This window comes from Phragmites australis, chromosome 5 (assembly GCF_958298935.1).
Source record: "Phragmites australis chromosome 5, lpPhrAust1.1, whole genome shotgun sequence".
Classification (NCBI taxonomy): Eukaryota; Viridiplantae; Streptophyta; class Magnoliopsida; order Poales; family Poaceae; genus Phragmites; species Phragmites australis.
Window position 1 is genome coordinate 12,856,037 of NC_084925.1, and position 63,926 is coordinate 12,919,962.

Genomic DNA, 63,926 nt, shown 5'->3' on the forward strand with positions numbered 1-63,926 from the left:
AAATTCGAAGAATATGCACGTGACGAGGAAGAAAAGCTCCGTTGAAGGCTCACGCAAGCTACCACAATCCCAATCGTCAAGCCCGAGAAGTCACATTCATATGCAGGGTCCTCACACACACCTCCTCCTCCATCGGCAAAAGGGGGCTCCGAGGAGGCTAATGGCTCCAGAGCCCACAAGGGACTACAACGATAGTAGCGTGGCATCCACAACATCAACCAAGGCCGTGGGGCTCTGAGCCCAACCCGTCCTATGGGCTGTGGGTGAGGACGCCATGGAGCCCATCCAAAGCGACACCACGCCCTAGGCTGGTACCCTAAAGAGGTACACTGGTGCACTCTGCATGAGACAAGACGGGGCTATAGCACCAAGGACTGTCGAACCCTCATAACCTTCCGAGAGAAATACCTCAGGAGGCAGGTAGCCCACACCGTGGCAGAGGGACCCAGCGACGGGCTACCCAAAGGCTACAGACCAACGACGGGCTGTCAGATTGATCACCTGGCCTTAGAGAACCCTCTCTAGCTATCTCTTCCTTCTCCGCATGCACCATCCGTGGAGCACTACAGCAACGAGGGGCCCCGAGCTAGGCAAGTGGTCCTCGCCATAACAAGAGGAGGAAGCTCTGACTACTCCTCAAAATGGCAGCGACGAGACTGCGCACGTGGGGTGAACCACATCAGGGCAACCAACATTCATTGTCAGGCCCCCGGATGGGCCGACACCCCCGTAACATTCACCTCCGATGACACTGAAGGGGTGAGGTTCCCTCACTCTGATGCCTTGGTCATCTCAGCCAACATCGCCGAAGTCAAAGTCCGAAGGGTGCTGGTCAACGAAGGCAGCTCGACGGACCTCCTTTTCATACACGCCTTCAACCAACTCTGTATTCTACGGAGCCGGCTCTCTCTAGCCTATAGGCCCCTACAAGGGTTCAATGGGGCTCCTCTTGACGCCCTAGGCCAAATAGAGCTCCCGGTCATCTTCGGCAAGGGCTCTACAACGTGGACCAAGGTGATCACATTTAACGTCGTGGACATACCGTACGCCTACAATGTCATCCTAGGCTGGGAGACTCTGAACGGATTTGGAGACATCCCACATCACAACTACCTCTGCCTAAGGATGCCCAGACCCCAGGGGTTGATATCCGTCCATTGCGATGAAGACTTGGCAAGGCACATCGAGTAGAGGCATCTCGCTCCTCTCCATGACCTCCACATCCACATTATGGCCCAAGAGAGCTTCGAAGACCCCCCTTCGACGCATCCTAGACACCACGGCCCTCTAAAGCCATGACCGAAGGGGGATGTAAAGCATGTCCTAATACATCCAGACCAGCCCAATCGAACTTTCCAAATCGGGCCAGACCCTACCCCAGAGTAGGAGGCCCAGCTCCTGACCATCCTATGGAGCAACCTCGATGTCTTTGCATGGTCCCCGCATGACTTCCTAGAGTCAATTGTTGCATCATTGAACACTCCCTTCGAGTCAATCCAATGGCCAGGCCTGTATGCCAGGGGCTCTGCAAGCTCTCCCCTGAGTGAGCGGAGGCTGCAAAGGAGGAAGTCCAGAAGATACTGGAGGCCGACGTCATCCGAGAGGTCATTCACTCCGAGTGGCTCTCCAACACCGTCCTGGTCAAGAAACACAACGGAAAGTGGTGTATGTGCATCGAATTCACATGGCTACACAAAGCCTACCCCTGAGAACCATACCCCCTTTCCTCACATCGACCAGCTGGTGGACTCCACCGCTGGCTATGAGTTGTTGAGCTTCCTGGACGCGTATTCCGGATACCACCAAGTGTGGATGGCTGCAGAGGACGAGAACAAGACTAGTTTCATTACCCCCTTCAGGGTATACTCTATGTCCAGATGCCCTTCGGCCTCTAGAATGTTGAGGCCACCTTCTCTCGCTTAGTACACAAGATCCTGGAACCGCAACTAGGCCGTATCGTCGAGGCCTACGTCCACGACATCGTTGAGAATAGCAAGCTCGAGACCGACCACGTCGCTGACCTCCAAGAAACATTTAACAGCCTCCAGACGATAGGCTTGCGTTTTAATCCAGAGAAGTGCGTATTTGGCACCATAGCTGGCAAGCTGCTAGGATACCTCATCTCCCAAAGGGGCATTAAGGCTAACCCTAGCAAGATCCGTACCATCACAGAGATGTCACCTCCCCCCAATTCAAAGGAGGTCCAGCATTTGGCCGGTCGCCTTGCAGCCCTTAGCCATTTTCTCGCCAAATTGGCTGAACATATCCATCCATTTTTGAAGATGTTGAGGCGCTCCGACCCTTTCAGGTGGACTTCGGAGTGCCAGAGCACATTGGAGGCCCTCAAGGCCTGACTTTACGACCTCAAAACATTCACAATACCCCTCCCTGGCGAAGGTCTCCTCCTGTACCTATCCGCCTCTGGCTCCGCTATCAGTGCTACCCTACGGGAAGAGGAGAGTGAGGGTCAGAGTCATTCTGCACAAATGGCCATATACTATGTGTTGGAGGCTCTAGCTGGGGCTAGGACGTGCTACACAGAGCTAGAGAAGATAACATACGCCCTCTTGATGGCCTCATGCAAGCTTCGACACTACTTCCTCACCCACGTCATCACTGTAACAACCTCATACCCGCTTGGTGACATGTTTCGCAATCGAGAGGCACCAGACACATTGGCAAATGGGCAGTAGAGCTAGCCCCCTTCGTAATAAGATTTCTGGCCCATACAGCCATCAAACCGCAGGTCTTGGTTGACTTCATCATCGAATGGACTCTGACACCTGCAGGACCCCCACAACCTCTCCTCCGGATGTATGGACAATATAAACAGATGGAGCTTACGGTGCCACCGGTGCAAGGGCCGGTGTGGCCCTTATCTCCCCCATAACCCAGCGGGCCGAGTTGGCAACCTACCTAGAGTTCAACACAACCAACAAGATTGTCGAATATGAAGCCATCCTCCTGGGCCTCCGGAAGGCCCGAGCCTTAGGAGCCGCCAGAGTCATCATCAAGACTGACTCCAAAGTCATCGCTGGGCACGTGGATAAGAGCTTCCAAGTGCGACACCTGGACCTAGTGAGATACCTCAAGGCCATTCACAAGGTCGAAGGGTCTTTCCATGGCATACCTGTACAAAGCATACCATGAGCAGACAATGGGCAGGCAAATGCCCTGGTAAAGAGTGCTGCCAGAGGCGGAGACCTGCCATTGGGTGCTGTTGGTGGATGAACACCGCAAGCGAGGATCCTGAGGGACCCCCTTTGAGATTTGGTCGAGGGGCTGATTCTGGATCTACCTCGTACGTGGAGTTAATACGAATGTATGGGACTTAGGCGGGACGAATGATCGTCGGCTAGTAGGAGTAAATGCACAAGGGATTTAGACATGTTCGGGCCGCACGGAGGTGTAATACCCTACTTCTGTGTGTCTGGTGTGTTATTAATGCTCTTGGAATGCCTTTCTCTGGATCTCTGTGTTACAAGGTACTGCTGTTCTAAGTCTTCAGCTTCCTTCTTCGCCTCAGCTTCAAGCGTCTAACTCAAGTTTGTCTCTCTACTAAGTGCTCCCGCCGGGGGCAGCTCGCGACGGAGCGCGACCAAGCATCGAGGAAGCGCGCCGGCGAGCTGGCCGCTCGCGAGGAGCAACTTGCCTGGCGCGAGCGGTAGGTTGCCTCACGGGAGGAGGTGATCGGCAAGAGGGAGGAAGTTGTGCGGTCTGCACAGGCGGACCTCTGCCGCCAGGCCGATGATCTTGAGCGTGGCCACACCGATGTTCTCCGCCGGGAGGAGCAGGTCGCACTGCGAGAGACGGATGCTGATTTGGCGTCGTCAACGCTTGCCACCCAGGGGGAGACCGTCGCCAACCAGGAGGCAGGCATAACCACCCGAGAGCAGTCCATTGAGGTCTGGGCCGAGCGAGTGGAGCAGGCTCGGATCGAGGTGGCTGCCCAACTCGAGGAGGTACAGGCCGCGAAGTACACCCCTGCCAGCACCGCCGACGGCAAACGTCTCGAAGCTCAGCTGAAGAAAGCCGTGGAGGACCTTAATGCCGTCCACGAAGAGCGGACGAATGTCAAGGCAATGATGCAGGATGTCCTTCGGCGGGTGCAGGACTCCGTGGAGGCGGCCGGGCTCGGGTTTGTATCTGTGGGTGCCCAGGGGCTAGAAACATTAGGCCATCTCGCCCTTGGGTTCTCGGAGATCGCGTAGCGCCTCGAGGCTCTCCCTGTCGCTGTCTAGGAGTTGGCAACCCGGGGGGCATGCGCTGGCCCAAAGTGTGGCCGAGCACGTTCTCGCCTACTACCGCAGCCGAGACCCCGCCTTCCCACTGGAGCCAGCCCGGCAGGGTGTGGTGGAGGCAGAGGAAGTCGTCGCCCAAGCAGCCGTCCGTGACGCCGCCACCGAGGGGCGGAATTTTTTGTGCGGGAGCCGGCCCCTGGCAGTGACAGTAGCAGCGATACGTGCCCTCCTCCTTAGCCTATAAAAAGTTAGGGTTTTGTAAATATGGGAGTGATTCCCTTCTGAATGGTTCCTTTCAGTATAATAGAAGCCATCCTTGGAATCGAACTCCGTTCTGTGCTTGTTGTTCCTTGATGTTGTTTGCACTGATGTCCCGGGATGCACTGACCAGGGCGAGCACCGGCAGTTTATCCCCGAGAAGTTAGGTTGCCCTGGCCACTCGCGCGTCCAGCCCCCGAGCCCTCACGTAGGATCCGGTGACGACGGTGTGCAGCCCCCGGGCGCTTGCAAGTACGCGGCTGCTGAGTCAAAAAGACACAGACAGACACAAATTTCTTTGCTCGGAAGACGAGTCCACCTGGCACGGTACACGCCACAACCAGTGAACGTTTTTTGCCCCGCGACCTCTCAAACAAATAGACCAGAGACGCGCGCAGGTGGAAATACAACCAAGAGTCCCCACGGTTCGGTGGTGTCCGGGGTAGGATTGACCAGGCCGAGCACCGACAGCCCGCCCCCGGGGTCTAGGCGGTCCCGACCACTCATGTTCGAGCAGTAGAACCACCCGAGAACCCCAGAGGCTCGGTAGTGCTCGGGGTACTGCCATGCCAGCTGGGCACCACAGCCACCATAAAGGACCTAGGTCAGCCATCACCGCCTGGGCGGTACACCGACTACTATTTGCCTTTGTCGTTCCGGAAAAGCGAACACGAGGGCGGGGTTTTACACGCAAGGAGACTGCCTCACTGAATAGATTAGCTACGAGGGTCCTGAGGATACCTCGGGAACTATAGTTTATTACGTATGTATGAAAGAAAATTCATACGACTTTAGTGACTCACCGAGTTGGTGTCAGCCTTCCGGCCGACCAGGCCAGGAAAGGGTAGATGCCCTGAGCTCGGGGCGCCCGGGAACATGGATTCCCTTGTGCAGAGCGCTTTAGCCCCTAGGTCGTCCTTTCAGCACCCGAGCACTGCAAACCTAGTAATGGAACTAGGGGCTAGGCAGTCCCGACCACTCATGTCCAAGCGGTAGGATTACCCGAGGACCCTAGAGGCTCGGCAGCGCCATGGGAACTGAGGCCCTTGTGGTCGGGCTGCTTGGTTCTCGAGCATTTATCTGTAAGCTTAAAATAGGCAAATATTCTTTACTTGGTGTGCTCTGTCAATGCGGTACTCATTATGGCTTGCTCTCATTTTTGACCCGAGACCTCTCAAATGCCCGGACTGGCGAAGTGTACAAACAGGGATATGACCATGAAGTCCCATGGTTCGGTGGTGCCCCGGATAGGACTGACCAGGCCGAGCACCGACAGCCCACCCCTGGGGTCTAGGTAGTCCCGACCACTCATGTTCAAGCGATAGGATTACCCGAGAACCCCAGAGGCTCGGCATTGCTTAGGGTACTGGCATGCAGCCGGGCACCACAGCCTACCATAACAGACTTAGGTCAGCGATCACTGCCTGGGCCGCATACCGACTGGCATCCGTTTTTATCAACGGGAAAATGAGAGAGAGCGTATTTTTTCTCGTACGAGTCGAGCATCTCACCAAGCAGATTAACATATGGATTCCAGAGGAAGAACTTGGAATAAGAGTAATATGAGCGTATATTGATGATTCGTACAGAAGTAACGAAAATAAATAGCAAATGCTAACTTACGTGGTTGGTGACAGCCCCCGGCCAATCTGGGCAGGGGGAAGGCCCCTGACCCGGTTGGCCCGAGCACAAACACGCTCACCTATGGATAAAATTTGCGTAGATGCTCGATGTTCCACGCGTTTGGGAGAGGCTGTCCGTCCTCTGTGGCCAGCCGAAACAAGCCTTGCCGTGGGGCACCGGTCACGATGAAGGGACCTTCCCACATGGGGGAGAGTTTATTCTTTCCTTCGCGCGTCTGAGCGCGTCGGAGAACCAGATCCCCAACCTCGAGTGACCGAGCCCGGACACGGCGCTGATGGTAGCGCCTCAGGCTCTGCTGATATCTAGCGGCTCGTCGCCGACGCTCCTCCAAGTGCTCGACGTCGTTGCGTCTTTGTTGTTCCTGTTCGCCCTCTGAGTATGCATTCACACGAGGCGAGCCGAGCGTAAGCTCGGAGGGGAGGACCACCTTGGCACCGTAGACGAGGAAGAAAGGCGTCTCCCCGATGGCTCGGCTTGGCGTGGTTCGGTTGGCCCATAACACAACGGGCAGCTCGTCGATCCACCCTTTCCCATGCTTTGCCAGCACGTCGTAGGTTCGGGTTTTGAGCCCCTTCAGAATCTCGGCATTGGCGAACTTGACTTGCCCGTTGCTACGGGGATGAGCAACAGAGGCGAAGCAAAGCTTGATCCCGAGGTCCACACAGTATTCCCCGAACAAGGCACCTGTGAACTGGGTGCCATTGTCGGTGATGATCCTATTCAGGACGCCGAAGCAACTTGTGATACCGCGGATGAATTGGATCGTCGTGTTCTTGGTAACCTTAATTATTAGGACCGCCTCCGGCCACTTGGTGAACTTGTCGATGGCGACATACAGGTACTCATAACCCCCGATTGCTGGGGGAATGGACCCAAGATGTCCAACCCCCAAACCGCAAACGGCCAAGATAGGGGGATGGTATGAAGAGCTTGAGCTGGCTAGTAAATCTGCTTTGCGTGGAACTGGCACGCCCTGCAGCACCGAACCAGCTCGAAAGTGTCCTGGAGGGCTGTTGGCTAGTAGAAACCTTGCCGAAAGGCCTTCCCGACCGTCGTGCGGAACGATGCATTGCCACCGCACTCGCCCTCGTGGATCTCCGTGAGGAGCTCACTGCCTTCTGCCCGGGTAATGCATTTCAGGAGGACATCGTCCGTGCCGCGCCGGTAGAGATCCCCATCTACAATGGCATAGCGTTTGGATTGTCGTGCAATCCTCTCTGGAGAGGCATCATCCCCGGGAAGGATGTTTTCTTTCACCCTCGGATCTCGTCGATCCACGAGGATTCTTGAGGACTACCGGCAAGCGCAACGCACTCGTTGGGCGGCGGCACCTTGACGAGACCTCCCACTGAAAATGCGGCCTGGGTCCCCCCAACTGAGCTCGAGGGTTCCCCTTCATCCTGGTCGGCAGGCAGGACGGATGGCTGTGTGAGCCTTTCTTCAAAGGTTCCGGCCGGGATGAGCGCCCGGGCGGAGGCCAGGCGGGAGAGGTCATCAGCCAGGGTGTTGTCGCGACGAGGTATATGCCACAGCTCCAGGCCGTCGAAGTGCCGCTCCAGCCTCCTGACTTACGTCACGTACGCCACCATCTGCGGGTCTGCGCACTGGTATTCTTTGGATACTTGATTGACCACCAGTTGGGAGTCACCTTTGATAAGCAGCCGCTGGAAAGTAGTTGGCCATCACCTTTTTATTCCCGTCCGTCGCTTGGACAGCGGTGGTGTAGATCTGGAGAAACTCGACGGACCCGTCGTACTTCTCCGGTAGTTTGGGCCGGAACTTCGTAGGCCAGTTGACCCGGCGGAGCTCGCTAGTGAAGGCTCGGCAGCCCGTGCAGTATCCCACAGCGCCGGCTGTACCCTTGGGGGGTGAACACCAGCGCGCCGGGGAACTCCAGCGGTCGCGGGCCGGCATAGAGGAAGCTTGTCCTCTACCTCGGCCTCGACGGCCCTCCGCTCATTGAGGTGCAAGCGGAGGTCCTGAGCTCCCGTCGTGACCAGGGGGTGGCACTCCGTTTGGAGTCCCCCCCCCCCCCCGGCGGATGGTTCTGCCGCCACCTGAAGATGGTCCGGCTCTTGTTGCATTGTGGTGGGAGGTGGCGCGGGAACTTTCAGCAAGTACTTGCCAGTGAGCCGTGCCCACCAAGTCGACCACCTCCCGTAGCCAACAGCCCTCCGGTGTTTCCCCTGCTGCCTGGACAGGCGGGTGCCTAAGGAGTGCTTGCGCCACAAGCAAAGCACTCCCAGGGCTGGCGTCACCGAAGTTGAGTTTACGCCATAACGGCGCCCAGTGTTGTCCGGATGCCGTCCTTGCAGCTGGGACAATTACCACTTGCTATGGGTTTGGCGGCCCGCCTGCGGCAGCGGTGGCCCTGCTAGGCCCAGCACCATTTTCCCCGATGTAGGGAGGCGCCGTACGGGCTTACTGCTGACGCTGCTAAGGACCAGCGGGAGCTAGGGCGCCCTGGGCCTCGTTTTCCACTTCTTCGCTTGAGTTCGAGTCAGTGCGCTGAAGACGATGTCCGCCCGCCATTTTTCCTACAAAAAACCAGGCGGATTCAGGGATGCAACCCCCCTACCTAGCACGCCAGCTGTCAGTGGATGAACACCACAAGCGGGGATCCTGAGGGACCCCCTTTGAGATTCGGCCGGGGGGCTGATTCTGGATTTCCTCGTACGTAGGGTTAATGCGAGTGTATGGGACTTAGGCAGGACGAATGATCCTCGGCTAGTAGGAGTAAATGCATAAGGGATTTAGACAGGTTCGGGCCGCACGGAGGCGTAATACCTTACTCCTGTGTCTGGTGTGTTATTAATGCTCTTGAAATTCCTTTCTCTGGATCTCTGTGTTACAAGGTACTGCTGTTCTAAGTCTTCAGCTTCCTTCTTCACCTCAGCTTCAAGCGTCTAACTCAGGTTTGTCTCTCTACGAAGTGCCCCCCCCCCCTTTATCCTACTGGGGGGAGGCTCTTCAGGGCGTGCCCAGAACGAGGGCACAAGTTCCCATAAACCATAAATGGAAAACAACCATCATGGGTCTACAGTTTGATGTTACAGGGGTTGAAAATGCGCTCTTCGGACGATCCCGTCAGTCTTTATGCCCCAACTTTAGCAGGTGGAGGGGGGCCACCGACCAGCCACTGAGTATCCTCTCATGCACATCTGGTCAGAGTAGGTCTGACACGGTCTGAAGCAACGGGGCGATAGGCGATACGCCTCGAGCCCATCGAAGATATCTTCAAGCTGTCTTCCTTCATGGGCCGCGGAGGGACATGCGATGGGACCCGTCGCATTAATTGTTCCCACGCCATCCTGCCAGGCGGTGGCAGAGACTGACGTACTCAGTACGACAGACGTGGGGGGGAGTGGTTGGATGTGACCGGCCACGCTCCTCCTTAAATGCAGCATCGGGCCTCCCACCGTTCGACACCTCATCGTGGAGTTCTTGCGGGATCCACCAGCAAGGGGCTTTTCGGGTCCTCGAGGAACTCTAGGTACTCGAGGACCAACTGTTCTTGGTCCCGAGCACCCCCTCCTGGACTTGGCTCTTCTCGGGTCCTCGGGGAACTCTGGGTACTCGGGGACCAACTGTTCTTGGCCCCGAGCATCCCTTCCCGGACTTGGCTTTTCTCAGGCCCTCGGGGAGATGGTCCCCAAGGGATGGCGCCATGTGGCACTACACCGTCCTGGCCTCAAGACTCGGGAACCCCTGGTTCCCATATCACTGACAGGTGCCTTCTTTGAGACCCTATATTGGCCGGTGGCTACCACCATTCTCCCCATCAAAACCCCAGACTGGAGAGCTCCCCTCTTTTCCTTCCTAAGTGGAATGGAGGAGCTGAATGACGTGGTCATGCTCTGCCGCATTGAGCACCGCACCAGGGGCCACCTCCTAGTTGATGGCGGCCTCTATAAAGCAGGGGTCTACGCTCCCCTCCTCCGCTGTGTCACAAGGAAAGAGGGGGCGACCTCCTACGAGAAATTCATGAAGGCCTCTGCAGCAATCATCTTGCGCCACATACCCTGGGCGGCAAGGCACTCCGGCGGGAATTCTACTGGCCCACAGTCATGTTAGATGCAGAGGAACTCGTCCGTACGTGCCAAGAATACCAATGGATGGGATGTCAGAGCCATAGGTCTCGGGCTCCCCTACAGTCGATCGCTCCTATCTGGCTCCTGGCTTGATGGGGGCATGGATCTCATAGGACTTGTAGGGAAACCATCCAAATAATATTCTAGTTAATCACCAAGTTGATCATTTATATAATCACGACTTCAACGATTAAACAGAATATCATCCGGGTAGTCCCGGCACGTGTTTTGTGCCCAAGATCGGAACACATGTCTTTCCAACATAAGCAATTATAACCAAACTTAATAAAGAGCGGGTAATTAAATCCTATTACAAGTTATTAACCATTTACAAGATTAGCAATTTATAACAAAAGGGATCTAGTAGAATACTACAACTGATCAAATTTTAGCCAAAAGAGAAATTACGCATCGGAAACAAAAGCTAAAGACAGCAAAAAAATGGGTAAAGACATATGCCTTAGACTTCACCCAAAAAGCAAGACCTCCAAGTAGCTGCCTACTTATTCCCACCGCTAGCATCGACGGGTGTGAAGTAGCCAAACACCACCTCTTCTTCACCTGCAAAACATGTAAAGCAGCTAAGTACAAAGATACTCACAAGACTTAATCCATATATGGAACATATAAATAACCTGACTCTAAGGATTATGCATTGGGCCATTAGCAAGGAAAAAGGCCACAAGGTTGATGAAAACATATGCACCCGCAACCCAGATACATATGTGTTAGCATCTACACATAACCAACATACCCTCTCAAACCTATAACAACCAATCTACACATAAATGTAAGAGAAACCATAATAATACATAAATAGCCAGCCATCAACATTACCCAACATACCATCCTACATTCGTAACTCTACGACCGATGCAAATGGACAGAAGCATGCTCATGATCGAGAGCGCGATAATTCGAATTGTTTTTACACAATGCAGGGGTACTCCTTTACCTACACGACTCAAGGACTACACGACTCAATGACCATACGGCTCACATATCCACACAGGCCCACGCGAGGTGGTACTCGTATCAACCTTTTTCAATAAGCCCCAACCGTTTGATCATACATCGATAGGTGCGGAGGTCATCCAGAACTACTCCCGGAGCAAACTGGATACCCCTACAAACCCGCCAACTCACACCATCAACTCGCACACCAAAAGGCCACAGCTACAAAGGTATTCGATTTATCATTCCCATATGCGACATGTAATAAGTACAGAAAGTGCTAAAACCAACTGCACTGACAAACGGTGTTTAACCGATACAAAGCGGTCTATGGTGCCCGGCTCCTCTCCCGAACTACCCCGAAGAACTCCTCCGGGGCAGAAGACACCCCTAACACCACTCACATCTCGTCTCATCCTCACATTTCATACAACGATCGACATCATAATCAATATTCGTGAATAATATGCAAGCACTAAGCTCGTGAACAATGGTTGCACCTTCGCTTAACTTCTACCGAGGACCTATGCATTGCAAAGCATGTCGAATAACTTTCAAGTTACACATCAACAATGTTATCAAACCTACAAGGATATGGATAATCAAATAACTAAGATAGAACAATGCATCACATAGGTTTTACTCATATAAGTCCAACATCGACTCATTGAACATGCAAACTTACATAAAGCGTAGTTTATCAATTTTAGACTCTACAATTCAAATCAATGGGTGCAATATACAATTCAAATCAAAGGGAGCAATGCATAAACAAATGAATGATGAAAAAATACGCAAATGATACATGCTTGAAGTATAATAAAGCGCCGAGCTTCAAAAATATTTGCAAAAGACCGCTAAGTGACTAGGGTTTTGAAGTTTAAAACCCCGGACAAGGTAACCTAAGTATACCTAACTTTAACAGGCTGGCGGTCAGACCAATGTAGAGGTGTAGATCCGATCGATGGCCAGCAGAGACTTTTGGCCTCTAACGGTTGACCGTAGGCATGGTGACGGTCAGACCGCCCATAAAAGGTCAGACCGACCTAAGTGACGATCAGACTCCTGTATAAGTTTTCAACTTGTATTCTCTAGTCCCAACTAACGGTCAGACTGGCCCTAGCGGCGGTTAGACCACCAGACCTTGCCGGCAGTGCCTTTGTAGGGTCAGCGGCGAGGACTCCAGCGAAAACTTCGACAATGAAGGGTACCAAAATACTTTATAAGACTAGTGGAGTGTTTCTAAAGTGATTTGAACATCATTCACCGAGCTAAACTCAAAAATACCACATCGATTGAATCTAGGCTAGGTTGAACTTAGGCCTAAACGAAACGGGGGTTGAATCGAGCTCGGAAACAATAGGAAAACGGTAGGGGATAGCTCACCTCAGCTTATGGAAGCTTTCTATTGGATTTGAATGCTTCAGGAGGCTCCAATTCGTGGATCGACTCCCACAGTGGTGGTGAAGCTTACGGTCGATGAACAGATCTTTGGTTAGGAGAAGAGGGAAAAACTTAGGGAAGTCTTCTGGGAAGCTCGTGGGAGTTCCCACATCCGATCTCCGGCATTCGAACACGACAAGTAGAGCTCTCTCTCTCTAGGGTCGGATAGAGAGAGGGAGAGTAAGAGAAAAGTGAGAGGGAGAGGGCAAAAGAATGTTATCGATCTACTAAGCTCGGACGGTCAGACTGCGAAAATCCACATGGCAACCAATGTGGTAGCACACCTAGCGATCAGATCGCGGCTGACACCGGTTAGACCGCGAAGGGGTTATTTTGCTGAAATTTTCGTAAGTCTCCCCTCATCATCCTCCTTCTATTATTTTCCTTCTACAAGGTATGTAGGGATTCTCCAAAGTACTATAAATCATCTCTAATGTGTCTAAGACATGTTTAACTATTTTTTATAGACAAATACATACAAGCACATGCAAGGACGGTTATGCATGCTCAATTACGTAATTAGCATTTTGGGACTTGACAAACCTGCACCCATTATGAAGAATCTTGCTCCGAGATTTGGTAGACCGAGGGAGCATAGAGTTTTGAGTTCCAAATAACACTAGTGGTTATACCGACAGACCAACAACGATCAGACCGCCATGAGCATAACTCTCCCGGTTAGGTGGTTTTTAGACACAAACCTTTGGAACTGAACTCCCATTCCAAATAGCGATGAATATAGACATATGAGATGTTTCAATTTGCAAAACTTACACGATACTTACAAGTTCTCAAAAATTTCAGGATATTCAAAGCGGATTTTATCCTCAGTCTCCCAAGTCGCTCCATGTTTTGTGTGGTTGCTCCATTGGATTTTGATAAACTTAATCGAATGCCGCCGAGTTTTGCGTTCCGCTTCATCCAAGATTTGGATTGGTCACTCACAATATAAAAGATCTAGCTCCAAACTCTTGGTGTACAACTTCGATCACTTCGGTTGGAATTCAAAGGTATTTATTTAATTGAGACACATGAAAGACATTGTGAACGACGAAAAAGGAGAGGCAAGTCCAATTGGTAGACCACCTCTCCACACCGAGCAACAATTTGAAATGATCCCACATATCAAGGTGCTAGCTTTCCTTTGACTTGAAAGCATTGAACTCCTTTGAGTAGAGAAACCTTGAGATACGTAAAGTCTCTAATCTCAAACAAGTTCTCTTCGATGGCGATCTGCATAGCTTTTCTATCGTGACTCAGCCATGAGGAGACACTTCTAAATAGTCCGAACATGCTCTTCTGCCTTCTAGACCAAATCCGGACTAGAAAAGTTCTTTCGTCGGATTCAGACCAATTCAATGGCGTTCGACATCTATGACCATAAAGAGTTTCAAATGAGAACATCTCAATACTTGATTGATAACTATTGTTATATGATAGCAAGCATATATCCCACTTCTTCCCGTATATAAGAACACAAGCTCAAAGCATATCTTCTAGAATTTAATTCACCCGTTCAGTTTAACCAATGGTCTTTGGGTGGATTCTAAAAGAATTTATCAATGATTCACCATGTAAGCTTGAAACGCAGCAAACGTCAAAAACAGTGCAACTACATTTCATACATCTAAGGATGCAAGTGGATTACCTAATGGGTAATTTGGATCACTACTTTGTAGCTAATGTCTCTCGACACAAAAATGGAAGTGTATCTTCAGTTGAATTAGCAAGTTCCACGTAGATCCAATTGTTATGAATAGACACTTTTAGATATAACCATGTGATCAATTATCAAAAGTTGTGTCTATTGAGAAAAGATATCTTCTCAATAGACATGTCTTTTCACCATGTATTAATATATAAACACCATGATCAATGAATACAAGAGTTCATTGCTTTCATTCGATACTTTTTTGTCTCTTTACATTCATTTACAATACGTTGTCAGCACGAATGTTCTCCACCAAGACATCAGCCACAATAGAAGAACACCGATGGCAAAAACAGAGATGGACAATGAGATGGGCTGCGATTCCACTCTCCTTATGAACTCCATCGTCTTCTGCTGCGACCAATCCTCAGGTGCCCCCGTGCGTATCTTCACCGTTCATCACAGACAGACGATCTATACTGTGCTACAAAGGCGATGCACTTGCGCTCTACAAGGCGTTCATCGGCATCAGCACCGAGAAGAAATCGATTCCTGCCATCTAGAACAGAGGCACGAAGGTCATCAGATATTCATTAATGCCATACTTTCAATCTTGAGGGCGTTGGAGACCGCGTATTCTTATCGTTCTTCTCCTGATTATTAATGCAAATAAGGTGATTACCTCTTCCACTTGATATAACATAATATTCCAAACCTTTGCATATTAGCCATACACTAGGTAGTACTCTAATACTACTGCGGGATCTACACTATATCTAACACATAGTGATTATCCTTAAAGTGCGTACCTAATATTAAATTTGGAACAAAGATCTACACCTTTTCAGATGATTACCTTAATTCATATCTCATATTGGCTATACACAAGGTAGTACCTAAGTACTACTGTAAGATCTACACTGTGTTTAGCACACAGTGACTATCCTCAATATGCGTACCCAATTTGAATATGAATTAAATAAAGGTCTACACCATTTTGGTGATTAACTTTAAAGTATTAACACAAGATTTACATAACACAAGGTAATAGAAACATAGGCATCTACTGACAAATGTCAGATTATGCCTCCTACTACTGTGAGATATACACCACATCTGGTAATTATCTTCAACGTGTTAGCTACATAATTTGAGATCTACACTATGAAATTCAAGTTTCAACTGCAATCATACGGTTCCCTCCGTTGCAGTTAATACGTGGAAATTTGGCCTCAGCCAAGTATTTCCCATCTGCGAATCGGTTATGTTCTGCATGTACCGATATCACCACCGTACAGCATACAGCAAAGTGCATTAGAGATCTATATGAGGTATAATTATCTGTCAATCATATAATACCTCCAGTCTCTCACGAATGACATATTCATTGTCTGTATGTTCGTAACATTTTGACGATAATTCTAAGCATTAGGAGGAGATTAATACCACAAAGAATGTCAGGAATCATAAGCACATGTTCACATTCAATCCTCATATCCACGTATTTGAGATCTGAATAATGATTCAGATCATCTTGTATTTGCAACATATTGCAAATCATCTGCCAAATGCGTTTACTCGTTATAAAAGTGTCATCAAATCCTACATTCCTGCTAAGAATGTGCTAAAAAGAGTGAAGATACCAAACAAAACTACTCAACTCCCAAATCAAAATAAAAGTGAGAGAAGTACGATCATAAAGGATAAAACTTCTTGTCAACTACCGTAGAAACAGAGGAATCCCTCCTCTACGACAGTAAATGCAAATCAACAACAAGTTGATAGTCATCTTATGTATATTCACTATCCAAATACATATGGATGTTCAGTATCCAAATATCCAGCACAAATGTATACACAAATTCAAGCGCTGGGTCATGAGAACATCCTAACTTCATTGTTTTGGGAAATACACAGAGTTAAATGGGATATTATTTTCACAAACTATATTGATTCCATATAATCAATCAATACCAAAGACTACAAATTGTCGACAAATAATTTCTCCTCAAAAATTGTAAAAGATCTTCAATTGAATCCAGTCCATGACCATAACAGGGTGCCTCAAGCAAACTGGATCAAACAGAAGAAAGCAATTGAGATAGAATTGTACTCGCTTACAAAAAGAGATATTCACAAAAGTAATACCTATAACTCAAATGTCTTCCCTACGGAAACAAAATGGATTTTTAATCCATAAGATTGTAAAATAGCGAGGCTTGTAGCACATTAATTTATGCAAAGTCCCGACATCAATTATGATACTACATACCATATGGTATGTGTGAAAATTATGTTCTTATATTCAATATCATTAGCAAATCAAATGAATTGGATAGATTCAGACATATAAGTCCCTAATAGACTTCGCATTCTGAATCTAAATACAAATCGCAATATATATTGTGTATAGCTCAACGTCACTTTATGACTTCAAACAGTTGTGGTATAACTTACTAAATGAATTCCTTCCACAAAAGGGTTACTCCAAACATAATGATTGTATATGTGTGTTTATAATAAAGTCTCAATTGAATTTTGTTTTATGTAATCATCTTATGGCGTAATTTGAGATTAATGATTTGAATAAAACTAAATTTTGCTTAAGTCTACAACTTGAGTATATTATATTGCACTCTTTTCCTTTATCAATTTTTCCTATACGGTTTTTCATATAAGGTTTTAATAAAACAATATCTACACAAGATCATATATCAAATCTCTTATTTTTCCTTTCGAGGTTTTTAAAAGAGATATCAAAGGCATATCTATTGTTCTTTAAACTCGCTTATAAGTTTTTCCTTTTAAATATTTCTCATATGAGTTTATAAAAAGATTATAATCAATATATGCTATACCATTTCTCTTTATTTTTCCACTGAGTTTTAAAGGAGTTTCAACAGCATATCACTAGTATTCCTCCTATTTTTCCAAAAAAAATTCGAAGGTTTTAATATAATCTATAGATTATAATTATTGTTCTCTAAACTCACCGAAATAAATTTTTCCTATTTAGGTTTCTCATATGAGCTTATGATAAGAGGCAATAACCAATATATACATCATTTTCTCCTTATATTTTCTTATTGGATTTTAAAGAAATTTTAATGGCATATCAATATATTATTTTCTCATATTTTTTCAACAGGATTTTTAAAGAGTTCTAACAAGAAATTTACATTCAAAATAATTGATCAAAGGAAAATACTATAAATAGACACTTTTAGATATAATCATATGATCAATTACAAGAGTGATATCTATTAAAAAGAGATATTTTCCTAATAGACATGTTCTTTCATCATGGCTTTTCACCGTGTATAAATATGTAAACATCATGATTAATAAATACAAGAGTTCATTGCTTTCATTCTCTACTTGTTTGTCTCTTTACATTCATTTACAATACCAATGACCCAAAAAAAAAAGTGAAACTTGCATCCCTACATACAGCATCTCAGCATCATGGGTATAAACAGAGTGAATGATGGAACTTATCACACAAGCCAAACAAAAAAAAAACTTGACTAACGAAAGTTGTATTACGAATTATTAATCCAATTCCAACAATGTGAACATATAAACAAGCTTTAGTAAACAAAATAGTAGCATGACACAAATTGACAAATATGCATCAAATCACTTTATGGTATATCCAAACCAAATAATGATTAAATTTAGTAATCATACAGTCACCAACAAAGCATCCCAAAACAACATGAAAAATTCCTTGCATATACGAATAAAACATTGTACATAATCAAATTAAAAGGCAACATGGACAACACTACACTTGGAACAAATAACTGCAGGAAATGTCTGTAAGCTGTGAAACACATCCAATACATAAAGCACATACCTCAAAAATATGATTTACATTAGCGATACACCGCTTACATGGTTATAGGACAAATTCAGAAGGGTGGGGGGCTGAGTGCATCATAGAACTATCAAAAGTGGTACAAGGATCTATATGCACAAACTGACTCCAACAGAACTGAAAGACTGAAGTTTTTAACTATCCAATCCAATACCAAGTTATCCATCTCTACTAAAGTGAAGCCAATCTATTGAACATCAGAACTTAGCAGCGTAACGAAAGCTCTACAATGCATTCATACAACCAAATGAAAAGACAGGTCCAAAACTAACCTTGCACACAAGCCACCAATAAATCAATCCCAATCAACAATCAAACATTGCATTCAAATGTAGTACCACTAGCGTGATGAAATCCAAACTATAATAGTGAGTGCCATTGCAACTAGACGAAGACAACAATTTTAACGATAGATTAACCAGATGCAAAATCCCCACAAGATGTGTCTTGATAATAAGCTTCATCGACAGATCCATACTAACATCAAGATACCCTCACAAGCAAAGCAATAGTGAGTTCCATTACATCAGGATACTTTGGATATATCAAAATACCAACTGCTGCTCATAAAGAAAATAGCTTTGGAAAGAGATGACCATCTCGTCGCCACGGGAGGCTCAGAAGCGGAGCTTGGTGAAGAACCACCTGTTCTTGCCGGTCTTGAACCTCTCCTCGAGGCGCGCCTTGGCGGCCTTGCACGCGGCGACCTTCTTGTCCCTCGTGGCGAGCGCGTCGGGCCCGGCGGCAACGTCCTTGAGGTCGACGTCAAGGGTGTAGCGCGTGGGCATGAGGTGGGTGAAGTTGACGAGCTTGATGAAGCACTTGACGCGCGACTTCTTGGCCGTCTTCTTGGCCGAGTCCTTGCGGATCACCTTCTTGGGGTACTTGGCAAGGCCCGCAACGAGGCAGTGCCCGTAGGGACGGTCGCGGGTGCCCTCCTCGAACACGCGCACGATCACCGCCTTGCGCCCGGCGAACCGGCCCTGCAGTAGGATCACAGCCTTCCCGGGCTTCAGGAACTTCACCATCGCCGACGCCGCCGCAGCTGCTCCTCCTTCGCCGCCGGTAAGCTGCGGTGCGTCGCCCTTCTCCTCTGCTGCGCCGCCGCCGGATGGGGTTAGGGTTTGTGCAGAGAACGAGTTTATAGTGGAGGCGGCGGTAGGGGACGAAAGAGGCTAGGGTTTGACGTAGTGAATGACGGATCTGCCCTTGGGGTTGCAATCGTCAGATGCTAATCGAACGGATCCACATTGGTAAGTGAACGATGGGGCCCGGATGTCAAGAGGAATGCTCCCGTTGTGCGCGTGGTGCCGTGGTCGGGTTCAAACGGGTAGAGAGGAAATGGTGCTGGATTGGGCCCGTGAGAGAGGAGGCTTCCTATAGGCTAGTTGACAGAACCCACAAGGCCTGTCAGCCCAATAAGGCCCACGTAAGTGTTTATTCGTTTTTTTCCTTTTTTTTCTTTTTTTTTTCCGGTTTTTTCTGTTGCGTGTATAGTTTAATCCTAAGGTTTATTTTTATACTTTTGATATTTCACAAGTATTCAACAATTAAAAAGAATAAATTCAACAAATTGTGAAACCTAAATCAACAATTGTGAAGACCTGATTCAACATGTTTAAAAGTTATGTTCAACGATTTGTGAGACATATTTCAACATTTCATAAGACATGTTTCAACAATTTGTGATAATGTGTTCAACAATCTTCACACACTGATAAGTGATGTAGGTCTCCTGATCTGCCATCAAGCCAATTACTCAAGTCTTACACGGTATAGTGTCCGAATCTTCGGTCACTCCCATCAGTCGGATATCGTTCCATGTTACCTTCGAAAAACATGACAACTTCTAGACAAAAAAGATTCTATTCGACGTGATCAACTTCGAGATGGCATACCACGCCATCTTAGAAATACCTACTCTTTCCAAGTCCATGGTAGCCACGTATTACACTTATCAGTGCGTGAAGATCTAGGACCCAAAAAGGGTCATCACTATCCAGGGTTACCCCAAGGCAGGTATCCACTACAACAAGATGCCAGCTCAACACCAACCAACCAAAGAACACAAGAGCTCAATGATCAAGGTGAACAAGAATCCTCAGTCATGACCACGACCACAACGCCTCGAGATGCACACCTAGAAACCCGAGGGCTTGGCTCCACGATTAGTACGGAACCCATATAACAGCACCTACACTACACCTGAAGTAATAAGGGTCAATTTTTATCAGCTTAATCTAGTCTGTGTCATTTAGGTTTAAGATATTAGGTCTATAATAGCTCGAGGGTCATCAATAAGCTATGTAAGTCCCAAATGTAAGTACTAATAGTGCATTCGTAATAATAAAGATCATATTGTCTAGGAAGTCGCTCGAATTCTTTTCCTACTTTATTTTTCATTTTGTGCATCCTCATGCCCGACAACAGGATAAGCTGCTTTTCAAGTTTCTCATCCCAAATGCGTACCTAGGGTGGCAAAAAGTTTATCTTGACCCAAAGGCAATATAAGCTCTTTTCTCTTTATTCTGTTACCTATTTAGACTGCCTACCCAGAAAATTCTTTTGGGTAGACAGTCGGAGGCTTAATAAATATTATGTGGTAGAAACTGAAAACGACATATTGTGTACCCTTTTTGAAAGCAAATTCCAACGAAAAGGGGAGGACCGTTACATTGCGAACTCGGGGTTGCGAAAAGGCTCATTATCACGTTCCATGAGTGACCAGGGCTACGACGTCTCTCACTCAAGCGAACCTAGGGCTGGTCATAATAAGGACTTTGACTAGTGATTAACGCGCCCCAAACTAATCGAAGGAAGAAGTCGGTAAGGAGATCACGATATGCTGTCGAGTGCATCAAGCACAAAGTATTCCCGACAAATGCGAAAAACATTTAAACTCTTGGAAGTTTAACAAAAGCTACCAAGCGTTTATTACAAACCGTAAGGTAAAGAAAAAATCTACAACAAGGACCCAAGCCCGAAGTCCATCTCGTCCAGAAAAGCTTTAGCTGCCCCAGTCACCTCCTGCACCTTCTACTCTGACAACTCCTCCGACACATCCCCGAAGGCCTCCTGGAGAACGTCGATATTGATGTCCATGTAGTGGGCCTTCAGTATGGCCAGCACGAGGGCGACTGCTTGTTCTGCACTCTACCTAGCTTGGCTCAAAATGTGCTCGGCCACTTTCCCTTGGAGCCCCTCATACGCCTCGGTGAGCTTGGTCGCCCGGGTGGCTAGCCTGGTGACATCACCATCGCCTGCAACCTCCACTGGATCCTGACTCCAACAAGCGCCTCCTATAAGACGTTGAGGGCCACATCAAGCTGTTGCCAGGTGATGATCATTTGGGTCCCCTCCTGGGCCATGGCTTCCTATGCCACGAAAAGTTCTACACAGTAGTGTGTTAAAGCGACGAGGTGAAGAGGTGGCACATTGGGGTTATCAAATGCTTACCCTTCGTTTGGCCCTCCAGCTTGATGTCCGCCTTCTTCTTCTCGACGGACACCCGAGAGAGTTGATGACGTAGCTCAACGGCCTCTCATTCGAATGCGGCTACTTGGGTGGTCGCTTGTTGGCCCTCCTTGCAGACCTAATACAGTCGTGACGAAAACACCTGCGGCACCTTAGGTTAGTACTTGTCATTGCACAAACTAAACGGTTGTTTTGCAGGAAAGCTCTTACCATGAAAAGGATCTCTAGACGTTATCCAGATCGCGACCGCGAGGACCCTCAATGATCTCCCTCCAAGTCATTTCGTTTGCCTATTTTGACCCAATGCCCTAAAGAATTGAGATAAGCTGATATTTGAGTACTTATGACCACATGCACACTCATGTTTCTAGACTGTCCATCAGGGAATCCTTCCCCGATAACCAGTCGATGGCTTCAGCTATACTTGGAATACAAAACTTGTCGTATGCATCATATTTCTGATGATAAGGGAATAACATCTTTTAGGGACCGTAAAAAACCTTATCGCGTTCACTGGTTTTTAAAAGCTAAGAAGCTTTTCGCTCAAATTCTGACCTAAGATAATTGTAATATCCCGACAAGAGATCCTGAAACCACCTAAGCTACTCGGAAGAAACAAAGGTCGAACACTTGTTTAAACGTTCCTTGTATTCATAAAAAATTCATAGTCATACACAAACATTGCAGTAGAAATAGGATTTTTTTTCACTTAACAAGATTCCGAGCTCTTTTACAGATAATGTCGGAGGGTGAACTCCTCAAGCGGGGATCCGGAGGGACCCCCTTTGAGATTCGACCGGGGGGATGATTCTGAACCCACCTCGTACGTGAAATAAATGGGAGTAAATGAGATGCAGGTGGAGTGGAATGATCGGATGCAGGAGGAAGTAAGTGCTTAGGGGATTTTTAGACAGGTTCTAGCCGCACTAAGCGTAATACCCTACTCCTGTGTGTATGCTATAAATGCTCTGAGGATGTCTCTCTGAGGATATGCTATGTTACAAGAATGTTTGTCTAGTCTAGAGCTTCGTACTCCTTGTTTTTCGGCGGCTTGCCTTCTGAGCTTGTTCGGTGTGTTCTCCAGACTTCTTCTCTGTCTTCTCCAAGACTCGTCCTTGTGTGTTCCGGTGCCCTGTCCAATCTCCCTCTTCTCCGGGGAGCCCGCCTCGCTTATATACCCGTCGGGGCATAGCGTGCCCAGAAAGGATGGCGCAAGTTCCAAGGCGCCATAAATGAAAAGCAACCATCATGGACTGCTGCTTGAGGTGACGGAGAGGGTTGAAAACGTGCCCTCGTCCGGTCTTCGTCGTCATCATTCCGCTTTCCAACGGGAGCAGCGGGGAGGGCCTGCCGGGCAGCCACCGAGCAGCCCCGCGTGCCCGCTCGGTCAGAGCGAATCTGACATGAATCTAACACAATAGGGCGGCAGGCGTTGCGCCTTGAGCCCCGCGACGTTATCCCGAGGCGCGCCGGATGACGCGCGATGGGACCCGCGTATTAAATGTCCCCACGCCTCCCTGCCAGGCCGTGGCAGGGACTGTCAGCAAGCGTGGGGGGTGGTTGGAAGTGATAGGCCACGCGCCCTCTTAAATGCAGCATCGAGCCTCTCACCAGTTGACACCTTACCACTGAGCCCCTGTGGGGACCACCGGCAAAGGACTTCTCAGGCCCTCGGGGAACTGTGAGTGCTCGGAGGCTACTGTTCACAGCCCGAGCACTCTCTCCCGGATATACCCTCTCTTGGTCCTCGGGGAACTCGGGTGCTCGGGGACCGCTGTTCACGGCCCCGAGCACTCTCTCCCGGAACTTGACTGCTCGGGTCCTCGGGGAACTTGGGTGCTCGAGGGCCACTGTTCACGGCCCCGAGCACTTTCTCCCAGAACTGACTTCTCTTGTCATCAGGGAACTCGGGTGCTCGGGGACCACTGTTCATGGACCCGAGCACCCTCTCCCGGAATTCGGCCTTCTCGGGTCATCGGAGAACTCGGGTACTCAGGGACCACTATGTATGGCCCCGAGCACCCTCTCCCGGGACTTGGTCTTCTCGGACCTCAGGGAGATAACCCCCGAGGGAGGGCGCCACGTAGCACTCTGCTGTTCTGGTCTCGGGACTCGGGGACCCCTGGTTCCCATATCACCGATAGATAAGTTAAGGAAAAAATTACAAGAAGTCCTAAAGATCTACTCGACGCTGTGCAGCAAGAGGAAGGAATTGAAAGAGTCAGGGAAGTCTCTCCTTCCTCTTCCTTGTCCCCAACCTCCAACATCACCGACATTGATGGAGAGGATGAGGTCATCGAAGAGGCCCTGCCACCCTGCTGAACTCGTTGGTGTCACCGCCCCACTTATCAACATCTCCAACGACAACGAGGATGAGTTTGGGAGAGGCATTGGATCCTCCCCAAACTTGTCGGTGTCGCTTCCTCGACTATTCCCTCCGGTTGCCCTCGCCCACGTGACCCAGGGACGAAGGGGTGAAGCTGCCAACGCTTTGCCGTTTTTCACAGAGACACTGTTGGGCGTCTCTTCTTCCTCCACCTCAGCCGCTACCTCTTCTTCCATTATTTCTGCCTTCATGAAGTCCCAGTCCACTTCATCTTGGACTTGGGATAACCCTGATGATGTCAGGGTTTTGCTGTCTTTAACAAGGATGCTGCTGGTCGTCGACTTCTCTTCAACCTCCTCGTCGGTGGAGATGTCAACAACCTCCACAATCAAACTATATTCGGTGGAAGACGACGGTGGTGTGAGGGGAGAGTACTCGGGGGAAGACCGAGAGTATTCCAAAGAAGAAAGGGAGTATTCTAGCGAAGGAGGAGGTTCTATGATCAAACTCAGGTGTGGTGCAGCTAGGCTCTAGCACCCAAGGGGCTTTTTATATTGGGATGAAACCATTCCTTGCAACAGGTAGTGATGCTCGTTCGCGTTATAGACATCCCTATGTTTCATTCCGTCAACTATTATATCTCATGAATTTTTTTACTCCTACTATAATATTTTTTATTTTATTTTGTTAGTAACATCTTGATTCAAGGTGTGGATTTAGTAGGGTCATTAGATGTGTTCGAGCACACCCAAAACAGACAAGATTTAAACTGAGTTGATATGTAGTTTGGGTAAATTTGTGGTACAAATTATGGTGTGTACAGCTTCTAAAGCAGCGCCTTCCTATTGCCTGCTCTCTCCCTACCGCACTCCAAGTGCAACAAACCATATCTATTGCAGCACACCTAGCCAAGCCAGCCAACTGTTGCCTGTGCCTCGAAAGAAAGGCCAATGCCCATGATGGAAAGAGGATCACGTAACCGCATACCTCCCTCCCGTTTTTATGCGTACTGCCGAAGAAAAGTTACTGAATCCAAAGCAAACTACACTTGAACCTTCCAAGTTTGGAGAGCAGATAACACCGAGACAAGCTGCAAGCACGATGCGGATTACGAGTTTACGACGAAGTTAAACAACAATCACGAAGTCCAACACTTCAAGATTTGAGACCGTGTTCTTTGATGCAACGCAAGTTTCCAATGTCACAGAGCTTCCAATTTTTTAGCCCAATCAAGAAGGAAGATTACAACAAATGTATTAGCACAAGGCAGATTGATCCGTTTATTCTTTCTTTCCTTTTTCTTCTTGCTCTATCTCAAGAAAGAAACCAAACAACACAGCAAGCGAGCCGGAGCTCTTAATTAGCCGCGCCTCCCGCGCTTCGGCACGGCGTCGTCGTCGTCGTCGTCTTCATCGTCGTCGTCATCGAATTCCTCGATATCGTCGTCGTCGAAGTCGCCATCGAGCTCCTCGTCGCTGCCCATGGCCTCGAACTCCTCCTCCTCGTCTTCCTCGTCCTCGCTCACCGCCCTCGCCTTCCGGCCGGCGCCGCTGCGGGCCGCGTACCCGCGCCGCGCGTACAGCGACACCACCGCCGCCGTCGTGGGCTGCAGAAAAAAGCTGGCCTTGGAGACCGCCGCCGCCGTTGGCCGGAGAGCGGCAGCTCCGGCGTGGGGGAGCGCCGGGCGGTGAGAGGCCGCCGCCGTGGCGAGGCGCCGGAGGGCGAGGCAGGCGGCGCGCTGCAGGGCCATCGGGGCCGTGAATCAAGAGGATGCGGCGCGGGCGGGAGAGTTGTTGGTTTAGGGTGGCGGCTAGGGTTCAGGAGGGGTTTTTAAAGGAGCGCTATGCAGGGGGAGGCTGCAACTTGAAAGAAGCTTCCAGAGGCCTGAGGTCGCCGCATCGCCATGCCGGCGAGCTGCTCTTTTCTTTTGTTTCTTCCGCGCTTGGGATGGGTCGGTGCATATTATTGGGCCGTGAATCCACCGGAAGAAGAAGACGTTGCCGATCTGTGTCAGTTGAGGCCCATTGAGCAGCCTGGTAGTGCACAGTGGGCAGGCCATCAGTTTCCAATCCATTCTCTCTCTTTTTTCTTCTCCTTTTCGCTCCTTCCTGTTTCAGCTTTTTCTATCCATTGCTTACAATTCACTCTCCATCTTTAGCCTGACATGTATGCAAGAATTTGAGAGAATTATTTCTTTTTTCAAGAATAGTATAATTCTTACGTTGATATGACGATTTTGGCATTCCAGATGGTGTCAAGAACTAAAATTACTAGTCTTTTCTTGAACAAAATGTTAACATGCAATCTGTAATGTTCCATGATAAAAAAAAATTAATATTCCAAAGCCTACCAACTAAATTTTCATAGCATGTAACGATCGATACATGAACTGTGGTAATTTCATAATCAGATAGGAAGATAGAGATTTTCATAAGATCTTGTCGACCTCTATGATCTAGATTATCAGATTTGGACAACTATTTCATAAATTCCATAGGATGCCTCTTACATATCCATCTGTCTTTTCCAACCATTACCTGGGTGCATTTCATTTCTTACTTTGGGCTGGACAGCAAGATCCATTGCATAGCTGGTAGGTATCCAATGCACCACTTGCAGATGTACTGCAAAGTGGGCCTTGCTAAACTGGCACACGGGCCCAGTTCTGCAGTAGAGCACAAACATACAACACAAACCAGGCCCGGATCGGAAACAACTATACTATGTCCTTGTTTAGTACAGCTGAAAATTATAAACTTTTGCTGCACATGGGATCTAGTTCTGCAGTAGAGTACAAACATACAACACAAATCAGGAATATTAATTTCCGACCCAAAGTATAGTTTCAGCTGTACCAAAATAGGTACACAATATAGTTGTTTCCGATTTTAAAAAAAGCCACTCTTAGTTAATTTATCAGTTTTTAGTTTATTTAATCATAAACTAGCTTTTCAGCTTTTTAAAAATCAGCAATAAACCAGTCTGTTTATTTCAGTTTATAGTTACTAATAAGCAGAATCCAATAATGAATTATGCCAAATAAGACTTACGTCCCTTCTTTTTTTAACTGTCCTTTATGACATCGATATGACCTTGAATAAATACATTTTATTATTACTTTTTTACGCATTTCTTATTTAAAGATAGAAAATATAGTTATTCAAAAGTATTTTTTATAGATATACCAATATTATTTTAATGTGATAAATTATAGTATTTTATATATATTAGTGATCAAAGTTTTAAAATTTAAGTACGTCGAGCCCTAAACGTCATCTTCAAGAATTGAGCGAGTACATGAGTGATGGACCCGTTACATGGCCGATGTACGCACAAACAAAATAAATAGTACTTGCACTGAACTAATTTGCGCAATTGTTTATTGAAACGTACATGGCACAAAGAATTTTATACATGGTATGATTTAAACAACTACTGATTCATGGACAAATAAAATGTTGCTGAAATTTCTTGGTGCATGTATTGATCAATCATGAAACGTAACCAATAATTGAGTCCAAACCAAAACTAGCAATAATATACAGACGCCATACATATTCTCACACTGCATATGAATAAGTACAGACAAAAAATTATACGCTTGCATACACTTCTAACCGTAATGCACAGGAACAGATCCAGCAACAAAAGATTGTGCATATATGTATGTAGAACAACGAGGGTGGTGATAGAACATAGTTGTGCGACGAAGCCGATCTCTCTAGCTAGCTAGGGGCTGCAAGATGAACCTGAACCCTAGCTAAGCCTTGGTTGTCTCCTCCACGGCCTTCGCCGGCTCCGGCGCCGGCTCAGCCTGGGCAGCAGCTTCCTCTGTCGGCGCTGCCTTTGCAGCTGGCTCAGCGGCAGCAGAGGCTTCAGCATGGGGAGCACTCTCAGCGGCGACAGCCGCCTCCTCGGCCGGGGCAGGTGCCTCGTCTTTTTTCTCCTCCTCGGCTTCTTCTTCTTTCTTCTCACCGGCCGCTTCCTCTTTCTTCTCCTCGGCAGCGGTTTCCTTCGTGGCCACCTCCTCGGCGGCGGCCGCTGGAGCCTCCTTGGGTGCCTCCTCTGCGGCGACAGGGAGCAACGTGGAGACCTTCTCGAACGTGGCGAAGATGGGACCGGACAGCAGGGTCGAGCCGACCTTGGAGATGCCCTCGCTCACTTGCTTGGCTCCAGGGAATTCTGAAATCAAATCACGTACGTAGCTACTCATCAGTACAGGTACATATATATGGCGGTATGCAAGTGATCATCGATCAGGATGTCGTGCATACCGATCTTGGCAAGATCTTCGAAGAACTTGGTGATGGCGGCCGAGTTCTTCTTGATCCCGGACACCTTAGTCCTTTCCTTGATCAGAACCTGTGATCAGACACGTACGTACAAAAAGTTTCAGCCCCTTAGGTGTAGCCCCAAGATCGAGACATCAGTTCATCTTGATCCCAGATCACCTTACCCTGACACGTAGGAAATGCAACAGAATTTTCGAGAGATAGACTAATTACCTTGAGTGGTGCAGGAGCAGACTCGTAGATCTCGACGACCTTAGGCTGGAGATCTGCCTTCTTCTCGTCGAACTCACTGTTGATCCCATCCTGCACAAACGCATGCATTATATTAATTCTGGCCACTCTCATGTCACACCGGCCTCTCATTGCAACTCGATCGCAAGCATATATAACAATATCGAAGTGGGAGCGTGATCCACGAAATGATGATGAGAGAAACCAATCGACGTACCTTGGACTCGTCGAAGGACTTGACGAGCTCGGCGGCGGCGGCGGCCTTCTTGCCGCCGGTCTTGACGAAGACGTGCCTCATCTTGGGCAGCACCTTGGACTTCCAGTAATCCATGGCTCTGATTAGCTTCTCTCTCCTCTCCACTGAGACGAGGCAATCAGGCAGGCGACCGAACGACAGCTACGGCAGCGCAGCGGCAGGAGCAGCACAGGCTAGTGACGTGTCTATGAGTGGATGCGTGAAGGGACGCGCTGCTGTTGTTGCAGTGTTAATGGCGGCCAGGCACGCCGCTCCAGTTATAGAACCAGCTGCCACCGCAAGAGCTCTGGCGTTGCGAGGAATTTGCGGGAATGCCACTGGACGCTTAATAATTGTGCGGAACACGGCCAGCAGAGCTGCAGTGGCTGATGATGATGCAGAGGATGTCTATGATTTCCTAACTGTCTGTAGACCGATCGGTTAATACTATATCAACATGAGTAATCCGAACTGTCATCTTCTTTGGTCAGACAACTGAAACTAGAAAGAGATTGATAGCCATCGCGGTGTTTTTTTTTTGTCTGACGGGGATCTCCGTAAATTTTTCTGCCTCAGCACGGACCTCCGGATGAGCTGACGAACGACCTAGTGGGTTTTCGTTGTGGAGTTGGACCAGTGGCACAGCCGTTAATAACGAGAAACACGAGGGGCAGGACTGTGGCCCAGTGGCAGGCACAGCTGGCGGTGCGCTGCCAGTTGCCATTGGTAGGTCCCACGCCACGGTGTCCCAAGATTTACGCGCGAGCCGTTGAGACGCTCCGACGGCGGTGGTCCAAATCACGCCGACTAGCAGGCCCCACAGAGTTTGGACCCACGTGGCGGTGAAGGGGAGTTGGGTCGACGAGTGTCGCTGGATGGAGCGCGGGTAGTCAGGAATGCAACGGTCGTGTGGACTGGCCGGTGGTGGCCCGCCAGGGAGACCGCCGACCATGTGGCTTTGCTGGCGCGGCCAGCGTGGCGCAGCTGCCGTGTTCCCCAGTTCTTTTTGTGGTTCAAATCATCGGCTGAATTTCAGGGGCCACATCGCCACGCCTCAATCAAACCGTTCAATTGGAATCCCAGTACTGTGATCTCATCTACCCCATCCGTCCATTATTACATGGCATATTTTGGTATACAAAATATTTAAAATAAACTTTGATCTTTAATTTCTCTTACAATATATATTTTTAATCGTTATAAAATCAACATCATATTAAAAATACTTTAAAATATAAATCTATGGTACAACTTTAGTACAACAAACATGTATATAGTTTGATTAATTGTTAGTTAAAACTTATAAAGTTTGACTTTTTAAATTAAAATACGTCTCGTAAAAGTGAACGGAAAGAGTATTCATTTCAAACAGTGATACTACATATAGAGATGAGGTACGTGCTTTCGTATCCATAATTCCGGATGGCACCAATGGTGTTGTCAATTGAGGCTTTTTGTTTCATGCTCTATACAAACCTTATCGCTGTGTTTAAGTTTGTGTTTCAGTATTTCCATATGACAATCGTGTTCCTGGCTTAAGTTTTGATCAAACTTTGGAAAGAAAACTAGCTAAAGAGCTACCGGGAGATGAATCTTAGGGCATCTAATATGTAGTATCTAAGTTAGCCCGATGAATGCTTTTTACCACAAAAGTGGTGATATGATCTTAGCAATAATCACTACTACATAATAGGTTATCATAGCCGGTTCAAAACCGGTATTACGGTTTTAGAAACAACAATGATAGTAAGTATGAAGTTGAGAGCCAACAATAATAATTTATTTATATGTGCAAAAATACTCTACCGCGAACTCTTCGGTATGAGGATCCGTCTCAAGTTTGAGATCAAACTTGAGGCAAAGACCCCGTATCAAAATATTTGTGGTAGAATATTTTATATCTAAATCTAAAATTATAGTAGAATCTCAATTATCATTAGGATCAATATGCCATATGGTGCAAAGCTACTCAAAGCTCCTAACTCTTGGTAGAGCGGTTTTGGCCTGTAAGGCACACTGATCCTCACGCTCAAGCTTGATCCTAATTTGAATCTATAATATTGTTGAAACTGCAATAATAAATATGAATGGATGTTGCAAAGCTGTTGCACTAGGAGCTCTTCGTATTAGGATCTAGGCTTGTAGTATTGCACTATACATCGAAGAGCTCATGGTACAGTAGTATTGCACCGTCCGTTTTACACGTTGTGCTATCTGAGTGATAATGTAAATCTAAATGAATGGCGAAAACATAATCATCTTAAAGCAAATATGTTTTCTGCCATTCATTTAGATCAGCCTATTACCACAATCTTGAACACTCAACTTGCCACTAGTTTAGTTGGGGCGACGGGGCGGGCTCAGGAAAATGGGGCGATTGGCTTGGGAGATGACAAGATCAGCGATGGGCTCGGTAGACGGTGAGGTCGGCGATGGGCTCGGTAGATGGTGAGGGCTCGGTGAAACGAGGGCGATTGCGAGGTGGCTCAGGCTCGGGAGACGACGACGAGCTTGTAGGACGTGGAATAAGGGCTCGAAGAAACTAGGGCGACCACGAGGTGGCTTGGGCTCGAGAGACGGTGTTGGAGGAAGTGGAAGATGAGCCTGAGGGGTAAAGATGGTCAAAGTGGCTACAATGACCAACTTTGACCGCCGCTACCCCTCGGGATTGATTCCTAGAGATTAGGAGCGAAATGAGATGAGGAGCGAAATGAGGGAGACATGCTTAAGATTTATACAAGGATTATCACTATCGGTTTGAAATACGAACCGACAGAGATAATAACTATCACTGCCGGTTCGTATTCGCTCAATTATTGTTTTATTAGTTAGCTTATGAACTGCCGATTTGGAATACGAACTATCAGATATAGATTACTACTATCGGTTCATATTGGCTTAATTATTGCTCTGATGATAAGTGTATGAACTGGCAGTGATAAGGATTATCATGATCAGTTTGTATTTCGAACCGGCAGTGAAGTATCACTGCTGGTTCATAGCTTAAATCGGTAGTGATATCAGCTATCACTGTTGATTTTTAATGGCTCACAGTTAGATCTACTGGTTCAGTTTATAAACCAATAGTGAAAGAGGGACAGAGATAACCATTTTTATAGTAGTTAATTTAAAAATTGAATGAACCTTGTTTGTGGAAGGATGGAGCCGTGGGGGGAGATAGTGTTATTGTCGCAAGCTTAATCTCACCATTAACTAACTACCCTAGCTATAATTCATTTATGACTTATTATTGAAGCCATGAATGACACCCACATTGCAATTAAGCAATGCAATCCTCGATTGACTCGGTCTTCTCCTTATTTCCACGGGAACCGGTAAAGGTATCCCTTTCTCATCGTGGTTTGCAAGTGCCATCTAATATGTTAAGGCGAGGCTGGTTGACAGTGCATTAGAGATCTATCTCATCAACGTTGCTAGATAAGGGTGAGGCTGGATTACGGTGTCTTAGAGATCTTGTTGTGGGGTGCAAAGACCCCATGATGTCGGGAATCAATCGCAAGCCATGCTAAAGAAGGAGGTTTTTTTTTTCAAATTGGAGGAAGGAGGAAATTGAAGGAGAGGCGGGAGGCAAACACGGCTCTAAGGTGGAGCCGAACCGGCGAGGTTCGATCCCCCATCTCGCACTCCTATGTAGGCCTCTAATAAAGATTGGACATTAGGGGATCCTGTTTAAAAAAAGAAGAGACGGGAGGAAGTAGATGATGAAGTGGTTCGAGTGGAGAGCAGTGTGTGTGCACGAGGGAGAGAAAAGGAGATGGACATGGAGAAAGGTATTTGGGTGCCACAAGAGATGATTTAGATTGGAGGTCTCGCGCTGCTTGCTTAGCCCTAACCAAGCAAGAAGTCGGGACTTGTGCTTTTCAGTTTCTTTGCTGCGAGCAAATTTGGCTTGCAAGGGGAGGCTCCCCTGCCTATACAGACTAGCTCAGGAATTCCCATTACTTAACATGATCGTGAAGAATAACTTGGAAGGGTGGCATACGATAATAGCTAATTATGAGGACTAATGATTGGATTAGCGCATAATTAGCTCCCTTCAATTTGCATATTTGGGTTGGTTGGTGAATTGCGAATGATTTCAGACAACAGTTGGCATCTGCGTAGGCTGGGATTATTGGATTCTGCACAGGAGAGCTAGCTAGCTATTCCATCCACGACCAAACTGAACTGGATTTTTGGCCGATTGGGAAACCCTTGGCTGGATGTTCGTTACTAGGGAAGTGCGATGCTGATAATATTCCTTTTTTCGAAAAAAAATGCATGAGGCATTAGATATTAGGGTTGAGCATCTTTGAAATGGGGTCGTATCCGCCACATTCTCTGCTCGCAATGCTTCTGGTTTCTGTACCCCACCATTTATCTGTACATTCATAATGGTATGATTAGTCAAAGTTAGATAAATCTGACAGTAGACATTTTAAAATTGGTACTTAATTTAGAGGGGTGGAAATACATTATGTCAGGAAACAAATTTGTTGGACGTAACCAATCTACCACGGTTTTAAAAAATTGTTTCTCTAAGATACGATTTACGCAAAATAAAGAGAAGGCAGCCTTTGCTAAAATGAAGATTGACTAAATGATAAAAAATACAAGTAACCGAACTTTACCAGTTATTCATCTCTTTTCCAATGTATCGAGTTGTTTTGTGACGATTTTGCTTGTTACTCACTTGGTCATCTTATTATAGAATTTGGTTGCTATTTTTTTTAAAATCTGAGTTGGAATGTGTGGATGCACGAGTGGCAGAGCCAACCGTTGCTATCTGCCCTGCCCTCCCCGACATGTGCAATGCGACGCGTCACGAGGATGGGTGCTTCTAGGCTGTTCACATTGATTGTGACACCGTAGAGGTGACAGTGGGCCGGATTAGGTCGGGGCGGATCTGATCCCCGCGGGTTTCAAATTTGATAGGAGCGGGTTTGGATGTAAAAACCTCCTACAGGGCCATCAGGTCGGGGCCTGACCCAAGTTACGTTCGGGTCACATTTTGCGCCTGCAAGTACCCTACAAGCCCCGAAATCCCACACCCCAATGGCCCGACCTAATGCCTTACGGCCCATTCCCACACGTACATTGGGCCAAGCCTCATCGTCTCATGCCTCCCCGGCTCCCCCAACTAGTGGAGCATAGCTTGCATGTGGGCGTCCCAAACGAGCAGACGACGATGCGGCGAGGGAGGGTGCGGCGCAGGAGGGCGATGGGCCGACAGTGCAGGAGGGCACGATAAGGGAGGATGAGCTGCCAGTCGGCCACCGAGAGTTGCACCGTCACCGTACGTCGTCACCACAGGGAAGACGTCATCGGCTGGCCACTGGGAGCTGCATCGCAGCCATGGGGAAGACTAGCCGCCGGTCAGCCGTCGGGCGCTGCACCATTGCGCAGGGAAGATGAGCCACTGTCAGGGAAATATCAGGCTCTTAAGTTTATCAAGCTATTTAAGCACCTGCAAAATAGTTGTTTCCATTGTAGGTTGGGGCTCCAATGCAGGGATCATGATCCTCTAACTTCACTCCTACGAAGTCACGGTATGAATTCACTTAAGAACTAGGTCTAGGCATTCGGTTTTTTCATTAGGTTTCTTGGGTTATTGAAATTTAGAATATGCAAACTGAAGTTGCTAGAAAATACTAGAAAACCATCAAGTTCGGTTTTGGTTTTCGGATTTTTACCAAAATTCACATTCTAATGGAATGTAAGATGGATTGTGGGCCGTGGTTGATGGAGTGGGCTGATAATTCAGAGTGGGTCATGGGTGTATGGGAATGTGGGATGGGTTGGTTTCTACGATTTTTTTGGTGGTTCATTTTTCAAACCACAAAACCGAATCGAACACCATAAACCGAATAGTCTAGAAATAGAAACCAAACCAAACACCAAAAAAACCGATAATAGGATTTTTTCGGTTTTGAGGGGTTTTTGCCCACCCTACTAAGACCTGTTCAATCTATGATTGGCTCCAAGATTGAATCTTAACTTCACTAGAGTTCAACGTTTTCTGGTTAGTTATGTAAAATTTTTCGGTTTCGTAACTAGTACAACGTTTTTTGGTTAGTTATGTTGTAGCGAAAATGATCCTATTAGGTCATGATTGTGATTTTAGTGATTAACGATAATATAGTGTATAGGACTAACATGTTTGTCAAGAATATATAATAGTAGGTCTCATGGATTTAATACATAAAGAAGCAATCGCAGTCGGGATAAAGTTGGACTGAATTTGAGAAGTCCCAGAAAGATTAGCCTCACTGGATGGTCCGATGCTTTGGGTGTTGAACTCACCGTATCTTTCATTGCTTATAAAGACAGAAGGAGGATAAGTTCACCGGATGCTTCGATGTATAAGTTGATGAAATCACCGGATGAATTCTTGGGTGACACATGACCAAAATTGTTATAAGTATTACAACGGATGGTCCGGTGTTAGTGTTGAAAGTGCACCTGACTAATTTCAGCAGAGGTGGAATTGCCCAGGAAATAGTGAAGTTTAACTCACCGGTTTATCTGGTGATGCAATGATGACTACACAAGACTAATTATTCTAAAGACGATTCCAAGGCAAAAATTTTGAAGCTCAGTTCACCGGATGGTCCGATGAAGATGGTATGTACACCGGACCAATTTTGCAGAGAACAATTTCTTGTGGCAGAACAAACTTCACTCATCGGATGGTCCGGTGATAAATTTGTTGCACACACTAGATAATGAACAGTGCAAAGAGGTAGAATGGAGTTCAACGTAACGGATGGTCCGGTGATAAAGATTGTGCACACTGGAGCATTATTTTCAAAGAGGGTTGCATTAGCTCGGTTGGCTAAAGTCAACTCACCGGATAGTCCGGTGATAAAGTGATGTATACCAGATGCATACACTCGAGCAATTTACACAGAGAAAAAGGAAAGGCTCGGATGGCTCATGACAACTCACTGGATAGTCCGGTGATGGAAATTAAGTATACACTGGTGTGTCCGATGTTCACAGAGGCTTGAGTGGGGTTCCAACGGCTAGTCTGTGAGAGTGTACTCACTGGATGATCCGGTGTTAGTACTATTGTTCTTACCGGATTATCTGGTGTCGATAACTTTCTTGAGCTGTCGGGTTAACGGCTAGTGCACGGGTTTGAGCCTATAAATACCCACTCACTCGGCCATTTGAAGATGCTGGAGTCTAGAGAAGTTCATGTACACTTGAGAAGACATCCAAGTCATCAAAGTGCTTAAAGTGATTATCCAAGGCGATTAAGCACAAGATTAGAGAGTGTAGTGCTTATAGGCCTAGAAAGAGTGTTGTTACATGATTGCTACCTAGAGAGTGGATCAAGGAGTGATCCAACCTTGTACCAAGTGGTAATCTGGCATCTTGGAGTCTTGGTGACTCGCCGGTAAGCTTGTTGACCCTCTGACTTAGTATGAAGCGACGGCAAGACGATTATACGGGGACATGGAGACCCTTGCCTTGGTGGCTCAAGCTCTGAAGTGATTACGATGGCAAGGAATCGGAAGAGAGGCTAGTGGTGAGACCTTGCCATGGTGGCTTGGTGGCTCATCCAGGTGGAGGCCTTATCTTTGTGACTTAGCGGATCAAGAGCTATGACCGGGAGTATATCCTTTGTGAAGCTTCAATGTGGACTAGGGTGGCATTCGTGCAATTAATGCAAAAAAAAATCGCTTATGCCGAGTTTTCTCTCTCTCTCTATCTTATTTACGTTTCCGCATTTATATTCTTGCAATTTATCTTCTTAGATAGGTTGCAAGCACTTTGATTGGGAGAGTAAACACACTAGATAAACCTAGAGCACATTTAAATAGAAATTGATATAGGTTTATCTTGTGTTGTTTTTGGAGCCAAATTAGTTCTAAGTGTCCTAATTCACCCCCTCTTAGGATGTCACCAATCTCTTCAATTGGTACCAGAGCTAGGGCTCAGATCTAGCTCTACAATTTGTGTTAGAACTTCACACATTTCATAAGGTTTCGCCAATTCAAGTGGCATTTGAGCCTTAATCTCATTGTGATCAGTTAGGCTTCACCGTCTAGTGAGTTGTGATGTTCAGGGTTGGGATGGATTCTCATAGTGCTCCACTTTTCAATGGCACAAACTTCACTCGATGGAAAATTCTAATGATTTGTTATTTGCAAGCCCAAGGGTTGGATGTTTGGAGAGTCACCGAGGATGGGATGAGATCTCGCATCACCAATAAGGAGAGTCAATTAGATGCATTAGCTAAGAGTATCATTTTATCATCTATATATGTTGATGCATTTAATCATATTTATTCTCTCACCAATGCACATGATATTTGGTTTAGTCTTATTGAAATACATGAAGGTACAAAGAATGTGTGAAATGAGAAATATCGTGTACTTGTTACTAAGCTCAATGGCATCAAGCAATTACCCCATAAAAATACTAATAACATGTACTCACGTTTGAATATTCTTATCAGTAATATAAATGAGTTAGGTTTGATGTCAATTAAAGATGATCAAGTGGTAAGAAGAATACTTTAAGCTCTTCTTCCAAAGTACAAGTTGATAGTCTCCATCATCTACGACAACAATGATATCAAGAAGATGACTCCAAATTAAGTGCTCGGTAAGATCACCACCCATAAGATGACAATGAATATGGGGGATGAAAGCTTCTTCCTCATCCGACACCAAGAAGCTTGCTCTCACAAGTAAGCAAGCTCAAAGCCAACACATGATGGCAAGGATAAGGAGACAAGAGCAAGAGTCAAGCTCAAGTGAAGATGATGATGATCAAGATGAAGAGAGATATGAAGAGGATGATCCAAACACATCAAGTGATGAAGAAATTGATCTTAAGATGGCCAAACTCTTCTCAAAGTTAGAGAAGAACATAAAGATGGTCAATACCAAGGTCGATCATGCTATCTCTATTAAAGACTTGGTCAACACAATTGATCACATCAAGAAGGAGAAGAAGATCAAGATCAAGAAGTGGGAGACAGGAGGAAGAGCTAAGGCATTCGCAAGCATAGAGAGATGTGTGAGCGACGATGAAGAGTCAAGCTCAAGTGATGAAAGCTTCATCATCCTCCCCTCCAAGAAAAGCTCTTCCTCAAGATTGTTATCACACAAGTCATCATCGCACAAGTTATCTCACAAGTACCTTATGGTAAAAAATATGGATAGCGATATAAGTGATGATGAATCCGATTAGAATTCTCCTTTCTATAATGAAATCCTTCATTTGATCAATGAGCAACAAATGACCCTTAAGAAACAATCAAAAGAGCTTAAGAAATTTAATGCACTTAATTATATTCGTGCTACCTTTATTTCTAATTATGAATAATTATTGTGCAAATTCAATTTGCTAAACAAAGAGCATGAAGAGCTGAAAGCTAAATTTAAGTATATTGAATCTTAAACTAAGGTCCCTTTGAAGAAACCTACCTCTCTATTTAATTACAATTATAAGGTAGATGCTGTCACTTTTTGTGATGATTTAATTAATTTATCATGCTCATCCCTTTGCAATGAGAAATGTATTAAGAATGTTTTAATAGAACCATCTAATGACCTCAGTACACAAAAGAATGATGAGCTTAAGTAAGAAGTGGAGAGCCTCAAGAAGGACTTAGCGAGTTTAAAAGGCAAATGACATGTCCAACCTCCTCAAGGTAACCGTGTTTTCATGATGAAGAAGGTTACGGAGGGGTGCATCGTGACATGCTTCAAATGCCATCAAGAAGGTCACAAGTCATTCCAATGCAAACAAGTGAAGAAGGAAACCAAGGAGAAGAAGAAGATGATGAACCTCTCCAACAAGACCTCCAACTTCTACACCAAACTTAACTACAAGATCAAGACCAAGAGTAACCACTACAAGCTCAAGAAAAAAGGGAAATGGCAAAGTGGTTGCGCACAGTTGGGTGAAAGGACCGGAGGCGGAACCAACCCATTTGGGTACCCAAGGAAGTCATCACCAACATGAAGGGGCCCTAATCGTTTGGATTCCAAAGAAGGCTTGAAGCCCGAAGTGGCTATAGGGATTTGGAGATTTGGCTCATAAAATAAAGTGAAGATTCAAGGAAAGAAGCCAAGTATAGAAGATTAGCGCATTGATGAAGATCATGATCATCACATACCTAAATCCTCATCCAAAGGTAAAAGAGGTAAATAGTATCTAGACTTATGTTCATGCGTTTTTGTTTTTCATCTAGCTCATTTGCCTTATCTAGGATTGCATATGTTTATTTCAATTTATTGTAATACCTAGTGTAGGTTTTCATACGGTAGGTTACTTATATTTATCTCTAACCCTTGAGCAACCTACATGGTTTATTAGTTGTAGGTTCTTTACAGGACACTAGTTTTTACAATTGGTATCTTTCATGTGCCATGACCCAATCTATAGGATAAATCCCCATTGTTATTAATAACAAGTGCATATATATCTCACAAGTATTCAACACTTATATGGACATATTTAGGGAGAGCATATCCTATAGGTTGTGATTTTGAGACTAACATGTGTTTTTAGTGACATCTTTTATAGTCTTATGGAGCAATCAATATATCCCTGAAGGTATGCAATGCTTAAATGCTTCAATTGGTATCATTATCAAATTTTTTATTTATTTAAGCTATCTCCATGCATAATATAGCTTAAACTTTCTATCTTGATATATTATCTAGTTGTGTATATGTTTCTTTCTCATCATATATATGCACACATATAGGGGGAGTCTAGACTATATTATGTGAATTTTATAAATTATGATCCATACGCTTTTGTAACCTACAATTGGTGTAGTGATATCCATACAATTGGTATTCTTTCATTAGATTATGATTTGTGAAGCTCTCTAGCATGTGCTCTAATATTTTTTCTTTGAGTTTAACATGTGTTTATAATCCTTTTTGGGAGATTATTGACAAAGGGAGAGAAGTTTGACGACCAAAGCAATATGAAAGCAAGATGAACAATGCAAGAAGATTGTAGCAACAAGCAAGATATCTAGGAATACCAAACTTAACAAAGGAGAGAAGAAAAGATGCTAGGCGCCTAGATTGATAAAAGAGAAGCTCTTGCATAGGTTGTTCAAGGGAGATAGTGGCAATGGAGAAAAAATGAGCCACACCAAAGGGGGACTAAGTGGTTAAAACATGCATCCAAGCAATGTGTAAGACTTTGTGCTCGTTTATGATCTTTACATTTGATATCATTTATTATTTGCCACTTGCTTTGGTTGTGTTATCATTAATCACCAAAAATAGGGAGATTATAGCGAAAATAACCCTATTAGGCTACATTTATGATTTTAGTGATTAATGATAATATAGTGTATGAAACTAACATGTTTGTCAATAATATATGATAGTAGGTCTTATGGATGCAATACATGAAGAAGCCACTATAGCCGGGACAAAGTTGGACTGAATTGGAGAAGTCTTAGGAAGATTGCCTTACTGGATAGTTCGGTGCTCTGGGTGTTGAACTCATCGGAGCTTTGATTGCTTATCAAGATAGAAAGAGGATAAGTTCACCGGATGCTCTGGTGTATAAGTTGATAAAATCACCGGATGAATTCTTGGGTGGCACATGACCAAAATTGTTAGAAGTGTTACAATGGATTGTCCGGTGTTAGTGTTGAAAATGCAACAGACTAATTTCAGCAGAGGTGAAATTGCCAAGGAAACAGTGAAGTTTAAGTCACCGGTTTATTCGGTGATGCAATGATGACTGCACTAGACTAATTATTCCAAAGGCGATTCCAAGGCAAGAATTTTGAAGCTCAATTCACCAGATGATCCAATGAAGATGGTGTGTACACCAGACCAATTCTTGTAGAGAATAATTTCTTATGTTAGAGCAAACTTCACTCATAGGATGGTCCAGTGATAAATGTGCTGTACACACCGGACAATGAACAATGCAAATAGGCAGAACGAAGTTCAACGCATCGGATGGCCTGGTGATGAAGATTGTGTACACTAGAGCATTATTACCAGAGAGGGTTGCATTGGCTTAGTTAGCTGAAGTTAACTCACCGGATAGTCCAGTGATAAAGTGATATGCACCGAATGCATACGCCAGAGTAATTTACACAGAGAAGAAGGAAAGACTTGGATAGCTTAGGAAAACTCACTGGATAGTTCGGTGTGGAGATAAAGTATATACTAGTATATCCAGTGTTCATAAAAGCTTGAGTGGGGTTAAAACGGCTAGTTTGTGAGAGTGTACTCACCAGATAATCCGGTGTTAGTACTATTGATCTCACCAGATCATCTGATGTTGATAACTTTTCTGAGCCGTTGGGTTAACGGCTAGTACGCGGGTTTGAGGATATAAATACCCACCCAATTGGCCATTTGAATGTGCTGAAGTCCAGAGAAGTTCATGTACACCTGAGAAGACATCCAAGCCACCAAAGTACTTAAATTGATTATAAAGGCGATTAAGCACAATATTAGAGAGTGTTTAGTGCTTATAGACCTATAGAGAGTGTTGTTAGGTGATTGTTGTCTAGAGAGTAGATCAAAGAGTGATCCAACCTTGTACCAAGTGGTACGCTGTCACCTTAGAGTTATGGTGACTCGCCGGTAAGCTTATTGACCCTCTGACTTGGTGTGGAGTGACGACAAGGCGATTGTGCAGGGACGTGGAGACCTTTGCCTTGGTGGCTCAAGCTCCGAAGTGATCACAACGGTAAGGAATCGAAAGAGAAGTTAGTGGTGAGACCTTGATTTGGTGGTTTGATGGTTCATCCGAGTGGAGGCTTTGTCTTTGTGATTTGGTGGTTCAAGAGCCGTGACTGGGTGTCGACCGGGAGCACATCTTTTGTGGAGCTCCAACGTGGACTAGAGGTAACATTCATGCTATCGATACCACAGGAAAAAATCCCTTATACCGAGTTTGCTTTCTCTACCTTATTTACGTTTCTGCATTTACATTCTTGCAACTTACCTTTTTAGATAGGTTATAAGTGTTTTGATAGGTAGAGTAGATATATTAGATAAATCTAGAATATATTTAGATAGAAATAAATATATGTTTATCTTATATTATTTTGGAGCCGAATTAGTTCTAAGTATCATAATTCACTCTCTGCCAGAACGTCATCGATCCCTTTATATGTAATATTTTTCTAATTAGTTATGTGATATTTTCAGTTTAAAGTAAAGTCAAGGTGACTTCAAAGGATGACGTCAAAGGATCCTGATCCTCATTGCAGATACTTCATGACGTAGTATTTATTTTCTCTCTTTTAAGCCTTTGTATAATTGTCTCTCCATTGTACATGCCCTTAGCCCAAGCTGAAACCAAAACCAGAGGAAACTTAAAAGGGCCTTGTTGGATCAACCCTGCTGAAGCTTAGTGCAGTTAAATAAAGCTTGGGCTGGTCAGTTCAGATTGGGTCACGGCAGCTGGACTCAAAACCTTTAGGGCGAGCAAAGGTTTGCGACTTCCGATTTTCTTTGACTAGGGCCTTTTCACAAACGGTGTATTTCAAAAACCGTCTAAATAATTGGCGATGGTTTTTTGCGGTTACAGATTATCTGTGAAAATAAATTTTTACAGGTGGTTTCTTATGTGAACCGTCTGTAATAATGAATGATTATCACAGCCCTCGACGAGATCTAGAACCTTGTAGTTGATATTTTTTTATTTGAAGTCATTTAGTGGTTCAAATAATCATTTTAAGTTTTAAACAATTATTTGGATATCTAAATGACTTCAAATAAAAAAAATTTAACTACAAATTTGTAGATCTCATCGAGAGCTACAATTTTCATATAAAGTTTGTCCTCATCCGACTTTGCATGAAAAAGTTATGAATTTTTTAAGATAAGTTGTCACATATTTTTACAGGCGGTTTCTTACGTGATCCGTCTGTAATAATTGATAGTCATTTCTACAGCGGTTAATTAGGTGAACCGTTTGTAGAAATAGGTGATAATTTATCTTAAAAAATTCATAACTTTTTCATATAAAGTTGCATTATGACAAACTTTATATGAAAATTATAGCCCTCGACGAGATCTACAACTTTGTATTTGAAAAGTTTTTCATTTAAAGTCATTTAGATACCCAAATAATCATTTAAAGTTTCGGATAGAAGATATAAAAAAATTACATATGCTAATATGGGCAGTAGTAATTCTGTGGTGGGATAGTGAGGAGGGTTCACACGAGCTGAGAGGTTTCGAGTTCGAGTGCCAAAAACCGCGTAGCGCACGTATTTCGCGCGAAAAATGCGTGACTTGTGACTTCGCGACCACGGGGATGCCTGGTCGGTCATTTTTTTTTTGCTTTTTTTCGGGTCAAAAAATTTCGATTCGTGGACCGATTATCACAGGCGATTCGCTTAAGGAACCGCCTGTAGAAATAAATTTTTCACAAGCGGTCTACTTAAGGAACCGCATGTGAAAACCTATTTTCACAGGCGGTTTCTTAAGTGAATCGTTCGTGGTAATAGATTTTCACAGACGGTCTATTTTGCGCCTATGAAAATCATTTATTTCTATAAGCCTTCAATCACAGGCGGGTACGCTAAACGCCTGTGAAAACGAGTTACCACCCGCCTTTAAAAATAGTTTTTTATAGTGATAACAGTGTCTTCCAAATTGAAAAGTAAAAACCCAGTATGAGATCTGACAATATATTTAATAATAAAAGGAAATAACCTTCCTACCACGGTGGCTTGAAAAAGAAAAAGAAAAATAACGTGCAAGTTCTAAAAAAGCAAAATATTTTAGCTCTTAATCCATCATCCTCTGATAAATAATGTGGATTTGAGAGGAAGGACGGAATGTTTAGGGTTATAGATAGTTTATCTGTTTATAGCTGCATGTCCGTATGTTATAACGAAAATATAAATATTAGACATATTAATATTAAATATAAATTTAAGGTATGAAGATGTAGATACGAATACGTCAGGAGCGATAGCGTAGTTTGATTTCAGATAAGATCTGAAAAAAGACTAGGATATTATCTATTAATTTTCCTCCTATTTTCTTTATTTATTTTTATTAGTAAAATAAAATCTATATTAATAGCTGGTAATGCGAGAGGTTGAATGATGAGAGTGAATAGAAAAATAAATAAATTATTTAAAATTTAGTGTTTTTTTAATAATAAATAGTAAAGAAAAAAGTAATATTAAAACTAACTCGTTACATTGATGACGGGTTCTGTGTTGGGATTGGTATTGCATCCCTTGCCTTCGCACCCTAGCCTTGGGCCCAAATACAACTCTGATGTACCCTTTTTCTCTCAGACCCATTGCTTCTCCTCCTCGCCTTGCAGGGCGTGATTCTTGAGGTGACAGGCCATGACAGAGCCACGCCATGTTCTGGCGCAGGGACCTTCCCACGACGGCCTCAGCCTCGAGGTTTATCTCTTTCCATATCTCCATGGACCGTTGCGTTCATGCACAAGCTCAGGTCGTACAGGCTGGAGAGCTGCTGCGTCAGGTACATGTCCAGGTCCCTCGGGAATCCTACCGGCTATCAAAGCTGCATTTGCGTACGACTTCGTGGAAACAAGTGGAAGTTAGATCATATGGACGACTGAACTACGTACATTCCTAAAAAAACTGTAGGTACTGGCTTTTGTTTAGCAGTGATCTTTGCAGGTCAATTATGACGGAGGTGTTCTACAATAGAATTTCCATAGTCGATAGGTAGGGCGAGTACACCTTTCTACGCCAACTTTTGTTTATTATCTCCCGATAATAGCTATGCTCATTTTATATTTGATCAGCATTTTGTAGTTCAAATAAGAGCCTTATGTAGACCTTTATTTGTACCAATTTAACGACAATGTCTAATCTATCCGTGCAAATGCATGGGTATAATGAGGTTCATCGCGGATGTTGGAGTCCTACGTCTTCATTTACTCGCAGGCGATGCTTGGGAAACAAGGCTGGAGGCTGATCTCGCGGCCGGAATCGCTGTGTGCTAAGGTTCTGAAGGGAAAGTATTTTCCAAATGGGGATTTTCTCTCAGCGACTAGGAAAAAGAGAAGCTCGGAGACGTGGAGATCAATCCTCCATGGCAAGGATGTGTTGAAACGGGGGCTGATCAAGAGGGTGGGGCCGGGGGAGATTAATATCTGGCAAGACAATTGGATTCCGGGTCTGCGATCTCTCCGACCCCTTGTGCGTATGCCGGACGTTGAAGCTGAGGTTGTGAGGGACTTGTTTGTTCCTGGCACATGAGTCTGGGACGAGACGAAGGTGCGCACATCGCTTATAGCACTGGATGCGATGGAGGTATTAAAGATTAAGCCGGGGGTGAATATGGAGTCTGATGTGGTGGCCTGGGCTTACGAGAAGAGTGGATTATATTCGGTGCGCTCGGCCTACAGGTTGCTCAAGGAGGAGCAAGCAGCCTTGTCAATGGCGGCGACTGGTGAAACTGGGGTGTCCAGGGAAGAAAAAGTTTGGGGACAAGTGTGGAAGCTGAATGTTCCACCGAAGGTGCGTACGTTCTGGTAGCGGGTGATACATAATTTCCTGCCATCTAAAGCGGAATTGAGAAGAAGACATGTCATACTGGAAAGCCACTGCGAGCTGTGTGGTGACTCGGAGGAAACCTTGCACCATGTGGTGTTCCGATGCCCGGCAGCTAAGAGATTCTGGGCTGAGGCAAAGAAGCTCTGGGGGATGAAAATTCCGGACCTCCATCCTAGAACGTGGATGACAGATGTACTTCAAGAGGATGTATGTTCTCCTCAGGAAGTAGCGATGGTGGTATGTGGTGCCTGGACGTTGTGGACTGACCGGAATGCAAGGCGCCACGGTCGAAAGGTTTGGGAACCTGGCGCTGCGGTGCGATATATCTCAACTATGCTAGATGAGCTCGCGTCGCTGAAGATGCCGAACAAGATAAACCAGCCAAGAAGTATGATGAAGTGGAGATGTACGGAGGTAGGATGGGTGAAGGTGAACACGGACGCTGCCTTTGATGCCGCTACATGTACTGGCAGTGGTGATGTGGTGATTCGTGATAACACTGGCTTTGTGCGGGTAGCGGCGGCGCGGTGGTTTGACGATGTTCCGGATGCTCTGACGTCCGAGGCAATGGCAGCGAAGGAGGGGCTTGAGCTGGCTGTGGAGATGGGCTATGAGAGAGTCATGCTTGACGTGGATTGTTCTGGGTTGAAGACCTTGTTGCAAGTGCGTGATGGCATGCGATCGTCCATTGGAGGCCTCTGGTGTGATATCACAGAGTTAAGCAGGAGCTTTGTTGAGTTTAAAGTTGTGTGGGTGTGTAGGGAGGCAAACTCGGTGGCTCACTGCTGTGCGAGCATGGTGTCGGCCACTGAGCGATCCCGGTTTTGGCTTGACTATATCTCGGACTGGTTGATGGGATTAGCAGCCGTTGATTGTACTCCTGCTATTAATTAATGGAAAACTCTGTGATGCTAAAAAAAAAACCCATCATGTGTGGCTCTCTACATGTTGAAAGATTAATGATTTTAGTATTAAATTATTGTAATTTTAATGATTAATATTAATATAGTTAATACGATTAATATTATTTGCTACTGTATAAGATTTATTCTCATAGATACTGTATGATAAACTTAGGGTTACAAACACTCAAAGGAATAAACACAAAGAATAAGTTCATAAAGATATAAGACCTATTGTTTAAATAAATGATTATGATGTTGAGAGTATTATTTGTGTAAACAAGCTTATTTTTTTTGCCATACTATAAAGAGTGATTTATGTTTAGTAGCTTGATCTCGTGTCTTAAGTTACTTACATCAGCACTAATAAATCAGAATAAAGACGCAAGACATTAAGAAAGTGAAGCTACGGAGATTGGGACTTGAAAAATATCGAACCGGACAAGTTCCTTAAAAACCTTGTCATTGCATGATGCAGTGAGGTCACCGTATGATGCAGTGACTATGTGTAACTAATGGAGAAGGTTTATCTTGTTAAATTGAACCAAATAGTTTTTAGAAATTCTAATTCACCCCCTCTAATCTTAGAGGGTCACCGGTCTTTACACAGTAAAGAGTTCTCTTCTACTAAATGATCCCAGCAATCATTATCTTGCTGCTTTAAACCTAAACAAATCCCTTGCCTTAATGCATGACCAGGAACATGCTTCAACTATGCAATATACGATTTAAATCTACAGTAAAATGATGTTAAAAGTAGTAACAACGTCAATACTAAAGGGCTATAAAGCCTCATTCCTAAATAAAGAAACAAAGATGTACACTACATATTTCTTTTGGATCTAGGTCAATTCAACTGACATTAGCGTGAAACATTTTTTATTGGATTAAATAGCGACTGGACAATTTTTGATAAGTCCGAGTTTGGATCGTAGGCGACAATATAAAGGTAAAATTACATTCTAAACTTAAATTCAACGTTTCACCCAATGTGATGCCAAATAAATTAGAAAAATTACAGGGTAAAATGATGTCGCAAGTGGTCATTATATTAATACTACGGGGTTACAAATTCTCATATCAAGAGAAAAAGAACAAATATATGCACATCTTATTTCGTGAGTCTAGGTTATAGGTGTAAAATGCAGAGTACCATATACTGATATTAGAGGAGTATCAAATATAAACATACATGTATTATGGTGTCTCTGCGTGGGCAATTACGCTAGTTACATAGTAAAAACAGGAGCGGATACATAGTTTAAAAGGAAAATAATCCTGGACTGAATTTATGACGCAACAAATAGAATAAGTCTCTACTAATATAATGCACTAGTTTCCATCCACTGTTTTCGATCCATCATCTCCCACCGAAAGAGGAAAAAAAAAACAAATCTATGAGAAGCCAGCCCGGCCTAGGTCCGCAGCTCCCACGCCCCTGTCCCTAACCGTAACTCTATCAGTAACTCTCACACCCCCTGTTTGCCCACCATCCTCTGCAAACCGCCATCCCCATCCGTCGCGCGCCCTCCTCACCGGCAGAAGAAAGAAGCAGTCATGGTGATGCCGTGTGCATCCTGAGTACCGACGCCCTTTTGTCCCTATTGCGTCCCGATCTCACCTCCGACGTGTTCAACTGGATTGGATTCTACAACACCGACGCCCTCCCAGCTGAGTTCGACCAGATCAACTTCCTAGATAGCGCGCATTACGAGGGAATTAATTGATGGCCTCGTCTATGACATCGACTAGAGGACCATGGTGCAGTCAAGTGCTCCTCTTCCCAACCGTGACCGCCGCTTCTCTCCCCTCACTGGATGTTGCAACCTATTGTGCTGCCCCACCTCCCTGCCCCACTACGTAGACGACACGAATGTGGAGTGAAGAGGCCTTGCCGTGGTACATCATTGGGGTGGCCCAATGATAACGGAGCAGTGGGTGGGGTGGCACCGAGCAGCCCAGCAAGCAGTAGTGGTTGAGAGTATGGCTTGCTTCCTCCATATGAAGCAACTCTCTAAAGAAGATCCCTTCCGCACTTTGTCGCTGCTGTCGACGGCAAATTTGGTCAGAAACCAAATGCAACAACATGGTGAATCTCCCTTTTCCTCTCCCTCAACATAGCCTGCACGCTCATGTTGTTTCAGATGTGAGTTTTAAATTTCTCGTGTTGTTTCACTAATTGCGCCAAAGCAAACGTTTACATATTGTTTCTCTTGCAGTAGGAATCGGTGGCAGGTAATGAGGGTGGCAGCAGTTGAGGCGCGTAGTCGTTGAGGCAACGATTGTGCTTGTGGAGGAAGCATACATGTACAACATCGGATTATATACACATGCTTGGACCACACTGCTGAGGTACCCTTTCAGTTCCTTGTTCCTCCATCTTCTACTTTATAATGGGATAAGCTAACTGTTTCTGATTTGCAACAGTTATTATTCGTGCATGCCAAGTGCTCAGCTAATTGTTCAGGAGAAATTCATTACTAACTTGAGTTCCTGGTTTAAGAAATGGAGGTTTCATAATCAAGTAGTATTTATTTGTGTTAACATAGTTTTCCTAAATTTAGTGTAGAAAGGCATTTGATATACTTGGTGTTTCTTATATAGCCAAAGTTACCAAGTTCAAAAATTATATAACCTTCACTTCTATCCTCAATAATGGATACAACCTATTTCTGGAGGTGTTACTACAAGAAATAAGTATGTTTCTTTAGCGGTGTGTGGAAGCCATGCATCAGCACTTTGTGTTTAATTGAGCCAATGAAAAATTCTTTCATGATGTGGATACTATGTTTAATATTTTTTTATTTCACTAACTAGATGGCAATACTAAGACACGCCTAGATCTCTAATTAATAATCAATACTACAATCTAAATTTTTTATTTAGGGTATGTTCTCTTTTGGTTAGATACTAAAAATATGCATTTTGTGTTTTCAACAGTGAACTATTTGCAATTCGATCCTACTATTGGTTCTTGTCGCACATTATCAGTTTTCAAGTTATGCTAATTTTCTTCTAATTTTACAGGCACCGGATGCCTTCAGTTTAGCAGCCATTGTTTCTCCTATAATTATGTAATTGTGATCCTTACAACAGTGCCTACTAGAGTAATGTTCAAGGTAAAATAAATTTTGAATGTTTTGTTAATTAATGTGGAGTTAATATCGCATAGGCCAAGTTTGCAGCTTATTCTGCTCAATGGAAAGTTGAGAATTGGGTTGGTCAAACCGTAAGTTATGTTGCTTCTAAATTATGCTTTATAATAACTTTTTCTATTCTGAAGGCATAGTCACTTAGCTATGTTTTCTGGCTATAGCTACATGAGGTAATTATTTTAAAACATATCTTATTCTGTTGAGTTGTGTTAATGAATTTATAATACTTCCTACTTCATGAAAGAGTATATAAAAAAGCTTCCCTATAAGGACCTAAAAATTTGTGCCACCCTAAAATACCTAAGCGATGTGCTCAATCAACTTGTAGTGTTATCAAATTTTCCCTAAGAATATCATCCCTATGATAGCATTTTATTCCCTCAGAAATTCTATAAGACAAACATGTTCTTTTTTACTTTATCATGAGCTTATTGAGCTGATGTCCCTCTCCCACTCTAGCATATTTTGATCGACAAATTTTGATAAGACACAGTTTAAACCGAGGACACTTTCTTAGCTATACATCATAGATTTATGGTCCTTATGCATTTTAATCTAACATCCTGGTGCTTATGTATTTTATTTGGTACTGCTTTTGGGCATAAGAGCAAGTTGTAATCTATTTGTAATCCGTCTTGCTATTAGTTGATTAATTCAAAGATTAAATTGTAATTTTGTGTCTTTTCAGAACATGCATACCAGTAGAGATAATTAACTGAAAGCATTCTTGTAGGATCGTTGCTTTACTATGCACACAATCAAATTAACAAGCTGCAAAGGCAAGGGGTATGAGGTGGACTTCGGTCCACGATTAGAAGTCACTTGCTTTGAGGTCATTAGAAGTTGAAGTTGTTGCCTTTCACACCACGACAATCTTGTTGTGAGACCATGTGTTATCTCCAGTTCTGATTATATTCATGCTCTTGTCAATCATTGGTAGAGCTTGCCGCTAAAGCCAGGGGGCTCAACAGTGAATGGAATATGGAATAAACAGTGAATGGAATATGTGTTAGTAAATGATCAACAATGGATGTAAGAGGAACTTGCGTAGGGGGCCAAGGCCCCTGCTGGCCCTAAGGAAGCTCCGCCACTACTGTCAAAGTAAGCCATATCAAAGTGTTATTCCCATTGACTTTAACACTCTTCTTAATTTAGTTCTGCTGTTTTAATAATTCAAAGCAAATGATTTGTGAGAAGGAAAAAAGATAGCGAGGAAGGGGTAGCTTATCAGAAATGTTGTTTGTATTGGCTCAATGTAGGTCTTAACAATTGACAAACAATAGCTAGAACCATGCAAATCGAGTTGAGTGGCCAAGGATGATAATTTATTTGCTAAAGAAAATGGAATGACTAAAAAAACAGAGGTTAAAGAGAGTACAATGATGATCTTGATTTTGATCAGATCCACTATATCATTCTTTGCTACTGTTTTTGCATTCAGAGGGAATTCTCAAATATTTTCTGTGCTTCTCAAATGCATTTGTTGAAAATCTTATTCATAAGTGGCTATTTCCTTGGAACATGTAAAGTATAATACTTACTTGATTACCTTGCGAACTTGAATTATCATGTATTTGTGTGCTCGTTCTCTTTGTTTCCAGATAAGTGAAAGCATGTTCCACTATGGATAAATATTATGTCGAGAAAAAAAAATCTGCATTGGAGTTGGCATCGCAACTAAGAGGTTACAATTGAGAACCGTTGTAACGTATAGGCACCTGACTAGTAACTATAAACATGGTACATTGATTACGCGGCGTAGGGGGTGAGGGTGTTATGGAGGAAGCGTCAGGTTGGGCTCGCCCGGTAGCGAGAAGAAGACAATGGTGACTAGAAGTGGGCCTTGGTGGGCTGACCTATGTGGTGTTTTCACTCCATCAACCGATGTCTTGTGACGCCTCAAGGTAGGTTCAAACATATATTTTGCTTAATTTTGCTCAATCATGTTTATTTTCATGTCATCATAGTGTACCGCACCATGGAGTAGCACACTTGTTCCGATGAGGGGATGACGTCGACGACTAGCGGCATCATGGAAGACGTCAGGATCGGGAGCTTCGATGCCGCCGGCGTGTACCCGACCACGCTGCCGACCCGAGGATGCTCACTGAACGAGACAAAAAAAAAAAAAAAAAAACACGACGAGCCGTCGTGCTTCAGGAAGAGCTTGAACCCAATCTACAGAAACCACGACACGGTCGGCTCCAATTCCATGGCTGCGGCGGCGAGCTCCACCTCAGCCACGGCAAGTCCTGCAGCAGCGGCGGCATGGAGGAGCGACGACAGCGGGGGCAGCCCGGCCCCCGCGGTGCTCGCGCGGCGACACACTGGCACTGGGGACGGCCGGTGGGATGCCATCTGCGCGGCGGAGCCCCCCCTCCCCCTGAGCCTGGGCCACTTCCGGCTCCTGAAGCGGCTAGGGTACGGCGACATTGGCAGCGTGTACCTCGTCGAGCTCCGTGGCCACGGTGCGCTGTTCGCGATGAAGGTGATGGACAAGGGGTCCCTCGCCGGCCGGAACAAGCTGGCCCGCTCACAGATGGAGCGCGAGATCCTCGGCCTGCTCGACCACCCCTTCCTGCCCACGCTATACTCCCACTTCGAGACCGACAAGTTCTGCTGCCTCCTCATGGAGTACTGCAGTGGCGGCAACCTCCACTCGCTCCGGCAGACGCAGCCCAACAAGCGCTTCACCGAGGAAGCCGCCAGGCAAGTCATCGGTGAAATTTTGATTGCATTAAGAAATGGAAAAGAAGAAATTTTGAGATCAGAAATGTAAATGATCCAGGAAAAAAAAGGTGATCTTGGCATTGGTGTTCTGTGTTCATGTTGACAAATGGCGATGCAGGTTTTACGCGTCTGAAGTTCTGCTTGCGCTGGAATACCTGCACATGCTGGGCGTGGTGTACGTGTACCGCGACCTCAAGCCCGAGAACGTGCTTGTCAGTGAGGAAGGCCACATCATGCTCTCCGACTTCGACCTCTCCCTGCGGTGCTCCGTCAGCCCGGCGCTCGTCCGGTCCCCGTCCGGCCGTGGTGGCGGCAGCCTCGCCCACGGCTGCATGCTCCCGCGCATCCTGCCGGCCAAGAGGAGCAAGAAGAAGAAGGGGGACAAGGACAAGGACAAGCTGGGCGAGCCGGTGACAAGAGGCAGCAAGAAGCTGCTGCCGACGTCGCTGGAGTTCACAGCCGAGCCGACGGGCGCGCGGTCGATGTCGTTCGTGGGCACGCACGAGTACCTGGCGCCGGAGATCATCCGCGGCGAGGGCCACGGCAGCTCCGTCGACTTGTGGACCTTCGGTGTCTTCCTGTACGAGCTACTGCACGGCGCCACGCCGTTCAAGGGATCAGGGAACCGCGCCACGCTGTTCAACGTCGTCGCGCAGCCGCTTCGGTTCCCCGACGTGCCGGCCGTCAGCACCGTGGCCAGGGATCTCATCGGGGGCCTGCTGGCCAAGGAACCGCATAACCGGCTCGCGTACCGGCGCGGCGCCACGGAGGTCAAGCAGCACCCCTTCTTCGAGGGTGTAAACTGGGCGCTGGTGAGGAGTGCACAGCCGCCCTTCATCCCCGACGCTTCCTTTGACCACGGCTCCCGGTTCACCGGCGACGCCATGGACGGAGCAGCTCAAGGCTGCACGCCGAAGAGTGCCGGCCGGAAGACCAGCTCGCGTCATACTGATTCGTCGCATGTTGATTTTGAGTACTTTTAGGAAGTGACCACAAGTGTTAATCGCTCCATTTGTATCTTGTGCTTGCAAATTGCATCTCATGAATCCGGATTATATATTGCTCTAAATAAAATCCCGACTATATATTTATAGTGGGCCACGATGTATGCACGACTAAAATCGAGGGAGTGCTCAACGGACAAAGCTAACTCAGGGTACCAGCATGTCTTATACATATATAACTGTTTTTTTTTCAAGCAAATTAACAAAACTAGCCGGACACCCGGCGCAATTGCATGGCTAGATTTGAATTTGATCGTTCTGTTACACAATTCTAACGACTATGATCACATTAGCGCAATGAGTAAAGTCGATGGTTCTAACCAACATGTCACATTCTTTTTCCAATTCCTGGGATAATTTCTAGATTTTTTCTTTTCTTAGATTTTCTTGATTTTAGTATTCATGTGGTGTCCCAATCCCTACAATAGTTTCTATATTTGACGATGAGTAGTATAAAACTAACATATACTACTGTTCTATACGTATATAAACCTCTTGGAGTTTTCTATATTCTCAAAGTATACGTTCGTCCTTAGATATATGAAAGCTACCTGCAAACACCAGGGTATCTTGTAAACAAGGAAATTTATTTCTAAGCATAACATAATCCTACTCGAAAAGGAGTTCGGAAGCTACACGTGGCAACCCCTATATATAAATAGAGCCATTGGACCCTGTGGAGGACAAGTCACAACAAGTCAAACAAAAGCAACAAGCGCTCCACGAGCCTCAAGGCTTCTGCAATCATGATTATATCAATATCTCATCGAGACTACACACTAGGAGCCCTCGACTAGGTTTAAATCCTATCTAGGCTAGCCAATATCCCCTTGTAATATGTCTCAAAGATAAATACAAGAACACGTGACCTAGGACAATTATCTTTTGGAAGGCCTAAACCTGTATAAATCTTTATTTTCTGGTGCATGATACGACAACTGGGAGTATCCCCTACTCTAATATCATATTTGTAAGATCATAGGTTTACTAATCATCGACAGCTGGCGCTATCGACAGCATAGCACCAACCTGACAAGGAGACTAAAAACTCGAGATCCAAGGTGACCGTGAAGTCTCTATCACCACTATGATCAGAACGCTCGAAAGCAAACCTACCACCCAGGGATCTGGTTCTACGACTTGTTTGGAACCAATATAATAGCAATAAGATATCCCCAAAGTAGGAAGGTCCTTATACAATGGTTAAATCCAATCACCCTGGGTCATATAGGTTAGCAATAGAAGATGGTTGGATCCTCAATAACTCATGGAACATCGACCAAGCTTTGTAAGTTCGATGTGTAAGTACTAAGTGTACATCTGTAGTAATAAAGATCATATTGCGCGAGAAGTTGCATGAATTTTTTTTGACCTTATCATTTTCCCTTGCACCTTAATCCTAGCAATGGGGTAAGCTGCTAACTAGGTACCTTTACCCACATGCGCACCTGAGGTTACGAAAAGTTTTTCTACGACTAAAGGACAGTATGAATGTTTTACTTCTTTCCATTGTTTATTCCATCAAGGTATCTAATTCCTGACGGCCGGCAGTTTACATCTCATTTTTTAGCTGCCTATCCGAGAACTCTTCCTAGATAATCAGTCAAGGGCTTAATGGGTACTCGATAATGGAAACTGAAAATAACATATTGTGCACGCACCAAAGTGGATTCAAATGAGAGGGGATGGTGTTATAAGTCACGACCTTAGGGTTGTGAAAATGTTCCTTATCGTATCCACGAGTGCTCTAAAGCCACATCGCTTTCCACTCAAGTCAAACCTAAGACTGACCATAATAAGCACCCTGAATAGTGGTTGATGTCTCCTGAACTAATTGGAGGGGGGGGGGACAACTAATGCTAAACATGATAAGTTGTCAGATGCGTTCAATATCTAAAACATATGAAACTCTCGTCTTATGCACAAGCATTTTATATAAATGTATTAGTTACTAACAAAATATTGAGTTTTATCTCAAAGTACAGGAGACAGATAATCCTACAATGATTACGCAAAGGTCATCATGTCCACATACTCCTTCGCTGGCCCGCACATGGCCTCCACCAGTTGGTTCGCCTCCTCCTTGGTTTCCTCAAGGAAGTCTCCCCGGAAGATGTTGGCGTCGATTTTCGGGTAGTGCACCTTCAAGATCACCAGTACCTGGGCAACCGCTTCTTCAGCACCTCTCCGAGCTTGGCTTGAGATGTGGCCAGAAACCTTTGAAGGCTTTAGCAAGCTGCATCACCCGACTGGCCAACCTAGCGGCGCTGGTGTCCTCCAAAGGCTTCGCCCGAAGTTCGACTCCGCTGAGGGTGTCCTGGAACATGTTAAGGGCCAAGGCAAGGTGTTACTTGATGAAGCTCTGCAGACAAAGACATTCAGCTCAAAAGAAGACAAGTATAATACGACAAGGACATCTGTAATGTATGAGAAGCTTACCCCAGGACTTGGTGTCCAACTCGTAGCGCAGTTCCTCATTCTCGGTAGACTCTTTGGAGAGTCAGAGACCTGTCTCGGCCAACTGATGGTTTTTCTTGGTGAGCTACCGCTCCTTCTTGGTCTCATGCCCAACTCTGAGTCCTTAGCTCTTGGACTTCCAAGCAAAGAGCGTGCATCCATGACATGGCCAACTGCAAAGCTCTAGGTTAGTGCACAAGTTTATTAACCAAAAGGTCTTGTAGGGCGGTACTCACCGCGAGAAAGGAGCCTAGAAAATCCTCCAGGTCATGACCACCCTTGGCTCAGGCCTCTTGGACAGCTTCACCCTAGGGCATTCAAGAAGGCAACACGTGGATAGTCGGTTTGGGTTCCCGAGACACCACGACTTCTTCCTCCCTGCTTCCTCCGGCAGGAGACAGGGGCTCAGTGGTCTCATCCACCAGACCTCTACTCAGATGTTCTTCTCTGGGCTCGGAAATGTTATCCTCCCGAGCTTGGAGTTTTGGGGGCTCGGGGACGAGTGCTGGCATGCCACGTGGTGAGTTTCCTTCTAACAGTCTATGAAAAAGAAGCTAATACTGCATTCCTAAATGCAAGAGATTGCCAAAGTGAGCGTCCATACCTGGGCCTCTTAAACTCGCGAGGCATCTTTAACTTGATGTCACACCCGGTTTTAACGGCCAAAACCAGATGCGGTTTATGTGTGCCCAGGATGTTCAACACACATAAGGACATCACAGGTGAAGTAACAAAAGCAATACTTTTATTAAATAAATGTTAAACTCTTACAGCAATTGACATAAATTGTCTTCAATGAAGATATCTGTCACGTCCTAAAATCCGTAATTGTGTGTTTTAATCCTAAAATATGCAATTTCAGCTTCATGTTCCAGTTTGGGTCACTGGAGCACCTCACTTTGAATCAATGAGGTGGGAGAAGGAAAAACTAAGAGAAATAAAAGAGCTAGAAGCAAGTCTGGACTTTCCTCTAGGTAAATGGGGCCCACTTGGGTGGAAAATATCTCTCTATAGGTGGGCAACAACACTCTCTCTCCCCCTAAAAAGCTTGCCCATACGTACTACTCATCCACTCCACCAGATAAGGCTTTTTGAGGAAGCAAGTTGGAGTTGGCTGTCTCTCACTCTCTCTCTTAGGCTCCCTTTTTCCCCTTTTGGATCCCTACCTCTGGGAGCAAGATCAAGGTACGTATGTGGTACTCACGTGACCACCAGCTCAAGGACTACTCGTCCATCCAATTCATTTTTAGTTTCCCTGAAGGAATTCGAGCTGGTTCTGAACTTGTTTGGTGTTCTTTGGGTGAAGCAAGGAAGCAGCAGTTTTTCCACTCTTCTCCAAGCCATTTTCCGTCGTTTCCTCCTTCAATTGGTGGTCACCAATCTCAGCAAAGGACCTTGGGTGAGTCTGCTAGGCTCCCATGGCAAGTATGCTCATTTTTGGTTGGATAGATCTTGAAACTGGAACTAGGGTTGCAAAGTTCTTCAGTCTGGGAACAAATGAGGATTTATGTGGATTTGAGTTAGGAATCATGTTGCTAGACGGTTGAGCAAAGTCTAGACCCTGTACACCCTTCTAGGCATTTTTACCTTTGATTTAGAGAGACTCCCAGGTTAGTTTAGCCTAGTTTTCCCTTCGTAATAGCTGCTATTCTGGAGCTGCACGAGCCTGATTTTACTGTAGCGCCCAAGTATTGTTCACCCGAGCACCCAGGTACAGTTCACCGAGCACCCACTGTTCACCCGAGCACCGGGGGGTACTGTTCACCCGAGCACCCGAGCACTGTTCACCCGAGCACCCGAGCACTCTTCACCCCGAGCACCCGAGCACGGTTCACCCCCGAGCACCCCGGGTACCATTCACCCCGAGCACCCCCGGGTACTGTTCACCCGAGCACTCCGGGTACTGTTTACCCCGAGTACCCCGTGAGTACTGTTCATTCCGGGCACCCCGAGCACGGTTTATCAGGCTTTCCTGATAGCTGATAGCTTGTAAAATTCGTAGTTAATTCGTACGAACTCCAAACTTTATGAGACCACTTGGAAAATTCTAGTTTGGACAGTACGATCTGGGAAAAATATTTTCATGTATTGTGGAGCATATTTTTCTTATATGGTCGCATTTCATACATGCTCATTACATTGCACGCGTTGCTCTCTATAGTGAACGCCGATCCGTCGATCCCGGAGGCCGTGGGCGATCGTGAGGCGTCCCACCTTTCTGATCCAGGGCAGCAAGGCAAGCATCGTTCATATTGCACCGTGTCTACTTGAAAATTTAATATGTTATCTACGCTTATGTATACATTGCATGTGTCGGGTACTGAGTTGGGTAGAACCTATGCCGATGCATTATCCCATTTCGGTCACGTGTCATGTGTTGTTCCTAGGAGCCTAGTGGTGTCATCGAGGTCTAATTTTAGTTCGCTATGCTTAGTGGTACTTAGGCTTTCCGGTAGAAGTCGACGACGGCGTCCACCGTTGTCGCGAGCCTAGGACTTATTACTTGTTTACACTTATGGTTGTGTTGATGATGAGTCGGTTTGGTGAGTGGTGAGTTGAGACGAGGTGTGGGCGGTGTTAGGGGTGTCATCTGCTCACGAGGAGTCCTCAGGCAGTTCGGGGAGGGAACCCGAACACCGTAGACCGCTTGCACCGGTTAAGCACCGATCATCGGTGTAGTCGGCTTTAGCACATACCTTACTCACCACATGCTGATATAATGGTAGGCGAGTTGATTACCTTCGCAGACGTGGTCATGTGGGCCTCGTCATAGACGGTGTGAGTCTGGTTTGAGTCCGGGCTTTTAGCGGTATTAGTTTGCTCGGGGAGTAGTTCTAATACCGTCTCGCCGAGCTATGGTTGATCCACATGGTTGGACCTGGTTGGGAAAGGTTGTCACGGGTACCCCCTTGTGTGCATCTTAGCGGGTGGCACAAGCCGTATGGTCTCTGTGTTGTGTGGGTCCAGGAGTATCCCCCTGCAGGGTGTATAATCAGTTCGAACTGCCGCGCTCTCGGTCATGAGCATCGCTATCGCTTATCTCCACCGAGCGACCATGTTTTGGTCGTAGAGTTTCGATGTGGGTTGTGGCATGGTTGGATTGGGGTGGTTTGGTCGGTATGTGGTTGGTGGTTTGGTGGGAATGGTTTGCTTTTATACACTTGTTGTTCATATATCTGTTCTGATCAGTTGGTTGGCAGGGTTTGAGTCGGTGGTTGGTTAAGTCAGTTGCTTACACCTAGAGTCTAGGTTGCTTACCGCTTAACGAACTTAAACATGTCTTAATCCTTGCTACAGCTTCAAATGCATGATCCTTGGAGTCAAGAATATATATACTCATACTGTGTAAGACTTGCTAGTACCTTCGTACTAAGGGGTGCTGCCCTTAAGTTGCTTTCAGGTTCGCAGGTTGGTGAGGAAGAGGCTGTGTTCGGCTACTTTGTGCCTGCCGATCAGGGTGGCGGGCAGGAGTAGCACCTTCTACTCCGAACTTCGGCCCTTTTGGTGTGGAGCCTAAGGGCATACGGCTCCATACTCTTTTGTTGTATAGGTTTTTCTTCCGCTGCTTAGTTGTTGTTGTTCCTCTTTTGTTGTAAATTGTGGAAGCAGTTGCATGTTTAATAATGGTAATCCAGTTTAATTATTTGCTCTCTATTAAACTGTGTTGTGATATTTGAGTTGGAAGGCATGTGTTCCGATCCTGGGCACAAAACACGTGCCGGGACTACCGGAATGGTATTCTGGTTAATCGTCGAGGTTGTGATTATGAATAATGATCCTCCTGATGATTAATTAGAATACTATTTGGACGGTTCCTCACAATATCTGTAGCGGAATAGAAGCACTGGTGCCCAACAACACCGCAGGCAACCGACCGGGAGACATGCGCCTAGAACGTCACAACCTCGTCTTGATAGTCTTCAGCATCTTCACTCACTGAGCAGCCGCATACGTGTCGCATGGTATAGGGAAAATAGCAAGTGTGAGCACATGATATGCTCAGCAAGTGTGGGAAATATAATGATATGCAGGCTTATATCAAGAATAGGCTAACACATGGTATATTTGCATAAATGCGAGTAATGAAAATATATTTGGGCTAAAAAACATTAAGCAGTTATTAAATGAATGTAACCCAAACAGTTCAGCATCCAGCATACAAGGCTCCCCACTTTGCACACCATAACCATCTAGTACTCCCTGTACTATAACTAAAACTATCTAGTACTCCCTTTACCAGAACCATAACCACAACCAAACTCATAACCACAACCCACTAATCATGTGAGGATCCAAGTCTCTCATATCCGTGAGCACGACTGTTATAACAGTTTTATACTCTGCAGAGATTGTTCAGCTTTCCTCATGAGTCAGTGAATTCTATGTTGCTGTGTTCACGAAACACTTAACACACGCCAGTTGTGTGCCGCCAAGAATCACTGCATGACATTTGCCACCAACCAGAGACTAATCCAGTATGTGTCTACCCACTAGGTTTCACCGCTAGGCTTTACGCAAGCTAAGCTCATACCCAGAAGCCCCTTTTTGTGCTGACCCAACACACACTGGATAGACTCTAATCAGTATGTCACGCCTTACTCATACCAGCCTTGTGGTTGGTACGTTACTTCTTGGGTTGTCGCTCCACGAACTGATCCTTACTTAGGTTACTTGAACAAACACTAAACCAACATCGTAACCATGATAACCATCCAAACCAGTTTGCTCAAGTCCTAAGATTCCATGTTGCTAGACCATTAACAAATTAATGACCATTGTTGCATATGTTCATTAGTCAAGATTATGACACTTCTCAACATCCCAAAAGCATGGCTAAGTAATCTACCCACAAAGGACACCTAACCATAAACCATTTAGGTTCCAAGGGATGATAAGGGAAAATCTAGGGAAACCCTAACATAGATGACTACCCATCATATTGACATTGCATGCAATTTTGTAAAACAAAAAATTTAAAAACATAGGTTCAAAATGATCAAGGACACTTGCCTTTTTCCCAATGCTGCTCAGTGTTGTCGAAATCTTGGTCTTGAAGTCCCTCGAACTGCTCCAGAATGTTATTAACTAATCGTGAGAACTACCGACAAACAACACAAAGAAAACACTAAGAACAACATACCAACATCATCAAAACACTTTAAAAACACTATGGTTGGATAGGGAAGATTTTAGAAACATTTAGATGCAAGAATCGCCTAACTCGGAGTTAAGATGAAAAGAGAATGAGCTTTCGAGAGATGGATTAGACTGAAAAGGAAAAACTAATTTACGGAAACTATCTTCCTATGGGAAAGGCTTTATTGCATAATCTTTGTGTCAAGCTTGACAGTATTATTGTGCAAGATTCAAGAAGTGTAGAGCAGACTAGACTTCGCTGACTAGGCTAAGGAGAATGATGTGGCGCTGACTTGGCATGCTATGCAAGTACCATCTTGATTAAAGAAAGGATATGCTGAGATCTAGTATCGACCATCTATGATGGATCAAAAAGGCCGAAGGTTGCGCTTTTAGGTTAAGGGTACTACTGGTGACTCTATATAGCGGTGGTGGTTCGGGTTTCGTCGAAGATGACGATCGGGCATGTGGTCACAAACATCGATGTCGGCTTCAGTGGTGTTTTAGTGAAATAAGGGGAGCATGGCGTAGAATGCGAAAAGACTAACTCAGTGGTATGGTTGGTTTTGGAAGGGGTCATCCGAGGTAGTGGCAAAACAGCGATGACTGCTTTTAGGTTTGGTGGTGACCGCGAACAAATTTAAGAACGAAGACGCTAGCGTTCTCAGAGATTGGCTATGAAATTTGATAAACCGTTTGAACAAAGATGTTCATATATCCCGGGAACACAATGCTATGGCATACTTTTGGGTAGATCATCGACTGAGAGGAAGAACGATCAGCAGAGATGAGATGGGTGATGGCTGCGACGTGCTGTGGTTGGCAATAGCGTCCTGGTCGTGTCACTGCACAAACGGAGATGGGCTCCTAGGGTAACGTAGAAGAATCCATGGGACACGCCGTGACGTGGTTGGTGCATCCATACGGCTTTTGGATTGACGGGGGACGCGAATGCATATCCGGTGCACGCGCAGAACGCGTCCAGAAATCGGACAGCGGGTATGTGGACCTTGATTTCGATAGTTTGGCTACTCTACTCGCCGACCTGGTTGGTGAGGGCATGGGGAACATCATGGGACATGCACCGGTAAAAGGGCTTGGTGATTTGACCTCTGGTCGGTCTGGAACATCGATGCCATTCGGCTACAGTGCGGCTGTCTCGCGGCTGTCCGTGATGGTGACGACCATGGCGGCATAGATCGGGCTTTGGCCGGGGCTAGGGCTTGGCTAGAGACTTAGTATGATTCTAAAACAATAGTAAGGGAGGAGAAGAAGGGGTCCTCACATTACTTTGATGGTCGAGGAAGGAGGATTCGCGGAGAAGACGATGTAGTGCATCACGGGCGGCGGCGGCTCCGGCGAACGGCGGCGCTCCGGCGACGTACGGGTAGGGCAGCAGCGACTTTAGGGCTTGGGGCATGGAATAGAGGTAGGAGAGGACGTGCAACTCATATTTATAGGGCTAGGGGCGGCTGGATTAGGTAGAGTCCAAACCGAACACGATTCGGATTCGAGTTCGAGACGGTTACGATTTCTTTTTTCGCAGCTCTGTATTCCGAGGATGATATCTCTATCTTACAGACTCCAAATTGGACGTTTCTTAATTCTAAACTGTAGTACTCGAAATATACAACTTTGGTAGTCATTAAAACTTCTAAAAACACCATCTTGATTTCCAAAAATGCACCACAAGATAAACTGTTTGAACTCGGACTTCTCTGCGTAGCACTGATTTCGGGGGCCATAACTCCTAGCTCCATTATCCAAAAGAGGACTTCCATAGGTTCAATTCGAAGCTCTCGACGAGACCAACAACTTTGGTATTGTAAAGATTTGCATTTGAGGCTGTTTTGAACTCCAAAACGTCATGAGAAGATGAGACTGTCCAGGACTCCGCGAAAATTTACAGATTTCGTGGATCCTTTGTTGGGCCATCTAGAAGACTTGGCTAAAGGTTTGGACTTGAGCAAGATTGAGCCCAAAGACACTTTAGGTATATCTAGGGTTTAGAAAAAAAACTTTTGCAGAGAAATTTGAATAGGATTTGAATTTGAATTGAGTTTAGAGTGAATTTAAGATAAACAAAAAATGAGGTTGAACAAGAATAAGAGTAGAAAAGGAATTTGAATTTAGATTTTTTTAGAATTTGAGAAAGAGGAGAGATTGACTTTAAACAAGGATTTGGATAAGATTTGAATTGAACTAGAGAAGGATAAGGTATGATCAAGGATTGAATAGATGATGAATTTAAAGACTTTGAATTCCAACCATTAAGATTCTTAACTTATTCACTACTGAGTTTTGCAAAAACCTTTTCAAAATCTTTTTCACTCAAAACACCAAAGAGAAAGAAAACGAAAAAGAACTCTAATGCAATTACCTGGCTCCTAGCAAAACTCAGCATGCAATGCATAAGAAATAATAACCTATATTGATTGATTGATTAAGAAAATATGTTTTAAACCTATTCTACTGGTGAAGCTATTCAATAATCTTGGAAAATTTTAGAAATTTGAGAAATCTGAAAATCAGGGTGTTACACTTAGCCAAAATCATAATCATAGCCTAATATGACCATTTTCGCTACAATCTCTCACTTTTTGGTGATTGATGATAACACAACCAAAGCAAGTGGTAAATAATAAATGATACCAAATTTAAAGATCATAAATGAGCACAAAGTCTTACCACATTGCTTGGATACATATTCTTACCACTTAGCCCCCCTTTGTTGTGGCTCTCATTTTCTCCATTGCCACTTTCTTCCTTGAACGACCTATGCAAGAGAGCTTCTCTTTTGTCAATCTAGGTGCCTACATTTTTTCTTCTCCCCCTTTGTTGACTTCGGCATTCCTAGATGTCTTGCTTGTTGATACAATATCCTTACATTGTTCATCTTGCTTTTATCTTGCTTTGGTTGTTAAATTTATCTCCCTTTATCAACAATCTCCCCAAAAGACTATAAACACATGTTGAACTTAAGGAAAAAATATTAGAGCATATGAGAGAGAACTTCACAAAGCATGATCTAATAAAAGGACACTAATTGTATGGACATCACTACAAATAAATGATACTAATTGTAGGCTATGACAGCATATGGATTATAATTTATGAAACTCACATAATATAGTCTAAACTCTCACTATATGTGTGCATACAAACAATGAGAAAGAAATATGTACACAACTAGACAATATGTCAGATAGGAAGTTTAAGCTATATTATGCATGGAGATAGCTTAAATGAATAAAAGATTTGACAATGATACCAATTGAAGTATTTAAACACTGCATACCTCCGGGG

The 63,926-nt window shown here is 45.2% G+C and overlaps 4 protein-coding genes across 4 annotated transcripts; 1 reads left to right on the forward strand and 3 right to left on the reverse strand.

The window, feature by feature from the left end:
- Positions 1-18,553: 18,553 nt before the first annotated feature.
- Positions 18,554-19,294, reverse strand: LOC133918798 (large ribosomal subunit protein eL27x-like). Its single transcript, XM_062362870.1, has one exon. The coding sequence runs from the start codon at positions 19,188-19,190 to the stop codon at positions 18,780-18,782; it is 411 nt and encodes a 136-aa protein (XP_062218854.1). The 5' UTR covers positions 19,191-19,294; the 3' UTR covers positions 18,554-18,779.
- A 5,822-nt stretch (positions 19,295-25,116) lies between these two features.
- LOC133917466 (phosphopantothenoylcysteine decarboxylase subunit VHS3-like) lies at positions 25,117-25,902 on the reverse strand. Its single transcript, XM_062361365.1, has one exon. It carries the CDS (start codon positions 25,710-25,712, stop codon positions 25,323-25,325), a length of 390 nt encoding a protein of 129 aa, XP_062217349.1. The 5' UTR covers positions 25,713-25,902; the 3' UTR covers positions 25,117-25,322.
- A 1,516-nt stretch (positions 25,903-27,418) lies between these two features.
- LOC133918799 (salt stress root protein RS1-like) lies at positions 27,419-29,050 on the reverse strand. The gene is made up of 4 exons (XM_062362871.1): positions 28,703-29,050; positions 28,468-28,557; positions 28,237-28,324; positions 27,419-28,144 (listed from the first exon to the last, which is right to left on the reverse strand). Exons 1-4 carry the CDS (start codon positions 28,814-28,816, stop codon positions 27,723-27,725), a joined length of 714 nt encoding a protein of 237 aa, XP_062218855.1. The 5' UTR covers positions 28,817-29,050; the 3' UTR covers positions 27,419-27,722.
- Positions 29,051-51,244: 22,194 nt separating this feature from the next.
- Positions 51,245-53,006, forward strand: LOC133917825 (serine/threonine-protein kinase AGC1-5-like). Its single transcript, XM_062361664.1, has 2 exons — positions 51,245-52,002; positions 52,142-53,006. The coding sequence occupies exons 1-2, from the start codon at positions 51,302-51,304 to the stop codon at positions 53,004-53,006; spliced, it is 1,566 nt and encodes a 521-aa protein (XP_062217648.1). The 5' UTR covers positions 51,245-51,301.
- The last annotated feature ends 10,920 nt before the right edge of the window (positions 53,007-63,926 follow it).

Excerpts from the sequence above, each read along its gene's own strand:
- LOC133918798 (XM_062362870.1), bottom strand. The coding sequence starts at position 19,190 with ATGGTGAAGTTCCTGAAGCCCGGGAAGGCTGTGATCCTACTGCAGGGC.
- LOC133917466 (XM_062361365.1), bottom strand. The coding sequence starts at position 25,712 with ATGGCCCTGCAGCGCGCCGCCTGCCTCGCCCTCCGGCGCCTCGCCACG.
- LOC133918799 (XM_062362871.1), bottom strand. The coding sequence starts at position 28,816 with ATGGATTACTGGAAGTCCAAGGTGCTGCCCAAGATGAGGCACGTCTTC. Across the intron at positions 28,558-28,702 it reads AGTCCTTCGACGAGTCCAAG|GATGGGATCAACAGTGAGTT; the intron begins GTACGTCGATTG and ends GCGTTTGTGCAG. Across the intron at positions 28,325-28,467 it reads CTGCTCCTGCACCACTCAAG|GTTCTGATCAAGGAAAGGAC; the intron begins GTAATTAGTCTA and ends GTCTGATCACAG.
- LOC133917825 (XM_062361664.1), top strand. The coding sequence starts at position 51,302 with ATGACGTCGACGACTAGCGGCATCATGGAAGACGTCAGGATCGGGAGC. Across the intron at positions 52,003-52,141 it reads TTCACCGAGGAAGCCGCCAG|GTTTTACGCGTCTGAAGTTC; the intron begins GCAAGTCATCGG and ends ATGGCGATGCAG.